The sequence below is a fragment of the Anoplophora glabripennis genome, unplaced genomic scaffold, assembly GCF_000390285.2.
Source record: "Anoplophora glabripennis isolate ALB-LARVAE unplaced genomic scaffold, Agla_2.0 scaffold8, whole genome shotgun sequence".
In the NCBI taxonomy this organism is placed as follows: Eukaryota; Metazoa; Arthropoda; class Insecta; order Coleoptera; family Cerambycidae; genus Anoplophora; species Anoplophora glabripennis.
In genome coordinates this window covers 801,719-869,671 of record NW_019416350.1, presented here as the reverse complement: position 1 = coordinate 869,671, position 67,953 = coordinate 801,719, and the positions used below count along the sequence as shown (strand labels likewise).

The 67,953-nt window shown below is 31.7% G+C and overlaps 6 protein-coding genes across 6 annotated transcripts; 3 read left to right on the top strand and 3 right to left on the bottom strand.

The window, feature by feature from the left end:
- Positions 1-11,453: 11,453 nt before the first annotated feature.
- Positions 11,454-12,076, bottom strand: LOC108904628 (cuticle protein 16.5-like). The gene is made up of 2 exons (XM_018707265.1): positions 12,065-12,076; positions 11,454-11,867 (listed from the first exon to the last, which is right to left on the bottom strand). The coding sequence occupies exons 1-2, from the start codon at positions 12,074-12,076 to the stop codon at positions 11,454-11,456; spliced, it is 426 nt and encodes a 141-aa protein (XP_018562781.1).
- Positions 12,077-20,626: 8,550 nt separating this feature from the next.
- LOC111691422 (cuticle protein 16.5-like) lies at positions 20,627-21,246 on the top strand. The gene is made up of 2 exons (XM_023454205.1): positions 20,627-20,657; positions 20,851-21,246. The coding sequence occupies exons 1-2, from the start codon at positions 20,646-20,648 to the stop codon at positions 21,244-21,246; spliced, it is 408 nt and encodes a 135-aa protein (XP_023309973.1). The 5' UTR covers positions 20,627-20,645.
- Positions 21,247-23,874: 2,628 nt separating this feature from the next.
- On the top strand, positions 23,875-32,115 carry LOC108904618 (cuticle protein 16.5-like). Its single transcript, XM_023454200.1, has 5 exons — positions 23,875-23,908; positions 24,084-24,475; positions 31,221-31,239; positions 31,514-31,561; positions 31,720-32,115. Exons 1-5 carry the CDS (start codon positions 23,897-23,899, stop codon positions 32,113-32,115), a joined length of 867 nt encoding a protein of 288 aa, XP_023309968.1. The 5' UTR covers positions 23,875-23,896.
- Positions 32,116-35,181: 3,066 nt separating this feature from the next.
- Positions 35,182-35,955, top strand: LOC108904860. Its single transcript, XM_018707559.1, has 2 exons — positions 35,182-35,203; positions 35,325-35,955. Exons 1-2 carry the CDS (start codon positions 35,192-35,194, stop codon positions 35,676-35,678), a joined length of 366 nt encoding a protein of 121 aa, XP_018563075.1. The 5' UTR covers positions 35,182-35,191; the 3' UTR covers positions 35,679-35,955.
- A 3,658-nt stretch (positions 35,956-39,613) lies between these two features.
- LOC108904603 (cuticle protein 16.5-like) lies at positions 39,614-48,720 on the bottom strand. Its single transcript, XM_018707228.1, has 5 exons — positions 48,672-48,720; positions 48,360-48,618; positions 44,034-44,071; positions 43,692-43,974; positions 39,614-39,844 (listed from the first exon to the last, which is right to left on the bottom strand). Exons 1-5 carry the CDS (start codon positions 48,681-48,683, stop codon positions 39,678-39,680), a joined length of 759 nt encoding a protein of 252 aa, XP_018562744.1. The 5' UTR covers positions 48,684-48,720; the 3' UTR covers positions 39,614-39,677.
- Positions 48,721-61,685: 12,965 nt separating this feature from the next.
- LOC108904892 (vitelline membrane protein Vm26Ab-like) lies at positions 61,686-64,204 on the bottom strand. The gene is made up of 2 exons (XM_018707609.1): positions 64,163-64,204; positions 61,686-62,047 (listed from the first exon to the last, which is right to left on the bottom strand). The coding sequence occupies exons 1-2, from the start codon at positions 64,172-64,174 to the stop codon at positions 61,748-61,750; spliced, it is 312 nt and encodes a 103-aa protein (XP_018563125.1). The 5' UTR covers positions 64,175-64,204; the 3' UTR covers positions 61,686-61,747.
- Between the last annotated feature and the right edge of the window lie 3,749 nt (positions 64,205-67,953).

Below are 67,953 nucleotides of genomic sequence, written 5' to 3'. Positions count from 1 at the left end.
ATTTGACTTCTAAACAGTATTTTCGGTTTTTCTTGAAAACGCCACCTCCTATCGACTTTGGACAAGAGGGTCTTTTCTGGGTAAAATTGAATGCTCTTTCATATTTTTCGAAAACATTTGCAAAATATCAAATCGGCTATACTTTTTTTTATAAAAATATGCATAGAGACCCCTCTATCTCCACCACTGGAACTAATATGCGATGATTTTCTGTGTCAAATTATTTGCCCTCAAATACTAAGTCTTTCGCCACAACATGATTATTTTTTTTGTCAGCGGTTATTTAGTTAAAAAATAAATAAATAAAACAAAAATAAAATTTAACGCTCTGTATCTCAGAAACGAAGCGTTTTAGGACCCATATATATATGGGAACTTTTAGACTCAAAATGAGGTCTTCTACTGATTCCTGAAGTCCTGCTATTTAAATGTGAGACACCCTGTATATAGGAACTTTTAGACTCAAAATGAGGTCTTCTACTGATTCCTGAAGTCCTGCTATTTAAATGTGAGACACCCTATTTGCTTCCTGTTAACTAGTGTATTTTTGACACTTAGAAAACATAACTAAAATGTTAGCTTTTGTAACAGATTTCGATGACAATTTTTTATGATTTTTTAGGTGTCGCATTTACAGATTTTTAAGAAAAAATAACCCCTATTTTTTGCAGAAAATGATATATACAGTACAGTACAAACCTTTCGGTGATATACATTTGTCAGTATCGTACTTGTAGCACGAAAATTAATATCATTTTAAACCCTTTTTCTTAAGAGTACCCCTTGGTGGAATCAACAACGGACAAGAACCAACAATTCATATTGTAAAAATGAGATCGTATCAGAAATTCCATATTATTCAGAGAATATAACAACCCTAGGTCTTTCCTGAATGTAATATTTCACACATTATACCTAATTCAAAATATCATTTACTATACTTATATTTTATACTAATTTAACTTTCCTTATTTGTAAAACTATTCCCATTTACAATTTGTCTCATGAGCGAAGTTACAAAAAATATTATTTAGTGTCAACAATTTTAGACGTGGTCTACTACGTAAGTTGTACAGTGGCTGTAATACGTGATTTTTTCCATATTTTCATAATTCAATATATTAAGGCGCACGTATGATACCTTTGTAAAACATATATGTTCATTTGTTGACAACCTTACGGTGAGACTACATGCGGATCGGTTTTTATCACTGTGACATTGTAGATTCCTGTAGATAATTATTGCTAAAACCAGTATTGTAGCCGCTACTATATATTTGGAGCGACCACGCCTTCTTATTTTAATACAATTAATATCAAGGTTGCACCGTCTTGCGAAAAAGGTAAATAGGTCCAGGAAGTCTCTTAACTCATCTGTCAAGAAACACATGAACAAATACATCTGGATTTTTATGTTTTGAATCCTTTGTTTATAAGATCCAAGAGCCGATTTTCATTGCCGGTAACAGTACTTCTACTGGGTGGCCTATTAAGAAATAGAAATTTGTAACATTTTTAATAATTTCACCAATTTTGTCGTGGAAATATGTGACAAAAAAATGTATTTTAGTTTACAATGACATACTCTTTCCTTCAGATCAAAGTTTTTAAAAATTTAGAGAGTTTTTAGTAGAATTTATGCTAATTACAAATATTTCGTATTTATATAATGCCGAAAATAGTAACCTTGCAATTTTTTTGATAAAGAAAATGAACTCTCTTATTTTTTTTATTTACAAGGACATTAAGAAAATTGTCTGTGCCAAAATATATCTGAAAATGTAAAGTGATAAAACCTGGATTAATGACTTGATCAACAGACAGTCACGAGCACTAAATACAAGAGATTCAACGCCACTGACTATTTTGGAAATTAGATCAACGCTTTTAGTTTCTAACGGTTCCAAAAAATTTTTTGAATTTTATTTGGAATACGAACCATTTTCGATTTATTATTTTTTTAACATACATATCCGTTATCAAACACTTCAATGAATTTAAAGGAAAAATAGAGAACTAGTCACATTACAAATAAACTTATAAAAATTTGCTAAAGATGCCACATTTTACAAGGGTATACCTAGATCTGAAAAATTGTAAAATTGAATCAGTTCGAAAAATATCTCTGGCGTAGAAATTTTTTTTTTGTTCCTGTGTTCTTTGTTAATTTTAGTAAAATTCATTAGCACATTGTATTTAAAATCCCTCTTTCAGAAAAAAAAGAAAATCGTAAACCAATATTTAGTTTTTCTTTTTGATGTGCATGTTTGTCATTGGCTGATCTGTTTGTACAGAGTGATCCTTAAATAATTACCAAAATTTTATCCACCTAATTATATCATCAAAAGTAACGACTTTTGTCTATTCAGTTTTTTCGAAAGCACATTTGTTTTATATTTTGTACCCTTTAAAATAACGCTAATTGGTCGTTTCTGAACTAAAGAAACACCTAGAAGTATCTAAGGTTTTTGAAAAAATTATTAGACGAAAGTTAGTGCTTTTGTCGAGTTAAACGTGTGATTAAAGCTTAGCATTTATTTAGAAATATCTCGTATAAGAACTTACGATTATTTTTTAATTTCAACAGCCTATATGTCGAAAATGAAGCATTTCCGAACACCTTTCATAGGATACGTTTGTCTTAATTTGATCACTCGAATTAGATTTTTTTGTTTAACTATAATTAATCCTGAAGCATCCTGTTGTGAATAATGTCAAACTATAGAGAAAATTAAATTAATAATTAAATAATAATTTTATTTAATTTAACTTAATTCAATTCAAATAGTAATTTATATTTAAGTAATAAATCAAATCAAATATCAATTATTTCCATATTTACAATTAAGTCACTCAAAAAAGCAGTCATAAAAAAGCAGAAACATATTAACTTATATATTCTGCATTTTGTGCACCTCAATGTCAGATAGCCATATGTTTTCTTTATTTGTACATATACAACAGAAAAAATTGTGTACAAATTAAAATTAAAGAAAAAATTATTTACAAGACTATATGGATTATAAGTGTTTTTCTATATAAATTTTTTTCTTATAGTCCAATTAAATAAGCCATTAAATCGAAATTTTGGTCAACTATAAAAGTTGTAAAACATACAATTCTACATAAAAATGACCTCTTGACTGTTTCTTGTACTATTAAAATTAACAGTTAGGGAGGCTAGAAATTAAGGATAAGATTTCAGAAATTTAAAAAAATCATAACAGGCAGAAAAATGAATGAATTTTGTAATTCTTTTTTCAGTCTACTCTAAAAAAATGTAACCTTTCTTTTCAGAGAAATTTTTAATAAGAAAGTTATAACAATTTCAAATTTGTTGTTCACCCCCTAAACATACATTTTAACGAAAACCCCGAAACAGGTCAATTTCATTTTGTCAATTTTGCCAAATTTGTCATATTTTTAATTCTTTTTGAATATGAAATATGAATTTTTTATAAATAAAAAATATAGTTTTTTTCCTAGCCCTTACCCCTTTTGAGTTATCTTGAAAAACCCCTTTGTTTTATCCTTTTTCGCCCTTGACCGGGGGTTGAATAAGAAATTACTGTCACTTATTGTTATAATATACCTTAAACTAACTCATATCAAAAATTCAGGCAAGTTGACCAAATTTCGATTTAAAGGCTTATTTAATTGGACTATTATTTTCCCCTTTTGCTCAGTTTCCTTCAAAAATACATATATTCTATAATTAGCTCTCGCATGCTTTTACACTTTTTTACATCTATTGCATACCCAGATTTCTGGCATCGAAGAATGTTGTTTGACTTCATTTGATGATTTTCTAAAATACAATTTTTATTCTGAATTGTATGAGTTAACCTAATACTTTAAGAAAGAGTGAAAACATGTGAGCGTAATAATAGAATATAATAATATGTATTTTTGAAATAATGCAGTATTCACTACGGCAAGTAATTTTTAGTTCTTGTACTTTTAGGCGATGTAAAATATCTACCAAGGAAAAAAGTACAAGTAGACAAAATTAATTAAACGTTCCAAGTACCCTCAAATCCCCCTTTCTTATTCAATTAGCTCCCAAATTGTTCTATGAATAATGACCACTTCATAGTGTAATTAATAAAAACACTCCCGAGCTCAGAATTTACATTGATTCCGTTATTATGGACCCTATAATGAAATAATTTGAATAATCGAATTGGAGGCGCTGTAAGGGCTTAACGAACGCCTTCATTGTTTTCCCTGATTAATTTTGGTAGGTTTATTGTCTTTAAATTAAAATGCAAATATCTTCCTATATTGTGTGTCCAATTTGGGCGTGGTCTCCGCCGTTGAGTCGCGTTCACGGTCAAGTATGTTCGCGATAATTTCCTATATAAATCTTTGTTGGCAGTAAACATTGGACAAATCCTTTGTTTTTAATATCACTTGAGAGGGTTACGTTTCAAAGTGTCTGATAAAATGTAACAGGATGGAGACAGCTATCCTTAAGGATTTTTTTGTAAGCTGAAGTCCTTGAGTGATGCCAAAATCTAAGCGTCAACATTTTCTTACTTTTTGTTCGATTTAGAAGTTCCGTTTCTTTTGTCATTCTATTTCTCTAATGTGTCGCAATATACTATTTCATCTGAAAATAAACTGCTGTAAAATTTAGGTTTTACATTTAGAACATAATAAAAATATCGAGAAATTAACATGTCAAGAAATGCTACAATATTAATAATATTGATGAGATATAAATCATATAAATAAATGTCGTGTCAAATGTCATAAAGTAGATGGTATAATCGATTTAAAATAAAGTTCATACATAAATACAATAAGTAAATAAGATTTATTTATAAGAAAATGAAAAATACTGCCAAATGAATAAATATATAAAGAATGTATGAACGCTGAGGAAGTATACAAGAATAGTCGACAAAATTATGCAATAGACTGTAAAGAAATTTGATAGAGAAAACAAATCTCTCTATTTTTTGAGACTAAAAATTAAACCTAGTTAATATATTGTTGTCAAGACTTCGTGCCGGATAAACCCCATCAGATCCAAATGAAATTGAAACCTATATTTAATGAAAACATAATTATTATTTTTAAAGTAATAGGATCTTTGAACGATTTACTACCCTAGGTACTTCAAAATCATAATACCTTTAACGATACAATCAACGTGCTGTGAAATCCTTAAGTTACTGCCAAGAATAAAAAATCCTAAGCAGAACATTTTTGAAATAAAATTGAACGATGCTTCCTTTTGAAAGCCTTAATCATGTCAGTCTAATCAACATCCACTAGAAATTATTAGAAATAAATCTATGGAATATAGAGCTATAATGATTTATTCGATGAAAATTCTTTACGAGAAAGTAGATATAGTTGTACACTGATATCTCGAAAACATTGGCAAAATTATTTAAGATGGTAAGAGAACTGGGGATCCCGACTTTAACTTTGGACAATCACTAGCTCTCTTTCATAAAGATATAAATTTCAGCATTTTCAGAGACGGATTAAATTAATCTTACTAAATAGTTTGGCATGACATCTGGACTACGTCGATTTGTTTTCTTAATTGTTCCACTACCAATATTAATTTTTCTTGAAACAGATATTTAATATTCACATGAGGGTACTATTATTAGTGTTCACGTTTTTTCTAAGAAAAATACTTACAAAATGTTGGCTAAAACCGTTTACTATCGACAAAGAGTCGTTGAATATTTTACCGTCTAAATCCATTACATAAGATATATACGTACTCTCTTTTTTGAAGGATAAAAAATTATTACTATCAAATGAAACTAAATTTGCTGCATTGTAGATAATATCTTTGTAGACTGTAATGATTTGTTAATGACCTAATGTATCATTTGAGACGTTTGAAATTTTACAAGTTCAAGTTAGAACCATATTTTTATACAACATGAATTGATTGTAGGCATTTCTACTAAAATGTTTAATTTTGGGTAGGTCTGTAGAGTATCTCAAATTATTTAAACAAAGTTTTACCAGATTACAGAACTCTTCAAAGAGTTTCCATTTATCATTCGGGAAATGTGTAGTTTTCTATTTAAATAAGGTGTTCGTGATGAAATGCTTAAAAATGTGTTTTTTTTTAGTTTATTCAAAATTCCTAAAAGTAACCGACTTACTTTTAAGTAAAAGTTTGGTTTCTTTTTTATGTTTGATACGATAAAATACAACAATAAACCACAATCACATGCGGATAAAACATTGAAGCCTTGGTGCAATTTTGTCTCAACTTTCTTAGTTTAATATTTTTCCTTGATTTAAGACCATAACAATTTGACTTTTTTCATGACAAAAGTGTTTCTTCAATTCTATATCCAAAATTATCCATTTTCTAGAAGATACAAACTATTTAGAGATGTTTATATGACCAAAAACAAAGATAATTTGATCGCAGTCCATATTGTCAGGAGACAGTTAAATAAAACATTTAATTTATAAAAGTTAAAAATTAAATGAAGCTGTGTCAAAATCAACATTTAAAAAAACCTCAATCACCAACCCTGTTTGATTGACATTGGTCTATAGATATGAATCACTTTGCTTTGTAAAGGAGGAAAAATATATTTGTGAAGTTCTGTTTGTTTGCTTTTAACAATTTTAAATATATTCAAATAATTATGTTTAGGTATCGCCTAAAATTATTTATTTATGGCATTTCCGCCACAATGAAACCATTACACTTTACTATTTTCAGTATATTAATTTTGAACATTTTTTAATATATTTTAAATTCCTACTTATTACCTCATGCAAAATAGTATTTATGGAATTAGTTAATTACTTGAAACTATCTTTACAAAAGTCCAATTGCTAAAAATTATTGTGGACAAATATAACTAAACAAAGATTAAAATACATAATTAAGAACATACTTCAACTACTTATTTATCTGTTTAATTATAGTAGAAGTCTGCATTTCTAAATGCCTTGTCTATGTTAATAAAATTAACTGTAATAAATTCAGCAACTTCAGGCACAAAAGCATTCTTCCCACCTCTAAAGGTAAATATAAGGCTAAAGCCATTCTGGATGAAATTCTTGCATGGGTAAGTACTAATTTTTGTTTTATTTGGATAAGTACAAGGCTGATTTAAGAAATTGTTTTGGTATAAATAGAAGCGATTCTTCGAGGGTTCTGTCAGTCTTGTCTTCATTCAATTAACAATACCGTAGTCATCATGAACTCCTGCGTAAGTTATATGCAATATAACTACTTTTGTATGAAAAATTATTTAATTTTTTTATTGACGTGTTTATAATTTATTAGTAAGTACAATAAATCTACATAATATTTGTTTGTTGTATAATATAACATTATTATTATTTACACATATTTATTTTTTGCATCAATGTGAATATACAACAATGAACATTGAAAAATATAATACACTGCAGATATCAGCGTCAGCGATTACTATTTTTTGTTACTTTTATGTTAATGTTAATATTTAAGACGTATTACGGGTTGCATTGTAGGTCATCGCATGCTTCGCCTTCTTAATAACCGCAAACGCCAGTACTATAGCACCCAACACCAAAATTATCGAAGGACCTAACAGTAAAACAACCTTAACGGGCCCTGATGGAAGCGTTATAACGTCTTCAACAGCAGGTGGTCAAATTATCATAGAAGAGCGCCTTGAAGAAGCCTCTCAAGGTCGTTCTGTAGTAGCTGCTGCGCCACAAGCGACTGCAATTACTTCGGATCCTACAACACCGACAGAGGTAGCTTCAGCACCTGCTATTTTGGCCAAAACAACTACAATTGATGGTAGTCCATCAGAAACTACTCAGTTCAGTTACTTTGTTCCAATAGTTTCTGCTCATGCTCCACCTCTTGTAGCTGTGCAAGCTGCTCCAATTGTTACTCCAAATGTAGTTTCGTTGCTACCCAATGTAGTAATTCCACAAAATTTGGATGCCATAATTACCGAACCAGCTGGTACTGTTGCTACCAGCAAAGCTATTCCAGAACCAGTTGCTGTGCCTGTACCAGTTGTCTATGCCTAAGGAGTTTGTGAATCTTACTTTTAAGAATATTTATGTTAACGTCGACTGATTTGTTTAATAAGAAAGATAAATACCTAATAAATAGCGTTAAGAAGCCATTGTTTCATCTGCATTTTTTGTCTATTACCCTACGTAGGTATAAAAAAAATATTAAGTACATATTTGCTAGCTACTCAAAAATTGTTTGCAAAAAAAATTAGTAAATGATTATAGCAAAATAAAATATTATGTTTTTACTTTGGACGTTCTGATAAAAATTTATATTTAAGCCACAGTATTTCGAGCAGATAAATAATAATCCAGAACATTTAAATAGTAGTACAAAATGAAAAAGAGAGGTAAATTAGTAAGAGACGATATTTTTTTTAACAATTTATACTTGTAGAGAATTACTATACAGCTCATGCTAAAGGATAACTGTTATTTTTAATTTTGGAATAAAATTAATAAGTAATAGACTACATTTTATGGAAGAGCATCTTGCTTTATAGGCTATTGATTATAGGATTTTAATAGGACGTTCAAAATATTTTATTATATGAATCGTCCAAATGGTCATTTTAGATGAAAAAACTGTGGAGTGCTATTATTAGAGGGTGGAAATTGGAGATAGGGGTGAAAATGCACTCCTTTCAGTTTTTTAATTGTAGCTCGAAAACGAAGCAAAATTTCGCTATAGTTCATAGGAAAAATTAATTAGAGAATTGAATTTCCCATCAAAATGGCTTATTTAAAAAATTTAAAAGGAACATTTTATGCAAAAAATCGTTAATAAACAATTTGAAAAAAAGCAAAAAATTTGATTCTTTGATTTTTTGTTTACTTTTTTACCTCTAGTTTTTTTTTGAGTAAAGATAGGTGTAGGCATTGCTGCATAAAAATGTAGATAAAATTTCCTTCAAAATAAAAGGTTGTAAAGTATTTGTAGATGAAAATTGACTGATATATGGCAACTCAAACTTACAATTAGCCAATTTTTCAATTTTCGTCGCGTTTACCCCCATACGTTTTAATTATCACTTTTTGCAAAAAAGGAAGGAAATAAGATTTTCATCACATGACTTGTTCGACGGGTCATTAAAAATGAATAAACCGCAGCGTGCTATTAAATTAGAAGGCTGAAATTGAATATAGGGGTGAAAATGAACTTTTGCAGTTTTTTAAATATAGCACGAAAATAAAGCAAAATTTTGGTATAGTTGATGGGAAAAATTTTGTAGAGAATTGAATTTACCAACGAAGTGGCATATTTTAAAAATTTAAAAGAAAAATTTTATGCAAAAAAATCGTTAATAAACAATAATTTAAAAAAAAGCAAAAAATAAGATTTTTTAATTTTTTTACTTTTTTGACTAAGTTGTGAAAATATTTATTTATTATTAACAAATAAAACTTTTGAAATATTTTTTTATTAAGTAAAGAACCTATTTGTTGTAAAAATAGTAAGTTTAATCGGTTATAACTCAGTCAATATTAGTCTAAAAATTTTTGAAAACGCATCATTTTGAAGGGAATCTCATCTAGTTCTTTTGCACAGCAATTTTATTTGCCTACTTCTATTAAAAAAAAATTATAGGCAAAAAAGTAAAAAAATCAAAAATTTTTTGCTTTTTTTCAAATTGTTTATTACGATTTTTTGCATAAAATTTTCCTATTAAATTTTTTAAATAAGCCATTTCAATTCTCTAAATAATTTTTCCTATGAACTATAGCGAAATTTTGCTTCGTTTTCGAGCTACAGTTAAAAAACTGAAAGGGGTGCATTTCTACCCCTATCTCCAATTTCAACCCTCTAATTTAATAGCACTGCGCGATTTTTTCATCTAAAATTACCCTTTGAACGATTCATGCAATAAAATTGTTTGAACGTCATAGTCCCTGTTTTTTGGATATAATCAATAACCACATCAAAAGAGTGCAGTATCTGTTAAATATGTGTTAACAAACTATTGAAAATTCAGTAGATTTTAAGTAGTTTTCCCACATTTACAACTGCCAAAAATTTTTCCTTTATATATTTCTTTCGCTGCGATTCCAAAGCTAGGAATTACAATGACCATTATTGGATGATTAACTTAGATATTACTAAAAGATGATAATATGATATTTAAAAAGATTTAGTGTCAATTGTTTCGCAGTTGAGAAAGATACATTTCAAAATGTCTATGCCAGCTTACTTTATGTCACTTTTCGTTCGTTGTTCTATGTTGCCATAAAGCCAGGTGCGGTAACACAAATTTATTGTTATTTAACAAATCCTAAATAGTTCAGTTATTAATATTTAAAATAGTTTGTCGTTGTAGAAAGTACTCTTTTGTGGAAACGGTTTCGTTAATTCTAATAACTGAAACCTATAATATTTAAAAAGTATATTAGAAATTAAATTTTATAATCCCTATAAACTTAGTTGTGTCGCCAGAGTTAATAATTATTATTTTAAATCTAGCAAAAGGTTCAACATTTTATATTATATTGCGATAATTATTATTTTAAACAAAGTTAATTACATTTTTTAAAATTATTTCAAAAATGTATACAGGTTGTAACTAAATTGCCCAATCAAACATTATTGGTGGCTGGTATGTTACAAATTCAAGAGAGGTTTATTTGAAGTTGCAAAAATAGATGAAGAAAGCCATGTAAATAATAATTCATTTCATTCATGAACAACGTGTTGTTTCAAATATTATTTTATCATTATATAAAAAGTTATATAATGTGAGGGTCCATTAATAACTACCAATACAAGGTATAACATTTTTCTTGAGTACTGTGCGTCCAAGTGATATGCAGCAAGAATCCATTTTTGTAAATCTTTTATAATCTTATTTTCCTGAAGTCTAAAAAAATTTTTTTCAAGATCCTTAGCACTCTGTATCTCTGGTAATATATTGTAAACTTCTCACTCTTATTAATTAGATCCTAATCATACCTTAAACGAGAATCAATTTTTACAAAATATAAAGCATTAGTTAATTAGTTTGTCTTTTATCTAAAAATGGTCTAAGTTTTCCAAATAAATTTAACGAAGAACAAATTTTAAATATATATAGCAATAGTACCTCCACTTAAGAAATTCGTATAAGTCTAGGAAAGTAAAAAGTTTCCTGATACTTAAGATTAATATTACTCGGATTTAAATTATCACATTTCTTCTTGTGAAATTGTATAACCTGAGTTTTCTTAGGATTCTCATACAAGTGTTGTTGCAAAAAATAGTTATCTATAATGAAAGCAGAATGTTCTAACAGTTCTACGTTTATCAAATCTATTAGAAATTATATCATAGAAAATGTGGATACTGTCATTGGAGAATTTAGAAAACTTAACCTTAACTATATGAAAGCAAGTTTTAGGCAAATTAAAAAAAACATAATTGTAATAAATAATTCGTTTATTGGGGTCAGTCACACTCTAATAATCTACCATACAGGGGCGGCATAAGCAGCTACAGCTGGAGCAGCAAGCGTTTTGGCAGTTGCGACAGTTCCCGAAGGTCCTGCGATGACGGCTTGTTCACCGACTAATCCTGCAGCAACGACAGGAGCAGAATAAGCGGACACCACTGGGGCAGCTACTACTGCTGGGGCAGCATAGGCAGATACTACTGGGGCAGCAGCTAAGGCTGGGGCGGCAGCAATAACTGGAGCTGAGTAAGCCACTGCTCCTGGCAATGATTCAGTGATGACTTGGCCACCTGGAGCTACAGAGGAAATCACGCTTCCTTCGGGTCCTACGAGGGTAGTCCTGCTGCTAGGTCCTTGCAGTATTTTCGCTGCTGGTGCAATTAGTCCAGCTTGGGCGACAGCAAGAGTGGCAACAAAGGCAACGAGTACCTATAATGAAAAAAATTATTGAGGAATCACACATCTCTAAAATTATTCTCCTTCGCAAACAAAATCTGTCATAATCTATTAAAGGTGCAAAGTAATAGATGTTACAGATACTTTGCGTTACAAAATCACTACATAAAAATTGATATATCTGTTTTTAACGTTCGTAAAATCTAGGAATTGAAAAATATCTAACTTACGAAGGAATTCATGGTTAATATGTGTCTGTGCTCCAGTTTCCAATGTTAACTGATACCTCACAAGGGGGTTATTCTAAATTTATATCCTAATTTTAGGAAGTAACCTTGTTCTCAGAAAAAATATGCGTGATACAACAAAATGTAGAAAAGATACCGTCCCTGTTCGCCCTCAGTTTCAATAATGTGTCAAGTTTCTGTTCAAGAAAAGCATAAAATAAAAAAAGAGACTTAACAAAAAAAGTGCTGTATATTATTCGTTTTAGTAGTACATTGCAATAAAATTTTTTCTAATATCCATCTTAAAAAATTATTGCAATTAATAATACTAAAAATAATAATTTTTGTGAAGAACGAAACAAAATTTCAACCTTCGTATCTGGGTAATTAAATTTGTAAAATTTACCTACAAAAAACCTTTATTCACTCTGATTAGTATCTTAATTGACACTCAATTCTGTAAATTAATAAAATGATTGCTTTTAAAATGATTGAGTTCCAATCATTATAATTTTAAAGGTCTTTAAACTCTAGTGTTATAGCAGTGTTAAATTATTAAATATTACAGCAGATCATAATTTGAAGAACAGCAAATTATTCAATATACATTATTATCAAATAATGTAATAAATGACTAACAGTGAGGTAAATTCGATTGAATTTCAATATACATAGTTCTGAAACTGCTAATAGATATAAAGTAACTGATATAAGTTCTCAACCCATATTATTGTCAAATCAAATGTGCGGCAACTGCATTTGTTGTTGATTTAAGGAAGATATCGTCTTCAAGGTGCTTCATATATTATTAATATTATATTATACAGAGTGTCTTGGATACTTTTAATAATTGAAGCATTCTGTGAGTAGTGAACTGAGGAAAAGATCTTACATATCAGTAGTAGGAAGCTTTGGATGTTTGGTATTTGAAAGTATTAAATATCTATTGTTATATATTAAATTTGGTGCATATCATTCATTAACCGTTATTCAATATTTTATTACAAGAAAAATATGTCACGAGTTTTAACATTATGAAAATTGAATAATTTGTGTTCATTATTTTCAAAATTTGTTTTTTAGAAACGAAAATTTAGAATTTAGAAACGAATATTTTGTTAGTGCCTACCGAAAAATTGCATAAATATATCTATTGTCACCTAAAATTAAATATTAATACACTTCTAGAACAGTATCAGCCATTACTGTGCATGGATAGTATGAAATGTGAATGCGAATTACTATGGATGATATGGATAGTTTATAATTCACTAATATTATTACACGATTGGCTAAGTCTTAACCAAATCCCGAAAGTATTGGGACTGTATAACAAAAATTTGTATATTTAATACTAGAACTCTGTTTAACTTGAAATTAATAGACAATGACTTTATGATCATTATTGATTTGGAGTAGTCATATTGAGTCAATTTAAGGACATACTTATATAAATTCCCAACTGTATCAGTAATAAGTACATTATAATGAGCCTCTTATTTGTGTCTCAGTTTTGTATTTGGACAAACTGTGTATAGAAATATAACTGCATTGCTGATTGCCAATTAACTAACATTCCTTGAAATGAAATTAAAAAATATAGAATAAATACTGAATAATATTTAAATTTGTTTTTATATATCATACGCACTTATGTATAATGTGGAGTTGGTAGCTTTCCACATAATGAATAGGTATACGTTTTCACTAAAATGTTGACATTGAGTCTGCTTAAATATATTGTTTTATTAGATTATCCGTCATATACGAATATATTTTTTTAGGAAACATGTATATGAAACTAAAAGAAATAAATACATTTTATAATTAATTTTCTAACAATAAACGAATATAATACTAATTAAAAATGGGTTTTAATAAATAAATATTTAGTTGTACTTAACAAATGCCTATTTTAATTCATTTTAGCTACTTAAGTTAATATCAGAACAACACATTGACTATTTTCATTCAAATAAACGACTTATTAACTACAAATTACATTTTTTTGATTCGAAAAATATTAAGAAATTACTTATTTGGTTCTAATACATTTTATATCTCCCAATTAAATCATTTCTTCAGTGTCGGACTTGAGTAATCATGAATAATGTAGCTTGACGAGGGATATACTTTTCCTTTGTCAAGTATTCTGTAGAAACTCACTTTTCATAAATACATATTTTACATAGGTGGGTATCAAGTGTCCAAAATTCACCCGAGATTTGAATATTGCGCCATTTGTACGGTAAAGCGTTGCCAACGAAAAGAGAAACAGCGTGACAGCTGACAGTTCAGAGTTATTGAAAATGGAGCGGTACACGAAACAACAACGCGTTTTCATTTTTGAGTAAAATTTAAAAAATAATGAATGTTTGACATTTATAGTTTGAAATAGTGGGGGGCATTTACCCGGTACTGTATATTTATGAACCAATAAAAAATTTGCAATTTCTGTTTAAAAACATGTTTTCTATCAAAATTACGTATTACGTGAATTTCTAAATAAAGAAAAATGTTAATAATAGGTTTTGGTTGTTTTCAGAACTAAATAAAAGAAACAGATGATACAAAGATATGAAAAATGGGGAGTATATTTACATCGTTTCGTTATTCATTATGTCTAAATTTATCTAAAAGGGGGTGCAACATTTTAGAGAAGACGAATGAAAACATTTTATAATTAAGTATAAAATATTTTTTATAAAACTGATCCTCTAGATAATCCTTTTCAACCACTTCCGACACACCTTGTATAGCGTACATAAGTAAAATAATGCATTTAACACAAATTATGATTATCTACACAAAAATACGTAGCACTGTTATAATTTTGATTGAATCCTTCTAATTTGTGCCAAAACGTGCTCCATCTGAAGCGAAAATTATTTTTTTTGTGTAAAATGACTGCTTCCTACATTTATCTCCATCAATTTTATTATATATTTCATTTGTCTCCTTCAAGCAAGTTGACACCTGAAAAAAAGGTACACTGTCGCCAGGACGAGAAACCCACGTTAGGCGTGGTCTCTGACGCGAAGTTCAGGGTCAAGAACAACAGCGAAATTTCCTGCTTGATTCTTAAGGTCGTAAACTTGGGTATCAGCTCGCTAATCTGGGTGCCTAAAAATATATCTTGTCGTACGTGACCGTCGATGTGAATTTATTCAGTTATTTGAATACATTTGAATCCATTGATACAGTTCTGGGCGGGTGACCGCACACTATTAAAGTTACCGTCGTTTCCTTGTGTTATCTTTATATAAATGTAGGTATTTAGTAAAACCTGTTTTTAAAATGCAGTGTTAAGCTTAATTGAAAATTTGGTGCTTTATCTTGGTGGTGACCTTTCTTAATACGCTTACAAAATTGTTTCAGCATCGTTATATTTTCGAAAACTGAGGGTCATTTGGTACCCGTTTTGCTTTTAAACTGTTTAATTAATTGGAAACATAATTCATACATTTCAATTAAGAGGGGCGGTATCATTTAATAAAAAATAATAATTTTTGAATTTCTAGCTTCGTAAGTGGCACCTTTAACGTCTGCCAATGCCATGAGAGTGTCACTAAAGTGTCATAGGTAAAAACAATAAGTAAAAGTAATTAAATGTATTAATTCGAAATCCTAGAACAACAGTTTAGCCACTTTTGTGGAAACTAGAAGAAGTGGAAAATAGAACAGAATTTCCTCAAAGGAAAGTTAAAAATAATAAGGAAGTTAAGGAATAATCAAAATATTTTCCATCTAACAAGACCTGCGAAGAATGCTGCATTTACATATTATACAGGGATGGCCAGAAGTACGGAATAAAATTCATATCTTTTGAATGAGTAATTTTTTTTTTTAAACGCCGAAACACGTCAACTGATTTTGATTTTTTCCCATATTTCGGTTATATAATAATTAATTTTTCTTCAACCCCCTAACCCCCAGCTACCCCTACTTTTTTTTCAAATGGAAACATAAGGCATGAGGGGGCTCGTTGAAAAGCTTATAGAAAACCGAATCCAGCCATACCAAATAAACAAGTTTTATTTTTTCAATAGCAAGGTTTTTAGGGTTGTATAAAACACCTACTTAACAAGTGAAATAAAATTTAATTATCTTCAGTGTTATCCTCCATGAATTTGCACAGAATAAAATAAAGAATTTGAAACTGTACCTATCACTGCTAACGCAAAAAAGATATATTTTTTATGTTGCGTTTTTTTGGCACCACTTACTTGCCAGGCTTTCTGGTTAATTTTTCGCTTTAGTTGTAAATTGGAGTTCGAAACGTTACTATTGTGTCAAAATCAAGTTATTTACTGAATTGCAATGGTATTGTCGGAAAGGCAACGCATCGAAATCTTGATATTGCTTGGATGTGGAGACAAAATAAGAAGTCAGGCTGAAGTGCGCGATTTATTTAATGCGAAATATCCCGAAAACCAAATCTCGCAAGGGACAGTTAGTAAAATATTTCACAAATTTGAGGAACACGGTACAGTACAGACTTTGCCCAAAACTGGACGGGCACGTGCTTTGAATGAAGAAAAGAAATTAGACATTGCATTAGAACTTGTTGAAAATCCTCATACTTCAACTGTTTCATTGGCCCGCAATCACGATGCTTCTCGAACTGCAATTCGAATGTTTCTGAAACAAGAGAAATACCACCCCTATAAGGTATGTCTTGTCCAAGAGCTTTTGGAAGACGATTATGATAGGCGATTACAATTTTGTGAGGAAATGATGAGACGGTGTGACGACAATAATGGTTTTCAACGAGACGTACTTTTTTCGGATGAAGCTACGTTTTATTTAAATGGAGTGGTTAACAGGCACAACTATCGCTTTTGGTCCCAGGAAAATCCACACTGGACATGCGAATCGCATACGCAGCATCCACAAAAAGTTAATGTATGGGCAGGTATCATCAACAACAGAATCTTGGGCCCATTCTTTTTTGAAGAAAATCTTACTGCCGCACGCTACCTGGATTTCCTAACATTTGACCTGATACCTGCTCTAGCTGTGATTTTCCCTCATGAAATTGATCCAGATATACCGAATGAAAGAATTTGGTTCCAACAAGATGGCGCTCCCCCACATTTTGGTATTGATGTTCGAAGATACTTAGATGAAATGTTTCCAAATCGCTGGATTGGTAGACGGGGTACAGTTGAATGGCCGCCAAGATCCCCCGACTTAACACCCCTGGATTATTTTCTTTGGGGATATTTGAAAGAAAGAGTCTACCAGGACAGACCGGATAATATTGAGAATTTAAAGAACAAGATTAGGGCGGAGATGCATAATTTACCAGCTGAAGTCATTCAGAATGCTGTGGACAGCTTTTACTATCGTCTTGGAGAATGCCAAATAGTAAATGGAGGACTTTCTCAGTATTTGCGACATTGAGTTTATTTTTGTAAATTATCTAGTTGTTTCAATTTCTAAATGAAAAAAATCGTGTTATTGAAAAAATAAAAATTGTTTATTTGGTATGGCTGGATTCGGTTTTCTATAAGCTTTTCAACGAGCCCCCTCATGCCTTATGTTTCCATTTGAAAAAAAAAGTAGGGGTAGCTGGGGGTTAGGGGGTTGAAGAAAAATTAATTATTATATAACCGAAAGATGGGAAAAAATCAAAATCAGTTAACATGTTTCGGCGTTTTAAAAAAAATTTACTCATTCAAATGATATGAATTTTATTCCGTACTTTTGGCCATCTCTGTATATCACGCATAATTTTATTTGTATTTATTTTATTGTACAAGATTTCCAGCCTCTGTGCGTTTTTAAATATAGTATGTCAATCAATAACTTAATATCAACAAACATTGTTGCAGCTTCTCTGAATGATTTCCGTCAGGGTAGAAAAAAGCACCTACTATGGTACCTTATCTTACAACTTGATTTGCACATTTTCCATCATTTTTGGACATTATCAATAACTTCAGGAGTTATAAGTTAAGTTATTGATAATGTCCAAAAAGAATTTATTAATCGTCTTGGCTACTGTCAGGCAGCACAATTTGAACATTTAATTTAGTCGATTTTTACATAATCATTATCATTTTCAGTATTATGAAAATTTAATTTTAAAATCTTCAAACATTATTTTCTTGAAATTTTTGTTATGTAACACCATAATTTTTCATGATGTGTATATAGAATGACACGCTCTTGCAAATGGCATGGTCAAAATTTAAAAAAATTGTCTATGACGTCATATCTCGAACAACGATGACGTCACAAATATGGGTCGTATGTCAAAAAGTGCCTTTTTTAAAAACAAAATCGACGCGCCAGGGGATTTTTCTAAAACTTCTCAATTTAAAAAATAATGAATTTATTCGTTACTTTTCGAAAGCACTGTACAGGAATTTTGGAGGCAGATAGATCTCTTTAAAATAATAGGTGTTTGCTTTATGAACATAGGTCTAGAACGACCTCGTTTTGGAGAAACAGAGTGAAAAAGTCTTTAAAAAAATTGATTTCTTGTTTAAATCTCCGGAATCTATTAACCGATCTCAATAAAATTTGGTACAGATAATGTATGATAGTAGGCCTTGAATTCCCTAAAAGATGACAATTTGTATGCACACCAACAAAATTTGTTACACTCATTTCCACACCATATGTGAGGTAGAGTTCCTGGCGCGTTTTCGTTTCCCTTGGAGGACTAATCCACTATCTTTACGAATAGGAACAATTTAAATCAAATTAATAATAAATGTACATTTACCAAACAACGACAACTAAACAGGAAACAAAATTAACGTTAAGTATTTGCAACAGTTGTTGAAAATGCGAACCAACTACATCTATATTTCCGATATCTTCTATTAATCGAACTAATTGAAGCTAATATAGAATCTGGTGATTTTCTTTCAATTCGTTATACCCGCCTTCTATTCGCTGCAGTAGTTGTCGTCTTGTATCAATTGGAGTAGAGTAAACTTTACGTTTCAGATAATCGCAAACATAGAAGTCCAGAGGGCTTAGATCTGGCGATCTGGCTGGCCAAGACACTGGACCCTCTGCTCAAGTATGGTGGACATTGGTATTTGGTCTTCTACCTATCCATCGCCCCATGAGATTGTTTTATTCTCTCAGAATGCGAGGAGCACCATCGATTTGTACCTAGCTATTTTGTCGTATATTTAGTGCAACATCCTCTAAAAATTCAAATAGACGGTTTTCTACAAAGTTTAGACCGGTAATTTTGAACAATTATTGTAAATATAAGGTTAATTTTGCTTCTTGTTTTGTTGTTCTTGTTTGGTAAATGTACATTTATTGTTGTTTTTATTTAAATTGTTCATATTTGTAAAGATCACTATGTTCGGCCTCCAGACGAAACAAAAAAGCGCCAGAAACTCTACCACACAGGTGGTGTGGAAATGAATATAATGAGTTTTGTTGATGCGATTACAAATTACACTTACTCTCAAGCATAAACATAAATATTCCTTCTATATTATGGTTGAAAGTGTCTGCGACAAAGAAATTGTAATGGTAGGTATGAATCACTTGAGAACGGTGAATCTTAGAGAAAAAAATCAAAATACCTTTTTTACGTATTTTGTGCATATAAATGTGTAAACCTTGTAAAATGCATTGGGGTAGATTTTTTCTAAAAAATGAAGTGACCTCTGTCCAATTGTGCACCACTGGTTGAACCTTTGGAGCTCATGTTTTAAGGAATGCTAGGCCTACTAACATACGATATCTGTACCAAATTTTATTGAGATCAGTTAACAGATTCTGGATTTTTTTACAACTTCAACACCCTGTACCTCCAAAACGAGGCTGTTCTAGGCCTCTGTTTATATAGTAAACAAATTTTAAAGAGATCTATCTGACCTCGAAGTCTCCTGTATAAAATCTATCTAAAGCTGATATTTTGATAGGGCTAATCAAATTTTATTTATAACTAAATGATATTTCTCACAGTGCAATATCGTAATAAGACATAACATAGTTGCCAGTATAAATGTACTGAAAATTCCTCCTTTAAAAACGTCATCACCGTGATTAACAAAAATACAATACAACCTAGTCATCCTATTTATTAAGTGATTAATATGTACCTATTTTATATTTAAGTATACAAAATTTAATTTAGGAAAATGACCCAATTAAGACATCAATATTATTAAAATTTTAAGGTGCATCTTCTGTTTCATAAATTAATTCCGAATGTCAAGGTGCTGCAAACACTTTGCGTATTTCAGACTCAATGCAATATTCAATATTTCCAAGATTGCTTTAAGTTTTTAATAAAATTTCATCCTCTTCCTCACTTAGTTATATGAAACAACAGATGAAATTATCAGGATAATCGGCATCGATACCAGATTTACTTGAAGGTACCTTGGTAAAATATAAATTACAGTATTTTCTGGTTAATAAAATAAGTTGAACATAACTAACGAATTAACACCTCTGCTAAATTGCAGGCATATTTTACATTTTTTATACTTTATCAACATACAAGGTTACTTGCTGAAATTCTGTGATATAAATTGGATGCAAGTTCATCGAACAGTATCAGTTGACTTTGGACGCTGGAATACAGAACTTAATCACAATGAACTCCTTCGTAAGTATACAAATATCTATTACATAGGTAATTCAATTCAGTTCAATAATTGGTTACTTACCATTATTTCATTTATTATGTAGTTTAACAAATGTTTAGCATTCAGTTATTTTGACACAAAAACATTTAAGTTAAGAAAATTATCCCTGTTGCATACAGAAATTGTTAATATAATTGTTTATATTTAACGCAGGCTGTTGTTGCCTTCCTTGCTACCCTTGCTGCCGCCCATGCTGGACTAATTGCACCAGCAGCGCAAATCCTTCAAGGACCCAGCAGCAGGACTACCCTCGTAGGACCCGAAGGAAGCGTGATTTCCTCTGTAGCTCCAGGTGGCCAAGTCATCACTGGATCATTGCCAGGAGCAGTGGCTTACTCAGCTCCAGTTGTAGCTGCCGCACCAGTAGTATCCACCTATGCCGCCCCTGCAGTATTAGCGTCTCCAGTTGTGTCTGCTTACTCCGCTCCTGTGGTAGCTGGTGGATTAGTTGGCGAACAAACTGTCATCGCAGGACCTTCTGGAACTATCGCTACTGGCAAAACCTTAGCAGCTCCTGCTGTAGCTGCTTATGCTGCTCCTTTGTGGTAGAGTCGTTGTTTTTGTAAAATAAAATTGTTATAAATTTCTTTCGTTTTTATTATTTCCTTGGAAAAGATCTCTACAAAGATAAACTTTATACACATTATGAAAAATTTTAAATTATTCTAGAAATACAATTTTGCAATTAATTAGAATTTATAGAAACATTTGCTTGGTAACTTTACAACTACCCAAGTTAAGACCTTGAAAATACCTTCATTTTTTCTTACTAAAATAATGTAAATACTTTTAAATATTTACAAGTAGGTACTTAATAAATATAATATTCTGTTAAATTTTGAAAAAAAATGATATCATTTGCAAAATTGTTTAAATAGAAACATGTTTCCAGCAAGAATTACTCAAAAATAGATTTTATAAAATGTGTAGTTTTGTCAGTAAAAATTGAACTCACACTTTTTACTAATATGTTTGTTGTTAATTTTAATTTTATGTTCTGTTAAATACATATATTCAAGATCAGTAATTAATTCTGTAGATAAGAATTTTTAAAATTTATTAAAATAAAACAACTGATTAAAGCATATTTCTTAACCTGTGTGTAATATGATCTAGTATATACTTAAAAGAGATTTTAATCTTGAGATACCTATAGTCTTACATTGTTTTTTACAATCGTAATCCTGTACTGGTGTATATTTTATGCAGAACCACAAAGACGGTAATTAACAATTGTATTAATTTATATTATTTCAGTGAATAGTTTATATTTACTGGGTTTTTGTAAGCCTTTCTTCAATGATTACAGCCTGAGAGGGTATCTTAACTTAAAGAAATAAAAAAATTAAAATTTATTTTAAGTTTAGGCTTGTTGTAAAGTAACATTATAAAAATTAAATCAAAATAAACAATTTATGGTAATTAATTATCTAATTTTAGAGTTTGTAAACTAGGTACCACTACAAAAATAAACAATTGTTGATGGACATGAATAAAAAAAGTGATAAAACAGAAAAATATTAGGAAACAGACTCGGAGACAAACAGAAAAAAATTGCTGCACAATTAAATAAATGAGCAAAACTCGAAATACTACAATAGGTGCTGAAATTGTCCCCCATTTGCTTCTATGCAACCTCATTTTTCTCGAAAATGGTACATGGTACCGAATTTCGAAAGGTATACCTTTCTTGTAGTATGCTTTAGAATTTACACAACTGTTTAGAAATGTAACAAGTTTTGACATTTAACATTTTTTTTTTCAATTGCGCCCATCCAATTACCTGTATCGGCGACACTTATTTTCAGAAACAAACTGTTTGCACATTATTCTTAACGTCCAGTTGATGTTTACTCGTGTACAAATTTTGTCATTTTTATCTTTAGCCGATTTCAAGATAATTAAGAACGACCATTTGGAAAGTAACAACTGAAACACACTGTATCTCGGAAACAGGGCGTCTAAGAAAAAAACTTTACATGAACTACCCCTATTATTTTCCCATGAGGAGCTTGCACACATGTTTTTTTAAAATATGAACGGGAACGCTGTATAATAATTTGTATTTATGTCGTTTTATTACAGTTTTTTTAATTTAACAATAATGACATGAATAATTTGATGTGCAGAATAGAATATCCATTACTAATACGATATGAGATTGATATGAGACTTTTTAAAGTCTTAATTTACAAAAAAATGCTGATGTAAACATATAACCCATTTATAATTTTGAATCAAAAAAGGACAAATTTGAAAAATAAAAATACATCTCATTGTATTAAAAAAAACTGTTTTTTCTTTCTTCATAGTAACAAATTTCGTAGTCTTCAAAGAAGCATTAACTCCTATAACAAACTTTTTTTTTACTAAAGCGTAAAATGAAAAAATGCTGGGATGATTTACAGTGGAAAACTTTGAACAAATATTTTTATGTCAGTTACATCTACACTTTTAAGCCGTTTGTATATCATGGTTTGGCTTATTAAAGCGCTTGAATATACCTATATTTCAATTCTATCACATTCCTTCCGAAAACTATTAAGTATTTAGTGTATGCTTAATGTATATGGAAACTTACATAACTGCATTTACGGGAAAAAGATTTTAATGAGTGCCAAGATAAAAAATTTTAAGTTTAGTTCCGTATGTACAATTTTTTAATTTTTGAAGTGAGCATACTTTTTGTCATGTCTTAATACTTAGTGTTCATCAAAGGACAAAATAATTTAAAAAAGTAGTAATCTATTTTTTTAAGTGTTCATCTATAAATCAATATTCAAATTAAATAAATTTTTGTTATTCTTCTTATTATTAAATTCATTGATATGGTAATTTTACTGCAAACACTTTGTATGCATTGGGTGTTTCGCTAATCAACTTTTTTTTCTTCATAGGTTTTGCTAGAAAATTTACGTTAAAATTGTTTTAGAAGAGTTCAAGTTATAGTCAGTTGATACTAAACCTTATTTGAAGGAAGTAAAACTGCGAGATACCTGTTTTTTAATCGAATGAATTGATGAAAATTACGAATTACTACTTCTTCTGAATTGCAGATATATTTTGCACTTTTTTATATTACGCATATACTTTATCAGTATACAAGGTTACTTCCTAAAATTTTGTGGTATAAATTCGGTGTAGGTTCATCGAACAGTATCAGTTGACATTGGAAACTGGAACACAGAGCTTAATCACAATGAATTCCTTCGTAAGTATATAATAAGCATTCAACAATTTTATGTTGGCATTATTTAGTATATAACAGTTATTTTAGCAATATTTCACTTTATATCTCTTTGGAAAGTACCTACTTAGTATACATTTTTCTTACCTATATAAAAATTACCCATTTTATTTGTTATTATTAACTTGTTTGAACATAGGCTATTGTTGCCTTCCTTGCTACCCTTGCTGCCGCCCATGCTGGACTAATTGCACCAGCAGCGCAGATCCTTCAAGGACCCAGCAGCAGGACTACCCTCGTAGGACCCGAAGGAAGCGTGATTTCCTCTGTAGCTCCAGGTGGCCAAGTCATCACTGGATCATTGCCAGGAGCAGTGGCTTACTCAGCTCCAGTTGTAGCTGCCGCCCCCGTAGTATCCACCTATGCCGCCCCTGCAGTAGTAGCTTCTCCAGTTGTATCTGCTTATTCTGCTCCAGTGGTAGCTGGTGGATTAGTCGGTGAACAAACCGTCGTTGCAGGACCTTCTGGAACTATCGCTACTGGCAAAACCTTAGCAGCTCCAGCTGTAGCTGCTTATGCTGCTCCTTTATGGTAGATATTTGTTTTAATAAAATAAAATATTTATTATAAATTTCTTTTTTTCATTCTTACTTTGTTATATATAAAAGAAACCCTGATAGAAAAGTTATAGTTAGTTGTACTTATAATTATTGCAAATCATCACTTTTAATATTACTAGTAGAAAAATTAGAACTATATATGTCGATTCTCGTCTAAGACACATGTGGCACATTTATTACAGAAGTGTTATTATAAACTCAAAATGCTCTACATGCATAAATTATCAATCAAATTAAACTTAAACTGACTGACACATTAATTCTCTCAACTCTAGCATACTGCGATATTCTGTACTGGCCAGCACTTACTGTTAAAGATAAAAACAGCCTCCAGAAATTACAAAATGCTTGTCTAAAATTCTGTTATGGTGTTCATGTATGATCATGTTACACCACTTTTTGATTCTTCTACTTGGTTAAAATTGGAGGAGAGATTTATTCTACATTTGGCTACAGTAATATACAAGGTTATCACTTAGGAACAACCTTAGTATTTGCGTGATAAAAAACTAATTCGTGGTGCAAGCATGCATCATAGAAATACTCGTCACTGCAATAAATTTGTCATGCCACGACACTGTTCTGCAATATTTCAACGCTCTTTGAAGTTACAATGCTGTAAAACTTTACAATTTTTACCTGTAAATGTTACCTCTTGCTCTACTGTGACTAGTTTTAAAACAGCAGTTAAGAAACACATTGTTATCCTTAAAACATAGTAGTGTTTATTTACTCTGTGTATATATATATTTATGTATTTTTTTTTGTAAAACGGGCGGTTAGAATGAGTAGCTCTGCTAGATCTCGCCGCCATTTATATGATTATGTTCAATAATTTGTTTTTCATATGAAAATAAAGGCATATTATTATTATTATTATTATTATTATTATATGCCACGCATTATTCTTCAGCTTAATAGATCTAATTAAATCACCATCAAACCATGGCGGATAGCATTTATTAGAAAATATCTTACGTGGAACATGTTTAATGAAAATTGAATTTAATATTTCATAAAACTTAAAAACAAGTTGATTGACACACGTAAAACTTTTTAAAGGAGACCAGTCAACNATTATTATTATTTTATGGAAAAATTGAGTTTATTTGCAAAACAGCTTAACGAAAAACTTGCAGGAATAATCCAATAGAAAAAAAAAATAGTTAAAAAATGCCTGCATAAAATTAAAAACATGGCAACTTTCTATAAAGGAATGTATAGTTTTATCAGTAAATATAGAACCTATGGTTTTCACTAATAGGTATGTTATTAATTTTGATTTAATGCTCTCTTATGTATTAAAGGATTTCCCACCGAAAATGGTCTATCAGTAACTTTTTTATATGACTTTAGGAAAATTTCAAAAATTCATTAAAAGGAACAGCTGAAAAACGCTTATGTTTCTGCGATGCCCACAAGGCAAAATTAAATATGAATGGAGGTACTACACAAAAATATTCCTTGAGTATCTTTAGAAAAACTTTTTATACGGACTTGGATCCTGCCCTCCCACTAGTATTATATTTAAATTAAAATATGATAAAGGGAAATTGATAAATCTTAAATTCAAATACATTAAAAAACTAATCTCTATCTACCGAGTGTTCCACTTAAGACTGCAACAATTTTATTTTATTTTCTTTTTACTTTCCTACATTTTATTTATTTTTTTGTCAAAAGATGAAACAAATGAGGTTACATTCGTGAGGAGTGATTCACTTACCACACCCTCAAATACATTGCTGACTGAACAGCAAAATATGAATTTTTTACAGTCCTAAATGGAAAACTCCCCAAATAACACTCTGATGTAAATAAAACAAATTGAGCATCATAGAGTTGTGAATATTTTATCGAAATCTAAATATCCGCCAGGAAAGTATATTTTATATGTCAATCCTCCATACAGGCATATTTTTTTTTGACAAATCAAATATATAATTATAAAAAACATTTGAACATTTTGAATACCTTTATGTGATAAGATCTATTACATACTTACAATACACTTTAGCCCTAATATACAGGGTGGCCAAATGAAAACGAAACAGAGCCATTTTCAGGAACTGCGTCAAGATTGTAGAAAAACGCTCAGACCCGTCGATTTTAGATTAAAGGGGGACTTTCTTTGCTGGTATTTTGATTCCGCCACTTTCAGCCCCAAGCAAGGGTAAGCGTCACCCCAAATATTTAAATGTCATTGGGGGTTTAGTAATATTTCTTTTGAAAGCTCTTACAATTCTCTTTACAACACACAACTTTACAAATTTTAAAATTCCGCCCAATATTTATTAAGAATGTTGATTTTAAAGTTGAAACTTATGTACAAACAATTAGTAACGGTAAAAATGTCAGTTATTCGAGTTAAGTACGCTAATGGTATAAATTTAGTATTTCTTGCGTTACATTGATTTTTGGCTATTTGTTCACTCTCGTAAAAAAACACAATTGTAAAAAACAGAAATGAATGCTATACACACACAATGAACGTAAAATTAGTGGATTCCAAATTATTTTCTAGTATTATTTGGAAGCGTTGGTTGGTAGTTTATTTAATTGTGTTTTTGAAAATTAAACACTATGGTTTATTCCATTGCGGAAAGGGCATATATCATTTCGCTTTACTTTATGAACAGTAAATGTGAGAATAGAACAGCTCAGCTATTTAATGAACAACATCGACATGTCAGGAAGAAGTATGTTCTAGAATTAGTAAAAAAAATTCAAGAGACAGGGAACGTAGCCAATAAAAACTAGAAATTGAAGAACCTATAGTTAATGAAGCTAGTGAAGTTTTGTTTTGGGACATTGGGTTCATCTTGATCCTACATTAAGTATGAGGCAGCTGGCATCTGTGTCTGGGATTAATCGAACTAGCATACAAACCATTTTGAAGAAGAATAAATTCCATCCATACAAAATACATTTAGTCCAGGAACTTCATGAGGATGATTATGACCGCCGTTTGCAATTTTGCGAAATAATGAGTGAGCGAGCAGGGAACGATCCACAGTTCCTTTTTAACATCTGTTTTTCTGATGAATGCAGTTTTTTCTTGAACGGGACGGTAAATCGTCACAATTGCCGCTATTGGTCCGATTCAAACCCAAGAGTTTTTCACGAGGTGCATACACAGCAACCGGAAAAATTAAATGTATGGGCTGGAATTTTCGGTGACCGGCTGGTGGGTCCTTTTTTTCTACCTGGTAATTTGACTGGCCAAATGTATTTGCAATTACTGGAAGACGCTATTGACCCTGCCTTGACTGATATTATTGAAAATGTTCCAGAGTATGATGAAGATCATTTGATTTTTCAACAGGACGGTGCTCCTCCGCATTATGCGTTAATTGTCCGTCAGTATTTGGACCAACGTTTTCTACGGAATTGGATTGGGAGAAGAGGCAGCATTGAGTGGCCTCCACGATCACCGGATTTATCGCCCCTTGATTTCTTTTTGTGGGGATACCTAAAAAGTAAAATCTATAAAACACAGCCAGCGTCGCTGGAAGATTTGCGTCAAAGAATCGTCGACGAATGCCGTCGAATCACTCCGGAAATGCTTCGGAATGTGCGCGAACGTTTCGAACAAAATCTTTATTCTTGTATGGAAGCGGGCGGTCATCAGTTTGAACATTTAATCAACTAAGTAGTAAGTAAGCAACTAAACATAATTTAAATTTTAAAATGTAAATTTTTTTCAAAGTATTGGGCGGAATTATAAAATTTAAAGTCTGTTGTAAAGAGAATTGTAAGAGCTTTCAAAATAAATATTACTCAACCCCCAATGCTATTTAAATATTTCGGGGTGATGCTTACCCTTGCTTGGGGGTTAAAGTGGCGGAGTCAAAAATACCAGCAAAGAATGTCCCCCTTTAATCTAAAATTGAGGGGTCTGAGCGTTTTTCTACAATCTTGACGCAGTTCCTGAAAATGGCTCTGTTTCGTTTTCATTTGGCCTCCCTGTATATTGTATTAGTATAAACTGTATTCCTCCTTCAAAGTACTCCCCTCCCCTATTCACACATTTTGCCCAGAGGTGTTTCCATTTCGTGACGCGATCCTGGATAGCTTCGTTTGAAATGACCTTTTGACGAATTTGCTTTGATGTCATCAATAGTCTGAAAACAGCGTCCTTTCGGCACTGATTTTAATTTCGGAAGCATAAAAAAATCGCAAGGCGAGTAAGGAAGATGAGAGAGGACAGTAATTTGTTTTTTGGCACAAAACTGACGAATTGACAAAGTTGGGTGTGCGGGCGCATTGTTATGGCCCAAGAACAATAAGTTGTCTCATTACAACTCTGGTCATTTTTTGCCGATTTTTTCAAGTAACCTTTGTAAAACGCCTTGATAGTACACACGGTTTACTGTTTCACCTTGAGTCGATAATTCAAAATGCACAGTTTCATAAAGTCGAAAAAAAAAACAGTGAGCATTACTTTGACATTGGATCGCGACTGACGTGCTTTCGTGGAGCATTTGCCAATCCATTGTGATGATGGAACTTTTGTCTCAATGTTGTAGTCGCAAATTCAGCTTTCGCCTCCCGTTATGATTCTTTGAATGAATGTTTCATCATCGTTAGATTGTTCAAGGAGTGGCTGACAAAAATTCGCACGATTTTCTTTCTGTTGTTCGGTCATCAAACGAGGAACAAATTTTGTTACAACTTGATGTATGTTCAATACTCAATTGAGATGCTAACCTCTTCTGAAATTTCTCAGACAGTCAATCGGCGATATGCGCGTACCAGATCTTTGACTTATTGAACGTGGGAGTCATCAGTTGAAGTGGGTGGCCTTCTTGGTCGAGGATCATCTTTAATTGATTGACGACCACTTTTAAATCATGAAAATTATTCGTAACCTTGCATATGACCCAGATCATCATCTCCGTAAGCTTATTTCAAAAGTTGAAACGTTTCCGTGAAAGTTTTCCCCAGTGTCACCCAAAATTTTATGTTGCATCGATGTTCCAGAAAATCGCACATTTCAAAAATCGTCACTAACACTTGAACACGTTGCCCTCAAATAACAAGATCACGAAAACTAAATGAGATATCAACAATCCAAGAACACGTGGTTACAGAGAAGGTTATGTTGCCAACCGCATATCATATATTCTAATTCAAACATTTCAGTTATTTTTTGAAAAGACTGCGTATGTTTGTGATTTAGATTATTGTGTCATCTTTGAGCCTGTATATAAAATATAATTGTTTTATTTAAATTTAATTTAAATAATAAATTTAAATTGATATTAGTCATATATCAAATTAGATTTAGAAAACATAAATCTTTGAAATAAAAGAATATAGATTTAAAAATTAAAAAGATTTCGGTGATTTTATTAAAAACCACATAATTTATAACTACAATTTGCATACGTATATATGCCTAACGTTTTAACGTTTTCTTCCTTGAAGGTGGAATAATTGCCGAAACTAGTAGGAATTTTTTTTTTAAATATGCTGAATCTTATTGTAGCGTTTAAAGACACGGCCTGTAAAATGTTAAGTAGGTATTTAATTTATATGGAAACGTATTTTGCCTTTCGCATCTCCGCCACTGAACGGGAAAATATTTTATGAAATTATAATATGTGCCCAGAAAAAGACATTTATTATACAGGGTCGGAAAGACCCCATGGTTCATCGGCCGTTACGTGAGAGCGATAAAGTAAGTCATAGAAATCCATGCGATAGAGAAGGATGGCTATAATGAAGGCGTCTCATAGTCACCGCCCGTTTCGCCCTTCCACAAATAAGATCCACTTCCACTTGTAATTCAGCGACCGGTGGTCATCTTTGTTTTCGTCGTTTGGCTTTTCTTTAATAGATGTCACTACTTATACAATTTCGACTTCGGTATTCCGATATGTTAATACCATCCGTTAACAGAGGGCAGCACAACGCGTAACAAAGAAAACTTTTTACAGTAGCTAGTAGATACCTCTGTTTGTAAATCTAGTGACCTTGTTTCCCCTACTGAGAAGTTATTCAAATGGAGTATAGTGCTCAGCTGCATTTAAAGTTCATTTAGTTGTTATTTAAGTATACTTTTTAAAATGACTTAAAAATCCCAAGAAATAAAGCAAAATTCCCTATTTCCCCAATTCCAAAAAAATCTGTAGATCTGGCATCACTCTTTCTAGGGCTGCGCCTCACCTTAGACAAATTGTGCTGCCCTCTGTTAACGGATTGTATTAACATATCGGAATACGAAGTCGGAATTGTATAAGTAGTGACATCTATTACAGAAAAGGCAAACGACGAAAACAAAGATGACCACCGGTCGCTGAATTACAAGTGGAAGTGGATCTTATTTGTGGAAGGGCGAAACGGGCGGTGATTATGAGATGCCTTCATTATAGCCATCCTTCTCTATCGCACGGATTTCTATGACTTACTTTATCGCTCTCACGTAACGGCCGATGAACCATGGGGACCTTCCGACCCTGTATATAAGTTCATAAATACCAATTTTTTCGTTGTTATATTTTTCCAATAATTTGATATGTTATGTCATTGTATAATACTTGGTGTTCCCCAAAGGAGGAAGGAATTAATTTCTTAATTTTTGTATTAATGAAAAATTTATAAATTGCTTTTTCATGTCACAATCTAGAATTAAATATCATATCATATTGGCAAATAAATTAATGTCCTTAAAATTAAATTAAACTTTAATAAATTAATTTCAATTGTCACAGTGTCCCAAATACTTTATATGTAATGATTATTTACATAAGTTAGATGATATAAACTGATAAGATTTCAAATTATTATTAGTTGATATTAAACAAACTTGAAGGTATGCCGATAAAATTGCAATATAGCTTCTTATTTTAATGGAATGAGTTGAAATGTCGTCAAATGTCCACTGAATTGCAGGCATATTTTACAATTTTTTTTTTATATCACGCATATATTTTATCAGTATTGCAAGGTTACTTCCTAAAATTCTGTGATATAAATTGGACGTTAACCTATCGAACATTATCAGTTGACATTGGAAACTGGAACACAGAACTTAATCACAATGAACACCTTCGTAAGTATATAATAAATATTCAATGTAATATTTCATTTGAAAGTTATTTAATTTGGCAAGTATTTAATATACATTTCTTCACTTCAGTTCAATCACTCGTCTTTTAACAGTACCAATTTTATTTGTCAATATAAAACTATTAATGTGTTTGAACACAGACTGTTGTTGCCTTCCTTACTACCCTTGCTGTTGCCCATGCTGGAGTAATCGCACCAGTGGCGGAAATCCTGCAAGGACCCAGTAGCAGGACTACCCTCGTAGGACCCGAAGGAAGCGTGATATCCTCTGTAGCTCCAGGTGGCCAAGTCATCACTGAATCCCTGCCAGGAGCAGTAGCTTACTCGGCTCCAGTTGTAGCTGCCGCCCCATTAGTGTCCACCTACGCTGCCCCAGCAGTACTAGGTTCTCCAATAGTGTCTGCTTACTCTGCTCCTGTGGTAGCTGCAGGATTAGTCGGCGAACAAACCGTCGTAGCAGGACCTTCTGGAACTATCGCTACTGGCCAAACCTTAGCAGCTCCAGCTGTAGCTGCTTATGCTGCTCCTATTTGGTAGATTTTTTATAAATAAAAACAAGTTACAAACCTCTTTTTTTAATTCTCAAATTTTTTCTTATACCTTTGTTAATATATTTTGATTGTAAATAAGTTGTTACACGAACTATATGGCAAAATGTTACGACTATTAATGCCACTAATCTTAAATACAACAAACTGAGAAAAAACTCACTAGTGGTAGATGAAACGTTACTTACCTCAGCAAAAAAAATGTATACAATAGAGGATAGCTAAATAATTCAACTGCAGTAACTAAAGTAGGATCTCTGATAACCAGTCACTATCACAAGTGAACAGGTCACCTAACTGTGGCACTAACACCTACTTAGATTTTTTGCTGCAGTAATTAGTTAAACTATGTTGGTGCGATTACTAAAGCTATTAGCTATTATGTAATTTTGATAAATTGGAGGTAAGTGAACTGTACACTAATGGTTAATAGACTGTTAATGTTAGTTGAATATTTCAAATAAATAATTAAATTACTTCAAAGGGAAATTAAATTTTTAATTGTAGGTTATAGGGAAAAATTTTTTACCTACAGTTAAATAGAAAATAGGTAAGTAGGCCAATACATTCAATTCCAAAAAATAATGTACTATAAAGGGAACATTAATTATTGGTGCATTTGGTACAAAAGCAAAGTTTTCTTTTGAAATATGTAAACTTTTAATCAAATATATGTATCATATAAATTGTGATTTTTAATTTGGTAAGTAGTTTTTTTTTAATCAGCTCCTTTCCGTGCAATTTTATTTCAATGACAAAATAATAAAGTGTGTAGCTATGTCATCAAACTTACCATTAGTTAGTTTTTTTGTCAATGTACTATTACAAAACTATATTTTGTACAAAAAAGTGGGAAACTTGTGTTAAAGAAATGCATCTTTTAACTATTCTGAGTGAAAAAGGGAGCAATTATAAAACGTAGCCATTTAAATTGAAATACAGGGTGATTCACAAACGGTAACCAAAAATGAAACCTCGTATTCTTTGGTGGTTTTTAAAGGGTGTCTTTCGTATAAAGTTTTTATCTAAGACGCTTCCTTAAAAAGATACAAAGAGTGTTAAACTTAAAAAAATGTTTTTAATTTTTTAAAATAATTTAAAAACTAGTACTTAAGTGAAATAATTTGAAATAATTGAAAATGTCTGTAAACTTTGTCAAAATCTGAGGCTCTTTCCTAAAAGTTAGATGCTCCAGTGGCGGAGATAGAGGGTATCGATGGTATATTTTTCTAAATAAAATAGTACGCCACTGCTTTACTGTAACAATGATGATATTTTCGGATTTGTCTTTCAACTTTCTACAAAATACTACTCTTTATGTTTTTCGAAGAAAGCCTGATTTTCGAGTAAAATTTAAAAAATGAACTGAAAACGCTTTTACTTAAATAACATGACAACACGAATCATTCGGTTATTATAAAGAAATTAATAACATTAGTCATCATTTTAATAATTTTATTTGAGTAAATGCTCAACAATACCTCCATTTTCTATGTATGAAATTTATTGTTGCTTGAATCTAATGAAAAGCATTATTTATTCTTTCTTCTAACTACTCAGAATGTCAAAGTTGCAATCGCAGCCTATGTAATTTTAAACACATTTTATTCGAATATCGAAGTGTGTTGTCATTTCGTTTTTTAAATTTTACTCGAAAATCAGGATTTTTTCGGTAAACATAATAGGGTAGTAATTTATAGAAAATTGAAAGATGAATCCGAAAATATCATGACTTTTACTGTAAAGCAGTGGCGTACTATTTTATTTAGAAAAACATGAAACCGATACCCCGTATCTCCGCCATTTTGGACAATGTTTAGATAAATACATGTGCCCCATTTCAAATTATTTCACTTACTAGTTTTTAAATAATTTAAAAAAATTAAAATTATTTTTTTAAGTTTATACGAAAGACCCCTCTTAAAATTCTTCAAAGGATACGAGGTTTTATTTTTGGTCACAGTTTGTGGATCACCCTGTACATATAATATAATTGATATAAATATATTATTAAATTGACATTTTAGAATCCCACATCAATTACTATTTTTAATGTGTAATTAAATAAAACCATACATTCGAATAATGTCACAAATTTCATATAATTTGTTACACAATGGAACTTAAAATTAATGTCATAAATTAATAAATATTTAAATTTAAAATAATTGATACCCATTATATCAATCAATTTTTGTGTGAAATAGTAAATGACAGAAAAACTTATTCGACTATCCTGCAATTTTTCAGCAATGCTTTAATGAAAAGAAAACAAACAAAAGGAAAAACTATTCAATGACAATATATTGCTTTTAGTTTTTGCACCATCATCAGAAAAATTAAGACTACACTTTTAGAGAAAGTAAATCAAGTTTATTTTAAATATTTTTATCTATCACGAACGTGTTGGCGTAAATATTTACCTTTATCTTTCATCTATATTCTTTTTTATGGGTGCTTTTAAATAGTCATATCATTACCTAGTTATTTTAGTCTAGACAGTTACAAATATTTGATACAGTAATACTGCAACTTAGTATAAAACACTGTTTGCTATGGAAAGTTCGTACGTTGACTTTCCAAATTTTAATACATAATATAAGAAAAGCCATGATCATGAATCAGTATTAAGATGTACTCTCTACTAATATTTAGTACCTAATCTATAGTAATTTTTGCAATATGAATATATTTTTGAAAAATGACATAAGTCATGTGTAAGTAGATAATCTTTTCTTTTTAAGTAAATGATTTAAAATGTACATAAAAAATGAATAACAAACTTCTGCAAAATAAGAATATTTTAAGAATGGGTTTAAATATTTTTTTTGGTTATGAAATAGTACATAGATACTCCGAAATACTTAAAAAAAGGAAACTATTTAAGAAATGCTACAAAATATTTTTTCTACTATAATATATGCATATGTTGCTAATTTTTTGCTATTGCATCACGCATATTTTTTTAATGCAAGGTTACTTCCTTAATCTAGTGATATAAATTCGATGCATCCTCATGGCTATGGATCAGTTGTATCGAAACTGGAGCAGAGAACTTAATTACAATGAACTCCTTTGTAAGTATTTGCCTTTCTTCAATGCATATATGCTTATTTAAAACAATTAAAAAAAATTACGTATAATTGTAATGTATTAAGTTAAACTAATAGTAATTTAAATATTCGTATACATACGTAGGCTGTCGTTGCCCTTCTCGTCACCTTTGCTGTTGCAAATGCTGGAATACTTGCACCAGCAGCGGGAATTCTGCAAGGACCCAGCAGCAGGACCACCCTCGTAGGACCAGAAGGAAGCGTGATCTCCTCTGTAGCTCCAGGTGGGCAAGTCATCACGGAGTCATTGCCAGGAGCAGTAGCTTACTCAGCCCCAGTAGTGGTAGCTTCTCCAGTTGTGTCTGCTTACTCTGCTCCCGTGATAGCTGGTGGATTAGTCGGTGAACAGACCGTCGTCGCAGGACCTTCTGGAACTGTCGCCACTGGCAGAACTTTGGCCGCTCCCGCTGTAGCCGCTTATGCCGCCCCATTATGGTAGAAGCTTTTGTAACTTGCGACTGACTGATTTGGAATTAAACTAAACGACTTATTTATTTCCGTCTCAACTGCAGATGATGTGCATCTTATGGATTTCAAAGTTCGTACATCTTTAAAAAAATAACCATTCTAATGGTCTTATATAGGTCTAAAACACTGGATTGCTCAAATTAATTCTAGAAATTGTCTTTGAATAATTGAACAGTGACGTCTAGGCTATAAGTTTGTCATTAATTAATGCTCTTTTAGATAATAGTGTTCTAAGGGCATATTCTGAAGTATCTGTAGTTGTAATAAACTGTTTTGAATAGTCTCGATGTTGGTCAGTTATTATTTAAAGAATAGGTAAGGCGAAATGTAATTTTCATTGGAGGATCACTTTCTTATGTAAAAATGTGTCACAATTATCCACTAAGGATATTTTGCAAATGGAAATGGTAAAAATGTGAGCTTAGAATGAAATGTGTTATTTTGGAGGTAGAATAAAGTGAAATTAAAACAGAGATAGAAGAGAAACAAACTTTAAATTTAGAAGAAAACAGAAATACGAATAACAAAAAGATCGCTGTTTAATTTACAACTTTCTTGTATCTTCTAGAATGAAGAAAGTAAAAGTGAGTTTATGGTAAAAGTTCAGTGCCTTCATTTCAAAATGTGGTTCCATCGTAACTACATGTAATAATATTATGAAACAGGATATAGCAACAAATTTCCTGTGAAGAAGCATGATTTAAAAAGGGTGCGTGGTCTATATGGGGCTAACCCTATTCAAAGTTGAATCGAAATTATTTTTATAAACAAAAATCTTAAATATAAAAAAGAAAACATAAAATATAATGTCTGTGTCAACTAAAAGAGGATTTGATTTCTGACGAAATGATGCAATAGGTTACAGTGTGTTCTGTTTCAAATATAACTTTGAGCAGTTCGAAATTGATAGAATGAAGTAAACAAATAAAAAATAAAACACTGGATCCTTGAATTTATTTGAATTATAGCATACATATATGACACTTTTTTATTTTACATTACGGAAAAAATAAAAATTTTTGCCACACGATAAAAGTGAAATAGTGGTAGTAGATATTTCTCATTTTTTTATAAAATATCGAAAATATCGATTGACCACAGGAATAGGTAACTAAAAAAGTTATGTTCTTTTAAAAAATATAATAAAATTGGAAATATTCTTGTTAAAATTTGCGTGGCTGAAAATCTGGGCACATACATTTTCAGAATCATATTGTCATTTGATTCTTCTAATGTATGATGTTTGTGATACGATAAACTGTAGAAACAATATCTACAAATAAATTACAATGAATAACAATGATGGAATGAAATATTTATTTAATAATCTAAATTTGTGTATTATTTTAAGACAATAAATTACAACTTTTATATTTTTGTAAAAAAAACAAGGAAATTACTTGAAAAGTGTTTTTCAAATAAATTAATTACCATTAATTACCTTCTCTGTATGCAAATGACACATGCAATGTACATATTTCCAAAGAACAATTTCAAGAAAAATTAGGACCGTAAACACAAGTAAGTCATTCAATTTCTGATGACATATATGACAAACTGTATATTAAACTTCACTATGAGTACAGCCTATGTACATAATTATTTAAAACAATATTTTTATTTAAGCATATTTTGAACAGGTGCTTATGATAATTTACCCCCTCTTCACTGAAGCGTTACCCGTTAATCTCTATGGACGCTACCTCTATAACCCTGGCTCTGCTTCTATTGGTAATAATTTAAATTTGGGAATATTCGGCCAGCAGCCAGTTAAAATTCATGTTCCTGCTGATGGATGCTATACCAGCGCTTCTTCTTTTCTTTCGTCTGGAACATTTTAATACAACGTCCTGTAGAAGAACATAAATACATAGACACAAAAATGCAGTATTTCTACTTTTCTCTTAAAAATAACTTCTGATTTGTGTTTCAGTTATAATTTATTTTAACAACTTATGTAACGTGAATTACTATTGTAATTAAAACTTTAATTGGAGTATCCAATGCCACCTAGAATTTTTAGCTGAAACAAAAACTTGATAAATTTAAAATTGTAAGTCGGTACAAAAATTGACTTTTAGGGAAAAAAATTCTAACGTAGAACTCATGGATTATTAACTGGACCGTCGTAATTAGCTTATCAAATACATCTAGAAGGATTAACAAAAAATTAATTCCAATGGACCATAACATTAATATTATTCTACGTTCCTATTCTAAAATTCCGGTATAAACCCAATATTGAACTTGGCTCCATCCTGCAAAACTTTGTGCCATGTGAGTCAGAAATCAGAGGATGATTTACTTTTTCATAAAAATGTATTGTTAGTACATAAGTACTAAATAAACTTTGTCCTCTTCATATTCACATAATCTCCACAAAACAGTTATTGTACCATTTACAAGAAAAACGACATTTGTTCATTCGCGATCCAACTCAACTTGTAGGAGGAGACTAAACTATTTGCGTAAGTGAAATACATGACTAAGCATTATCTTAGCTCAATTGAAACTCCTATGTGTAGAAATTTCTCCACAAAATAAGAAACTCACTGTTGACATGTCGACGTATTTATGAAAAAAAAACAACTGCACTGTTATGATTAAAGGGCCTATGATTACGTATGGCTCGACAGTTTGGTGGTTTAAAAGTATTCAAAGATCAACCAAAGCCAAGCTGTGGTACTTACAGAGTTAAATATGTCTTGAGAAACTAATGCAATCAGCTTGATGCCATCAGCTGCTCTGCATCTTCCTAGACGGACCACCAAGCAGCTCTTATTGTTAGTAGGATTCAAGATCAGTATGGAATTATCAGGGTGCTTTGGGACGGTTAGGAAATAATAACGTGGTGCACTGGTCTTGATACCTAATCATTTAGGTCTCTTGAAGAATGAAAGTGTGATTTGTCTAGCTACAGATGGTACTGCCACAACCTTTATAGCAACAGAACCAGCACTTGGCTTCTGCTATTGACATGAGTGAAGAAAACGCTTGAATACTGGCAAAGGTTATATTGGTGTACTTTTTTGTACCATAGTGTGTAGTCTTGATCAAGTAATGGGATTACGAGAGCGAAAAACCGAAGTGGCCGATAAGAATAAAGAAATGTCAGCGATGGCCATGGAGTAATATTCTATCATGAAATAATGAATACCGATTCCGTTTATACAAGATTTGCAATATCAGTAGATTGGTCGACTTATCTTCAAAATGGCGGATCATTGATTAAATTTAAGAGTAAAGCACGTAAAATATTAAAATTAGCAGTAGAAATCTACTGGTGTTTAGTCGGGTGACCTTCGTGGTCAGTTAATAGGACCGTTGCGACTAATCTATTTTCCAGAGAGCTGTTCATTTAACCAGTTTCTGAAATTCGACTATTGTGTGGAGGTGCTAACGTTCGGTTGGAAATACACGTTCCTACGTTTTTGGAAGGTCATGAAAGCACCCCAGAAGTTAATTGCTAAAAATTGTAAGTAACGATCCTATAACTCTATCCTTTAGTAATTTCACACCAGACACTGATTGAAGTTGAACGAACTCCCGTGGTTATCATTCAAGAATTTATTGGTGATATTTGGCCCATTAGTAAGTGAACACCCTGTATAACGTGAACGTACTAATAATGCAGCTGTTTTTCTTTTAATTCTTACATAATTATTAAGGTAGTTTTTGTATCACAATATTTTGATATCCAAATTTTGTAGATTCATTAGAATCTTTCTTTCACTTTAGTAGCTTATCATTTATTTTATTAACCGGTAATAGCCATAGCCATAATTTAATCAAGTTACCAATTTTTTTAAAGTTTAAACATCTACTATATACAATTTTAATTATTTTGAAAAGTTAAAACATCTACTATAAATAATTTTAATTTTTTTAAATAAGTAACCTCCAAAATAAGATAAGTGTTTTTAAAAATACATTTATTAACTCGAACACAACAACATTACATCACAAACATCTACCAAATGGTGCGAGCTACAACTCCGTGGGCGGCGTAAGGGGACACAATGGGGGCGCTGTAGGCAGCTACAGCGGGAGCGGCGTATGCTGCAACAGCGGGAGCGGCAAGAGTCCTTCCGGTGGCGATGGTTCCTGAGGGTCCTGCTACTACGGTTTGTTCACCGACTAATCCAGCGCCTACTACGGGAGTAGAATAGGCAGACACTACAGGGGCGGAATAGGCGGAGACCAGGGGGGCGGCGGGCAAAATTCCGGCACTGGCGGCAGCGAAGAGAGCGAAGAATGCAACAAGCACCTAATTGATAATGAGTATGAATATTAATTTTAGTTACCAAATAATTAATAATACTTACGAAGGAGTTCATTGTGATGTATGTTTGGTTTGCAGTTTCTTAGAATCAACTGATGTTGTTCATTGGTAGACTAGTTGCTTATATACAAGAGCTTTTCGTAGGTTAACCTTGTTTTTAGGACGGTATGTAAATTAATATGTCAGTGGTACCGGAGGTACGAGTTTTGTTACTAAGCTATCAGTAGCAGTTCCCTTAAAAAATATAGCAGGAAGTTGAAGGTTTTTTCGCATGTTAATAGATATTGTGTAGGACATTAAAATTAGCATATATTTTAATCAAATATTTAGATAAGTATATTACAGTTCTGCTATTTATGAGAACAAATGACATATTTATTATCAGCTTTCAACGTTTCAGACAACGATTTCGACATATTTATTACCCATTATTTTTCCTCAACAATATTCGAATATAACATTATAATGTTCTTCATCTTTCAAAATTGGTTGGAACAATAATTGAGTTAATTTTGAACCAAATTAAGAAACAATATACTAGGTGGACGGAAGTCATGGAAAAAAGTATTATCCTTTTTAGTTTTTAATCTTTCGAAACTATTTGTTCCTTCATCAGGAATATCTGCAAGTGAATATATAATTAGATAACCTGTTAAGTTAAAAAACAACATTTAAATCAGGTACTTGCTGATTGAGAATTTAATTTGAAGTTAACAATATGAGTTGTGTCATTAAATGGGGTATAAATTATAGTATAAAACTGTTAAATATTAAAATAACATGTTTAAAAATAATAACATTCTAAATATTATAGGTTTATTTGCTAAATGCGGGATTAGATGTGAAATCGAAACAGTGGCCAATTTATCAGTCATGCGTGATATGGCTGGAAGATAAGAAATGTGAAAAAAGTTTTATGCCTCACTGTACAGGATGTCCGTCAAGCCCTGGTCCCTATTATTGTTGAAATATTGATTTAATTAAAATGTGTAGATTATACTAAGACCATCGAATCTGAAACTGCGCTTGAATTCTTAAAAAGCTTGAAAACAAAAAATAATACCTAATACTTTTTTTCCATGACTATTTCCCCATCCAGCTAGAATTTTGTTTCAATATACAAGGTGTCCAGTTCATGTTTCAAAAAAACTTGTGTGCAAGTTTTTCAAGGGAATGTAATGGAGGTAGTTCATGTAATGTTTTTTTCTCAGACTCCCGGTTTTCGAGATACAATGTGTGTTGAAGTTGTTACTTTCCAAATGGTTTTCCTTCATTATCTTTAAATCGGCTAAAGATAAAAATGTCAAAATTTGTACACGAGTAAACATCAACTGTGTATTAAGAATAATGTGCAAAGGGTTTCTTTCAGAAAAACAATGTTGGCAATACGTTTAATTGAAGGGGTACAATCGGAAATTGGTATGTTAAAAGTTAAAATTAGTTTTACAATTTTTTTTGTACTTCTAGAAATTCGCTATCATGTACCATTTTCGAGAAAAATAAAGTGTCATTTTTTGCTCACATAAAGTGGCATAAGTACATTAACAGAATATTAAATTGAAAAAGGACGTTACCATTGAATGAATTGAAGACATTTAGCTACCAACAATCTTTGCATTTAGGAATACAATTTTAATTTCTTAAGTATCACATAAAACAGTTAAATTATAAAACATTTTATTAACTTAAAGAAATTAAAAAATTAAAATTCATTTTAAGTTTCAGCTTGTATAGAGTAACATTTAGAAAATCAAAATAATCAACTTTTGGCAATTAATTATCTATTAATAACTTATTTTAGATTTTATAAACTACTACACTATCACTACTAAAGCAAACAATTATTGAATGGACTGAATTATTAAACAGAAAAATATTAGGAAAAAGACTCGGAGACAGACAGTACAAAATAGCTGCACAATTAAAAAAAAAGAGCAAAACTCGAAATACTGCAGTAAATGCTGAAATTGTCCCCCATTTGCTTCTATGCAACTTCATTTTTCTCGAAAATGGTACATGCGACCGAATTTCGACAAGTATAATTTTTTTTTGTAGTATGTTTTAGAGTTTACAAAAACGTTTAAAAATGTAACAAATTTTTACTCTTAACATATTATTTTTTTTTCAATTGTACCCCTCCAATTATCTGTATCGACGACACTGCTTTTCTGAAATAAACCATTTGCCACATTATTCTTAACCCACAGTTCATTACTCGTGTACAAATTTTGAGATTTTTATTTTTAGCCGATGTGAAGATAATTAAAGAAAACCATTTGGAAAGTAACAACTTCAACACACTGTATCTTGAAAACAGGGCGTCTAAAAAAACGTTACATGAACTACCTCCATTATTTGAGGAACTTGCACACAAGTAACACCCTGTATATTAAAATATATTTATATATTTGAGATTTAAAACAAATAAAGCATCTATCTATTCATATCCGTAAATGTTTGACTGTTAATTCCACATAATTTTAAGGTTACTGACTATTTCAAAAATTGGATCAATGAATTTAATTTCTAATGTTATTTCGGAGAAAAAAAGCACATCTCTCAGTAATAACTGAATCTTAATATTTCTCTAAAACTATTCACATCACATACAGGAATTTTATTTACTCTGTAGGTACTTATCATACTAAAAAAATGACTGGCGTAGAAATTAATTTTTTTTGGTGGGGGGGATGTAAATTTTTCTAATTCTTCGGATAATCAAGCAATTCTACCAAAATTTCTTCTGTTAGTTTCTCTACATGTAAAATTATGTTTCGAATACAAAATTTGTGTACATGTTTATTGTGAAACGGATAATTTTAGAGATATTTTTTAATTATTCATCACTGCTGTAAGCTTCTTGAAATTTAAAACATAACTTTAAAATCAAAGACACAATAAAAATTAAATGCAAAGTGTTACATTTTTCTACAAAACTGGCATTTTTTAGTTATTTATCAGGTATATCTAATTTCACAATTGAAAACACTAAATATATGTTGTCTAAATACTGATTAGTGACTGATTAGGTATGTAGGGATGAACATATAGATATTTGGAAATACATATTACAGTTTATAGAAATTTACCTAAGAATAAGTACTGAAATCTAATATGGCCAATGAAAAATTTAAAATCATGAATGATAGTATTCCCTATATTTTTTCAAAAGCAGCTAGATGTACTGTCTTTAATTATTATTTATTCGTGGCATAGTTTTTTTTCTCTTTTTACTTGATTCTTTGGCAAAATGTGAAACAAAGTAATAAATACATATTAATCAAACGTATCCTTGCTCCAAAAGGATACGTTTGATTTGATTTGGTAAGTTTGATACGAGGAAAAAGCAGATATAGGTATGTGAAAGAGAAGTATCATTCCCGATTTTGAGAAAGAAAAGAGGATGATTATCACAACGTTGATTAACTCACATATGCGGTTTTATTGGCCAGTTTTTTTTTCAGTATGATATTTTTGGCTAGGCAAAATAGCTTCATAAAGTAACCATTAACTGATCGTTTTGTCGCAAGGGTTTCTCTAATTAATTTTTTAAAATAAACGGAAAAGCAACTAGGTGCATTAAAAAAAATATAAAATCTATCTACTTTACTTAAACTAGCTGAAATATTAAAAAAAAATTTTTTTGAAAATTATATTTATTTTCTACAACACATTACATCACAAAGATCTACCAGATGGTGCGAGCTACAACACCTGGGGCGGCATAAGAGGACACGATGGGAGCGCTGTAGGCAGCCACAGCAGGGGCGGCGTATGCTGCAACAGCGGGGGTGGCAAGGGTCCTTCCGGTAGCGATGGTTCCTGAGGGTCCTGCTACTACGGTTTGTTCACCGATTAATCCAGCGCCTACTACGGGAGCAGAATAGGCAGACACTACAGGGGCGGAATAGGCGGACACCAAGGGCGCCCCTGGCAAAATTTCGGCGCTGGCGACAGCGAAGAGGGTGAAGAATGCAACAAGCACCTAATTCAAAACGTATATATAAGTAATAATTTCGGTTACGAAGTAATTAAAATACCTACGAAGGAGTTCATTGTGATGTATGTTTGGTTTGCAGTTTCTTAGAGTTAACTGATGTGGTCCGTCAGTGAATTATGTGCTTTTATACGATAGATTTTCGCAGGTTAGCCTTGATTTTAGGATAATATGTAAATCAAGTGAGTCAATGGTGCCGGTTATAGTATAGTATTTGTGCGTAGACTTCTGGTAGCGATTGCGATAAATTTATAATGGGAAACTCGACCGTTTTATCTTTATTGTCAAATTTATAAAATAGGCATGGCATTAATTTAAATATCCACGTGTATTTACTCATTTGGTATACAAAAATTAATTGCAGATTAACAAATTATCGTCCTTAAGATTGTCAATCAAAAATTATTAATTAAGAGGCATGAAACTATATTTGCCTCAAATGATGTTTAATTAAGAAGAGTTTTATAAAAATTGGTACTCTATTTGTTTAAATTTGTTAAATAGCTTTGCTGGTATGTTCTTGGTGTAACTCCTTTGCATAGCATGTTTTCTTATATTGACTCAAATATATTTGTTGTAAGGAGATAATAGTCTTTTTCAAATTAAAAGGGGTTTATCATTTTTTGTATTAATGAATAGACGGAAATATACTTATATTTTTTCAATTAGTCGTATTAGATACACTCTAAGAAATTTTGTTGCCACAACTGAAATTATGATTAATATGATCACATTATATTGTTAAAATAGGGACAAACATGTCATATAGTTAAACTAGCAAAATATGATAACCCTGGCATTGTCAAATTAACAATAAATTATGGTAATAGACACGACATCCAGACTGTTTATGATAACTATATGTTAGTTTATTATTACCATATATCAGTGGTTAATGCAACTATATTATTCATTAGGGGCGAGTATGTATTCCAGCATTTCTAGCAATGTAAGTATTCCCTTTATACTATTTTAATTTTTTTTATATTAACTTTAACGATCCAGTATTGTCTCTACAAATGAATGTATTTTGTTACCACAACAGTATGATTTTAGCGTTCAGAACAATATGAAATTGTTAACAAGTAGTAACTTCAAATAAATATTTGAGTATTGTGTTCTATGGAGAAAATCCTACAAGAAACAATCGATTAATTTGACAAATCCAGTGTATATTGAAAACCAATCGAGTTAGCCATAGTTTGTACATTAAACTAAGCCCGAAAAAAAGGAACATGGAACACGTATAGTCTATTATCTGCAATACCAAAAAATATATGTGCCAAGTAAATCTGTTGTAATGTACCTACTTACCAAACAAATATCAATTTGAAAATAAGTGAATTTATACCTATTTGTCGTTTTACCACAGAAATGAAAGAAAAATCTTCTTTACAACGGACATTAACCCCGATTTAGTAACTATGCAACAGGTGATGCCACGCTAACACGTCGGACATAATCCTACTAATACTAACTACGTAGTACATACGGTAGGATAAATGTGGAAATTATACCTACCTTCAAATTTCCCTATTAAATGAGGCAATACCCAATCATTTAATATTTTGGCCTTCATAACGTTCATATTTTACACAATAATATTATTGTCAAATTCAACATAAATATTATTATTAGAATCATATTTTATCAACAATATTATTATTGCTATAATAAATATTTACGATATATTGTTTTGATTTCTATAATTTCAGTTGATCCAAATATAAATTTTTCTAAAAAACAGTATTATAAATTTAACGATATATATTTTTTAGAGTGTATATTAAAACGTTATTCAATTGATCAAGATATTACAAGTCGCCATATTAGTGCAATATTTTTAAATCTTTCAATATACCGACCAATTTGTTTGTTTCATCGTCTCCAATTTCTTAATCTATTTATTAAAGGTCAATCAAGTCAATTATAATCTTGATTAATTGACTGGGTTAAAAATTGGTAGAATACTATAAATTGCCAGGTTTTGATGAATATCAACTGTATAAGTAGCTAATGATGTAATGGGAAACAACTACTCTGCGTGCTATAGCTCCGTCTATATTAGATATTCATCTAGTAAGCAGTTATGATCATTGGTCTGCAGAATCACCTGACATAGTCAGATTTCAAACTTATTAGTTCTCGTCAGTATGCCATAGGTGAGACGACCAATGAACGATTTCGCTATTTGAATGTATATATATCTACTACTACTACTGCTACTGCTTCAGTGTAGGTTATATCTCACTCACACTCAAACTACTCAGTGAGAACACGAACATAAAAATAATGTCTATTGATACGCGAACCCTCAGTTGAATAACCATTGAAATGTCCGGCTAATCCGTGTTATTTTCAACTAGAGTTTTGACACCATTTTACGGTTTTTCAAAACTACAATAACTCTCTTTTGAATCCTAATAACTTCATAGTTTGGAGCTATTTATAAACTAACATCCAAGCTGTACGAAATTTGTTGAGACAAAGTTCCAAGAAGACCTCTGCGTCGCTTTCTTGGAATTAACCACATTCAACACCAGAGGTATAAAGACATTGGCGGCGTTGAGTTCACCGTAGCAACTTATAGTACATACTGTGCTTTGCAGTAGACGTATTTCTTCGTAAGTGTATATTGCCCTGTGCATTTTGAGTGTAATTTGTTATTAAAATGAATCAATGGAGGTGAAAAATAAAAGAAATCTTCCCAGTTCCCAGTCCAAGAGTATCGTATTTAACGTGTTTGTGTTTACCTTATATAGGTATATGAAAATAACGGGGAAAATTTCAAGGAAAATTGTCGCGGTAAATTGTTAAAGTAATTCCGATAACGGAGCTTTATTGACTTATTCTTTCCTTGGAATTTTATGACAACAAATATTGTATGGACTGTACAATTAATTTAATAAACCAGTTTCAGATTTCTTCTTTGACTTTAACAACAAATAATTTTGTGTATTAAATTTTTCTTGTTTTTATAACGTTTAATTGTAAATTTTACGTAACCTGCATGCATTTAACGTTTTACATTTCTTTAATGTTCCGTTGAAAATTCAAACCATTGAATTTTCAACCTTTAACGTTATACAGGGTAGCCCATCGAAAACGTACCGCAAAGCATGATTTTGGTGAGCCAAAAATTGTCCGCTTTTTGTTTCGTATTTAGATAGGCCACAAGAAGTTGTTAGATAACTGTCTTGTGACTTGTAGTTGAAGAGTACCAATACTGCCGAGTCTTTTAAATTTATTAATTATGGTGTACTCAATTCCAGAAAGAGTAGAAATTATTGAGCTTTTTTTCAAATGGGAAATCGGGTCGCTGAACTGTTCAACCAACGGCATCCTGAGAAACATGCGTCTGGAAAAATTGTTCGCGAATTGGTGGCCAAATTTCGCGAAACTGGCTCCGTTCATAACAAAAAGAGGCAGGTTGAAAATCTGGTACTAAATGAACCTACGGAAATAGCGGTATTGGGGCAAGTGGCAATGGATAGTACGCTGAGTGCAATGCAATTGGCTACTGCGACGGGAGAATTCGCAAATCAGAAAAAAAACAGCGAATTCTTTTGAAGGAATTTACCAAGCTAATACCGTAAGTTTTGAAGTAAAATTAAATCGATTTTCGCATTTCTCGTCAAAAATATTGTTTGTATTTTCAAAGCTGCATATTTTCTAAAATAATGGATCGATTTTCAAAAAGTAAGAATCGATGTATAGAGAATTAAAAGCCCTTTCTAATGACCCCCCACTTGACCCCCATTCCCATTTCAAAAAAATTAGGGGATAGCACCCCCCACTTAGGGGGTTGAAGATTTTGGTATGTGTTTTTGAGCCAAAAGTTGTCCCCCTCAGAAACAAATTTGACCTATTTTTGGATTTTGCCGAAAAGTTCTTTACTACCCTGTAATGCCCTGCGGTACGTTTTCGATGGGCTACCCTGTATAAGCCAAAACTATGTTAACCGAATGCCTCAAGTATTAAAAAAATATTGCATTCTTAAGCGATATTAAAATATAATTTGGATCTTGGTGAAATCCTGAAGATGCCTGCCAAAACATTAAATATGTGAAATATCAATTATTGTGTTTATTCTACAAAAATAAAACTTTGTGTTTATTATTCCTATAATAGGGCAATATCTGTATAACTATTTCTTTTTTTTCAAAATTACAAATAAACTGATATTTCAGTAATATTAATCATTTCTGTTCACTAATGTATTTAGATATGTTTTATGAATAATAAATATTTAACGTGACATCTCTAGTAGGAACCTAGGTAAGTGAAATTTTTACGCAGAAGCTTATTTTTTTATGTTTATGTTTATTTTCTTCCACAAAAAAACTACATCACAAGAATCTACCAAATGGTGCGAGCTACAACAGCGGGGGCGGCATAAGAAGATACAATGGGAGTGCTGTAAGCAGCAACAGCGGGAGCGGCATATGCTGCAACGGCGGGGGCGGCAAGGGTTCTTCCTGTGGCGATGGTTCCTGAGGGCCCTGCTACTACGGTTTGTTCACCGACTAATCCGGCACCTACTAGAGGAGCAGAGTAGGCAGATACGATGGGGGCGGCAGGCAACAAACCGGCACTGGCGACGGCGAAGAGAGCGAAGAATGCAACAAGCACCTAATTCCAAAATATGTATAAATAATTTCATTGGATGATAATAAAGTACTTACGGAGGAGTTCATTGTGATGTATGTTTGGTTTGCAGTTCCTAGAGTCAACTGATGTAGTCAGGAGCAGAACTGCTGTATTATATACTCAAGTTTTTCGCAGGGCAACCTTGTTTTTAGGATAATATGTAAATTAGGCAGTCAGCTGTACCGGAGGTACTATAATTGGCACACAAGTTATCAGTAACTATTATCTCCCAAACATAAAAAAAAATGCAGCTAGTGTTAGATTAAAAATATAGCAGCAAGCTTATATTATAATGTGTAGGTATGTCAATATACAGGGAAGTCATAATTATTTTTAATTGACCAATATTAATGGATATGTTGGTTAACAGAATGTAGCAACTATAGAACAAATTTATAGTAACACAGGAGGTAAATAAATAAGTGCAGATAAATTGAAGAGGTGGTCGCTTGTTAAAAATAAAGAAATGAGGATCTATCATTTAAAAAAACCTTGCTGTGAAATTTTGATTTCATTGAATAATTAGACAAAGTTACAAAAATGGACTTACGTTCTTACTTTTCCATTATCGAAAAAACATTTATTGGAAAATTTCTTCCCCTCCCGTTTCAAAAGATGGAACTAACCACCCCTACAAGTAATTTTTTGTAAAACTTCTTTCAGTCGTTAGATGGTCATTTAAATACCTTAGATAGTTTAAATTTACCTTTGATCTCTTTCATTTTTTCGTGAATGTAATAGTGCCATAGTGCACACATAGAATTATCCTTCGTGGGAGAACTTTTATTGCAATAAATGCGCATAAAAGCAAAAGAAAAGAAACTGAAAAATGGAAAACCATGAAGAATTTTGAGTTACTGCACATGAATCAGCAATGTGGTTTCTCAATTCCTGAATATTTTGCACATATACAAAAAAATCAGTAATATTTAAATGAGAAGGACAAAACTGAGGCTCGGCATGACCTAGTAGTAGTAGTAATAAAGGGGCGGCCTCAGCCTGTCAATTAGTCCACAAGTGGGCCCTTTTTGCCTACCCCGCCGCCCCATCACCTATCCATTCTCTGCCTCTGACCATCCTCGAACCTACTCGCCCTAATGAATGCCAGGATTTAGGTCCATGGAAGGTCTCTCACCTCAACCCCTTGCAGCTCTTCAGCACCAAAGACTTTATGTGTTATTCTCCCAAAGGCTGCACAATGTCCCAGAAGGTGGACAGGGGTGTCCTCCCCTTCCCCACATTTCGAGCTTAGAGAGTCCTCCTCAATTCCTATTAAACTTAATGCCTCCTAAGTCTGCAGTGACCTATCAGAACCCCCACCATTTGGTTTAGGGCTCTTCGACTAAGACTCTCGCCATCTCGTCTTGGATTTGCTAGGTCCATGTATAAAATATGGGCCTGCCTACATTCTCTATTTCTCCTCCAATGCTGACCTAAAGTTTGATAGGCCCATTTATTGAGGACCCCATTGATGCTGCCTCGTGTGATACCTAAGATTGGTTCAAGTCTGGCCAGGTCCCCTGGATCCGAGACGAGCTAGTTGATCAGTCCTCTCATTACCAGGGATACCCATATGGCCTGGGACTCAAACCAACTCTACCTCTCTTCGTCTGGCCAATGACTCTAGAGCGTCTCCACATTCCTGAACAAGGGCAAACCTAGTCCTCGGGGAGCTAACCGCTCGGAGCGCGGCTTGACTGTCGGAGCAGATAAAAATCTTCTCCTTTACACAATTCCTTACCTCCTTCAGCATGACCTAACAATCTGAATATGTTACATTACAACAAACAGAAAATAGTCATTGTATTACATTTAAATGGGCGGGAGACCTATCATGCATAAAACCAAAGCTGAGATCTGCCACCTAGAGGTACATTTTCAACTATGTCTTCACTAAAGTCATTGTACGTATATCTATTAAATCTAGGGGGACGAAATTGTGGACCAATTAAGAGATCTCCAAAAATTCTAGTCCATACCTTTAGAGAAAACTGATTATCTTCTGTCTGTATGTGTTAAATATGATCATTAATTATATTATCGATGATGCTCTTGAAAAAATTGACTTCGCCTGTAAACAATATCTGTGCCACAAACTCACGATTTTGCCCAATCTTTTCTAGAATCCAATGCAAAAGTGCAAAATTCTGTGAAAAGAGATAAATGTGAATTGTGATAAATTTTATTCTTTTAAAGTGGCCCATAGTTGCAACGTTGCAACAGTAGTTAGTAAGGCATTTTTTTCTAATAACGACAATTTCACGTTCAAAGCATACCACCAAGTCACCACCAATCAGTCTTGTATTATTTTATCCATTCCGACCCTATTCGTATAAACCATCTACAAATCTCTCTTAGTTTGAAATGATTCCATCTAAAATTTCTGTGTTTATTTACAACTATCAACTCTTAAAAATTGCATAATAGCATAGAGCTGTAGTGCTAGCTATTTGGAGATATTACTAATAGGTACTTTTTAATATATAACTCCTTCCGGTGTACGTCAGGGTTCTGTTCTGGAGCCATTATAATTTAATATATTTATAAACTTAAAAATTAAAATATGACTGATGTACCTTGTTTGCTTTATGCTGATGATTCTAAAATGTTGAACATTGTTCACTACAGGTAATACTTTAAAAAAAACTGTAGGCGGCTTCAGGATGATTTACGTAGGCTAATTATCCAGATGGTGCATAGAAAATAGGCGCCACTCAGTGCGACAAAGTGTAACGTTATGTCATTTACTCGCATATTATCTCCTCTTATTTTCAAATTATAATTTAAACAGTGTGTTCATGTTATTTTAAAGACCAGACACGTTCCAAAATCCTTCCTCACAAGCAGCTATTATCGATAAGACACTTACAACACTAGGTTTCATTTTACGAAGCTGCCGCAATTTTATTAACTTGGAAATCCTTTACTATGATATTGTTGTCCTCTATATTTTATGTGTAAAATTCTTAAGTGTTGCAGTGACATTGGCATTTTTAGTTGTCTTGAATAGTATTTTAAACATTAATTTTACTAGTTTTACTGTTGGATTTTCTTACGTTGTTGTGTTTTTTATGTATGTTATATTATTTCCATTCTGCACCCTGTTGTTCTGTAATTCGGTGTACAGCTGTAAAACAGTTATTGTCAAATAAATAAATATTTCAAACAAACGTGACTTCATATAATTAATTCTGACAAGTCCCATTGTTTTGACGTGAGCGTCTTGTATACGCTAACGGTTACTACATTCTCCCTTGTATGTTTTCTTTAAACATTTTATATTTCAGAACTTCGTAAAATGCCCTGCTCAGAAAAAATTTCATAGTAGGTTATATAAAATTGCTCCAACACCTATTTCTTTATCGAATTATATGAGTGAAAGTCTTCATCCCAGTATATTAAATTATATTTTCAGGAGGAAATCAAGGAAACGCGACTACTTGTGTTGACGAAGATTTGACTTTTATTGCATCATATTATAATATATGCACCCGGAAGATAAAATTACAGCTCGAAATTTTGGTATAAATAGAATAGATCGAAGATTTATCACCAGTTTACTGTTACTACCGTAAATCGAAACAACTACATCAAAATGAAATTCTTCGTAAGTACAAATATTGATTTTAAACCATTCCAATTAAATTTAAAAAAAGATACTTATTCTAAAAAGCTTTCCATAAAATCGATGACATCATATTTCGCAATTAGATTGCTTTGATTACCTTCAACTAATAAAATAATTATTTGGTCGTCTATAAAATTTCAGATTATTTTTGTAGTTATAAACCTCCTTATTAAAAAATGAGTAACCTGCTGAGTTTTCTATATTAAATTCTACAATTTGCGGCAAAAATCTCAAATAAATGATCTTAAAATTGCCTTAAAGGTGTCGATCAAAAGAAATTAATTTCTAGTTGTACACCTAACACTAATAAAACACTATTTTCTGTTATAATTTTAGGCTTTTGTTGCTTTCTTCGCCTTCTTGGCTGCAGCACACGCTTCAGTGCTTGCTCCAGCTGTAGTGTCCGCCTACTCTGCTCCAGTCCTCGCTGGTGGTTTGGTTGGTGAACAGACCGTAGTAGCTGGACCTTCTGGAACCATCGCCAGAACTATTGCCGGTCCAGGATTAGCCGCTCCCATTGTGTCCTCTTATGGTGCCCCTCTTGTAGCTCGCGCCCTTTGGTAAAATGTATGAATGAACTATGATGATGCAGGATAAAAACTATAATATCTAAATAAATTATTGAAAGAACCGTTGGTTTTAATTTTTTTACTCCTAGTTTTAAACATCGATACGTATATATCCCCACAGCTCCTACATAGTTCTCTAACTTACCACTCTTATAATCCCACAAATAAAAACACAAATATTTTCAGAAATGTATCAGTTTTTATTTCGAAAGATACAACGATATAAAGCCAATTTGCGAAAAATTTTTCTATTTTGACATGTTTTCTCGCCTTTTCTCTAATATAGGAATAAAGATATCAAGCGAATTGATAAAAAGTAAATTAAGCATTGGAAATAAGATTGCTACTGGTATTATTAACTGTTGATTGACTAATTAGATCTTCATCGAAATAATATGTAATATAATAAACATTATGAGTTAGCCAAAATGTCTTTTTTTCCAATACGAAAGACCCTACAAAGTCTTCTATCAGAGACTATTTCAACTGGATATTTTTATGTTTATTGTATATTTATATAATTACACTCACAAAATTATTATCCAGCTTGTAAATAGATATAAGGTGTAATTCGTTTAAATTTAAATTCTTCGTCTATGAAGATCACTTTTTATAATTTTACATTGAGTAGTGATGGAGTAAACTAAAAGTAAGTCTTACATATTTACTGTTTAATACTAAACTTTCTGAATGATAAATATTAAATAATATATTATTGCTACAAATGCACTGAAACAAATAAAAACATTTTATTTGAATATTAGCATGCCTTCATCAGCAAACTTATTTGACAGGTTAAAAGGAAACAAATCTATTAGTATTAATTTGTTTAATTTGTGCAAAACTTGTTTAATATTAGCTTTGTTTCTAGTGCATTAGAAACAGTTTCCAACAGCTAGACGCAATCGCATTTGATTCGGAATAATGAATTTTGAATCTTATGTAAACATTATACGAGTATAGGTATGCGCATGTGTCTGACTGTTGGAAACTGTTTTGTATAGCTCAATGGACAAAACTATTACCTCACACTACTTTGTGAGTTGCTTTCTTGCGCAAAAACTAGGAGCAGGAGTCCTACAAAGTACTGAAGCAAGCTCATACAAGCTATCTATGAAAAGTAACTAAAGGCAACAATGATTAAAGTTATATTTTCTAAAGTGAAGTGTATTGTTCCTATCACATTACAATAAGTAGGTACTTATCCTGGTATTTATAATATTGTGCAAGTGCAGTTTGTTTGGCGACAGTGATGGTACAAAAAAGAAACTGGAAAACTGGCGACTCTGATCAATGTATAGGTATCTAAATAACGCCTCTCTTAATATATACAGTTAATATAAAAAGAGAACAAGTTATTGGAAATTACAGTAAATTTATTTTTTTTAATGTATGGGCAATTCTTAATAATTAACATTATACTTTGTTTTCGTACATTTTGTTGTACTTAGGTAGCTACTTCGAGCTATTATAAAAAAAACTTATATAAAGATATTTTTATAAATTTAATGTATATGTTTTCAAATAGAAAGAAGTAACTAAACTTTTTAATTTTGACATGAAATATCTATATATTTTAAGTTATTATTTGGTGCCTATTTTATTGCAATTCAACTTTAAACTTTAGTGAAATAAAAAGACTCTCTTATAAACAAATTGTTTTATTTCTATCTTTACCTTAATATTTTCGCCAATGCCCAGTATGTATGGTAAAATGCTTGTTTCCTTAGTCAATTTTTTGTCACATTTACCTCATCTTGATATCTTTTGTCAGTTTCAATGTAATTTTCGTCTATTACCTATAATAAAATTACAACAAATGCAAAATTTCAAGTGTCATCAAAATATGGAAAAAATGTGATTTTTTTTATTTAATTAAAAAAGAATCTAGTTCTTATACCTACATTGGGTGCCCATATCTTACGTACAGCATAATATGTCATAAGTTAAATATACATATACTTATGCTACTCTAATGTTAGAAGCACATCAACTAACTGTAAACATTTAAAATTTGGTAGTAAACACAAAATTTAGTTAACTGTTAAATAACAATTTAACAATTGTCAAATATCAATAGAAGATATTCTTGAAATAAACAATATACAAGTAGACTTATAATATTTTACTGCAGTAAGATTTAAGATATTGAAATATCAAATACAGGGTGTTCCTAAATATCATGTACATAAGGGAGGGGGTAATTTTTTGGCTTATTTCATGACTAAAAGTTCATATAAACATAGGTCCACAAACGCTTCGTTACCGATCTACAGTGTTGAAATTTTAAGATTTTTTTAGTTTTTTCTCTAAAGCTCCCACAGTTTTTGAGATATTTAACCCAAATTTGGAATATAGGTTACGCTGTAGGGCTTACATCATTGGGCCAGAGTGATATTTTTTCGGGGTTTATGCCTCCTTTGCTGCCCCTGAACTTTTGTGCGGTGGGCCGCTGGTAGATTCTAAAATCAACATTGATTTTATGTTTTGTTGAGAAACTTTTTTGAGAAAAAAGTTATCGAGAAAAAAAATAAAAAACGATTTTATGTAATTAGATGAAATTTAAATTCTTAAAATGGTCCAGTAGGCGCTGGCTTTATTTAGATAATTTCTTGTTTCTATTAATTTTGACAGTTCACATTTGAAATCGTAACTTGGGTCTGCATATGTTTAAAAATTAAAGGTTTATGATATTATAAACTGTAAGGTGCAAAAGTGTTTTAAATACTCATTATAATCTCACAACAATGCCAAATTTTATGAATTTTGAAATGGGTCATCCCAGCTTTAATTTTTAACAGGTTGTGGCGAGTAAACTGTGTGTAAATTAATAGAAACAAGAGATTATCTAAATAAAGCCAGAGCCTATTGTATTGTATAACATTATATAACATGTATAATATTTACATAGAAGCTGGGCTTTGCAAGATTTTAAACTTATTACAAGTTACCCTTTAAATTACATGTTCTAAACGGTATTTAAACATAGGATTAGTTTAGGACAAATGCAAATGATTTATTGCAAACTAATGTTTCCCTCAATGTATTACAACTTTGTATCTATTAACTATTAAACTTCAACTGTGGATCCCTATGAAATATTCTCAATTTTGCAGCATTCTGTTAAATAAATTGAGAGTTAAATGATTAATAAATAATTCAGTAATTATTGCATATGTAAGGTGCAAGTAAAAAGTGATTTTTTGTGTTTTTTTTCGATTTTCTTACCACGTTGTTAAATTAATTCTTGAACAAATTTGTTTTGCATTAAACAAAATGTTTAATACAAAACAAATCTATTTTCTAATTTTCCCAACGTCATATACTCGTACATTCTATCGTAAATGACCACCGTAATCACTGTTCATAACATCCTTAGATAACTAAGATTTTTTTTTCGAGATAATTTACTAGTGTTGGATACATCGAATCTTTATTATGTTCATTTATATTACCAAAGGAATAAGAAACAAAGAAATATTATTAAAAAAATAGTTTAACTTGAAAGGTATTAAGCTAATGCAAATCAAGTTCAATTTCTTTTATTCGTATATGATGAAGTTACCTACATTTAGGTAAACCAAAAAGAAACTTCAATGACAATGTAATATACATTAGCATTCTAGCATCTATATAGATAAAGGTCATATATGTCATCATAGGTAAACAATCTTAGAAAAATTGGTAGAACTGACTTGAATTTGCATATAAGATTAAGTAAAAGTACGAAAACTGATATTAAAAATATATAATTAAAAAAATTTTCTCTTTTGTTTCAGGTGAGTTATTTTGGCGGTAAAGGCAATGGCGAACCCAAAAGGAAAGTTAAGGATAGATTAAGTATGCGTAAGGTTATTTTTTAAAATATCTTATGGAACTGATGTTCTGAAATTGAAAAATTATAATTCTTAAGCAAAACCCCTCTGGAACGAACACAGCAAAATTGCTTATTAGACTTGCTTACTACAGCTGTAAAAATATGAACATATTACACAGTGTATTACTTATATGTATGTATAGATAAGTAATACTTTAGGTAGATATTAAAGCCTTATTTATAATATGATCGTATTATTAAATTTGTTATTATTTCAAAAATAACACAGGCGCACAAACAAAATTTCAATGCCCAGTGGGTAGACCCCCTACCACTCCGTTTTTTGGGGTCGCTAAAACCGAATATGACCATAAAAAAGTATTTTTTGAACTGTAAATCCCCTCGCCTCTCACGAATCAGTGTGTTTTCTCAACCATAAGTTCCTTCACCCCTCACGATTGTTCAACCGGTGAACCCTATTATTTCTCACGAACTGTTAGGTTTTCACACGAACACCCCTTGGAAAGTTGAAAAATTACTCCGATTTCGGAAAGGCGAGGGGACTTACAGTTGGAAAAGTACCCTGAACTATGAAAGACGAGGATACTTGTCTCAAAAGTTACCCCGAATCACACCCCACTTGACTTTGTATGAAAATTGCCATTCCAACCCTCATAAGGGCGTGTATGTGGGTGGCAAATGGTGCTGAGGGTTGATGAGAGGGTTGAATTCGTTTTCGGTAGTCTTCTTCGTTTTCAGCAGCGTAGAAAACGTAGGCATAAACAACCCACTCGACTTTGTATGAAAATTGACACTTCAACCCACATAAAGGGGTGTATGGGGGTGGTAAAGTGACGTTAGTGGGTAACGAGGGGGTCTCATTCATTTTTGGTAGTCTTCTTCGTTCTTAGTGGCCCAGAAAACATAGGAATACTCACCCTACTCGACTTTGTATGAGAATTGACATTTCAACTCCCAGAAGGGGGTGTATGGGGGTGGTAACGGGAAAATGGCTAGTTAATTTTTTTTATATTTATATTCTGTTTCAGCGACCCTCTGGGTCTTGACATTTTCTTTTCGTGTGCCTGTGTAACTATATAACTTTTTTTGTGACAAATATACATGGTGCGATATATTGCACATTTGTGCATTTTTTTTTTTAACAAAATTATCTAAGTTATAGTAGATTTAAGGCTTTCACGGCCTGTGCTGCCTGTTCGGGTTTGTATGCTCTGGTTTATTTATGCCACCAGTTACAGACTTACATTGCAATTCCTTAGCCTTAACTAGGAACGTTTGACCTGTCTTTGTTGTTCTAGGGCAAGGCTCTGTGGGGGAGGACCCGCTATCAGAATACCTAGGCCTATTTTATTGTTAATTTCGAGTGGTGTTGTTTGTTCTAAGGTCGCTACAAGCGGAACTGCTCTTCAGACAATGGTGATTCTCTGAGACATTCTGCCGTGACCTTTGTAACTGGTCCAATGCTTCCACACGTTTCGCCGTTTTTCATCGTCGGCATTTTTAATAGTGACTCTGAAAAGGTTATGTCGCCATTGAGTCTTGATTCCTAGTTAAGGAACTTCAATATAAGTCTGAAAATTTGTGGCGACCATGGCATATTAAAGTCATATTTAGATATTACTAAATTCATCTTCAAATTTACGTACTGCGTAAATCATACATATCATAAATTAGCCTGTCAAACTTCGTCACTAGACTCCATCTTCAAAAACAAAGAAAAAGTTTGTGTAAAAATAGACACGAAAATTTCCTTTTCTAAGGCAGACTCTGAGGAATGTTTTCATAAAATATCTTCGGAACTTATAGAAACAAATAAATGAAATTTTAGAGATCTACTACTTTGTTCTCAATGAGATCGGTAGGTAACTATTTTAAAATTCGCTTTGGGAATAGGCCACAACTGATGAGTTGAAGGAAAAAACTGTCTCTACTGCCTTCATCGGACCTGCATTTATTTTAGAACTGTTTTCTTATTTCTAAAAAATAAAATCTGGTGGTAGGCTACTACGAAAGATTTGTTGACATGTTTTCATACGATGTGTAAATTTGAAAAAAATTATTTTACATGAAAATAGTACATCCTATCAAAGTCCAACAAGAGCACCTTTCTATTGTAAAAAAAAACAAAACAAAATATATAAAATTTCTGAAATAACTAACTAAAATTACCCATTACAGCCTTGAATAGTATTTAACCCCACTGCATTAGTTCCGACATATTGCTAAGCATATAGAGAAGAAAATATTTAGTAGTTCACTAAAATTTGATTTATTTCGGATAGAGCGTATTTTATGAGCTGCAGCTTTCTTAGGAAGCATTTCCAATCCTATATTACAATTTTTCTTATTTTGATTGTACAGGGTGATCGAGAATGATTGACCGTGCCGCCTCATACTGATCTTTGATGTGCGGCATACCAGTTTTTGATACCAATACTAGAATCATGGGCGCAGGTTGAGGGATTTTAATGGTAAACAAATAATTACGTTCAAACGTCAAATAAATTAGGTTACTGTCAAAATGGAAATTCATAATAAAAATATCAATTATTTAACAAAAATCAAAGTTATTTCACAAATTAAGCAATACTGATGGACCAATAAATGTTATTATTGTTATTATTATTAAAGAGGATGACAGAATCAAATGTAGGTTTAGCCTAACTTTTCCAAAATTCTTATTTCATTTACAATTAGAAAAACTTTTAAATCAAAGTTTGATGTAGCTAATTTTGAATAACGACTGTAAGTGCTTCAGCGATTTTATTTTTAAAACGTTATGAGTTAATTTTAAAACAGAAGCACTATTGTGGCTACATTCTTGGCATCTAAGACGATTCAGCTATACAGCGATACGCTGCAAGCTGCTGTTTTTCATCAAAGCAAACTGCTGTATGCTTATAAGACGACTATTTTGCAGCTACTGCTTTCACACTTCTGAATATCCAGCGCAAGCGATCCAGCCCAAAAATTTATGCTGAACATTTTAGTTAGCTGTCGAAATTCAGGAAAAGTGTCTTAAAAAAATTTGCTTCAAGCAAATGCAAGCAGTTGGAAGTGCTTGATTATGTTAGATGGTAGGATTGTCTGTATGACCGAGAGCAATAAACAACAGTTACATGCAATATATAATAACAGAGTAATTGGAATTTTTTCACATTTTATTGAATATTTTACCTTAAAATTACATAAAATCCATAAAAATATCTATATTTTTACAATAAATGTTCAATATGATGTCCATTGTTGTTCAAGCAGGTATTAATTCTTCTTTTCATATTATTAAATACATTCTGTAAAACATTTTGTGTAATACTCCTAATTTCGTTTGTAATTGCCTCTTGAAGTTCTTCAATCGTGTGTAACCGTTGAGCAAATACTGAATTTTTTAAAAAACCAAATAAATAATAGTCTAGGGGTGTAAGGTCAGGAGAACGTGGTGGCCATCTATCTCGACTAATTATTCGATCATCATAATACTCTCTAATCAACTCTAAAGTTTCGTTAGAGGTGTGAGCTGTTGCGCCATCTTGCTGAAAGTATCCATGATGGATTTCATCGTCGTGAAGTTCCTCAAAAAATGGTAACAATATTTGCTGCCGATATACCTGCCCAGTTACATTTTCACGGAAAAAATATGGTCCGATTATTCTTCTACGTGACATAGCTACCCAAACACCAAGTTTAATAGGGTGCAGAGTTGTTTCACGCAAAATATTAGGGTTTTCTGTGTTCCAAGAGCGATAATTTTGGGAGTTTACGTACCCACTTAAATGAAACCACGCTTCATCAGAAAAAAATGTTAGATCTAGAATATCGTCGTCATTCAGATTTTCGTTAAACCAATTACAGTATTGCACACGTTTTCCAAAATCTAACGGAAGTAGTTCCTGCACAACACTAACTTTATAAGGATGAAAATGCAACTTCTTTACTGCTTTATGGCATGATCCATATGATATTCCTATAAACAATTTAGGAATAATGATACAAATTTTAGAATAAATATTTGTTATTAAGTACCTGTTTGAGCAGATAACCGACGTAGTGATTTGGTTGGACTAGCTCGTAAGCGGTTTTCAACATCTTCCAAGACTTCCTCTGTAAGAATAGACTTTCTGCCTGGAGATTTTCCTCTACAAACACTTCCAGTGTTATGGAAGCGTTCCACTAATCTCTTCACGTGTCTCGAAAAAATTTCATAATCAATTTCATCATTTGGAAATTGTTCTTGAAATTGTAAATGACACGAATTCATCGAATATTTCCAACCATTACCATTGTTTTGTCCACTACGAAAATAGGCCTCCAGAAGAAATTTATCATGTTCTAATGAAAATGCCATGTTAACCTAAATTAAAAAACCGATTAGGTTAGAGAACAACATACGCAATAAATTAATTACTCACGTATAATATCCACCTACTCTAACTGTAGTATTGAAAAATACTGTTTTATAATGTCGCAAAATATATCAGGTAACAACAAAATCTACAAAATAATATTCAAGCCAAAAAATCCGTGCGCCAATGAACAGAACGTCAAATTGTGAAATCGCCACAGAACACCATGAAATCGCATGGGAAAAAAGTAATTTTAGCAAACGGAAATCAGTTTTGATAGCAATTGAAACAGGGTACGTTCAGAATCCGGTCAATCGTTCTCGATCTCATTGTACAATCTAGTTATGAAGTTTGGCAGGCTGATTAACATCCGGTATAATTGTGGCATATAACTCATAGTTATTGTAAAGTTTCATGTATTTTATTTAACTTAAATTAGACTGTATGATTCAATATTACACTAAGGGTGAATGAACTAGTTTTTAGTCTCTTGTCATTTACTACTGTAGTACAATGGCAGATGCGATTCCGTGATTCAGGTAGTAATGATTAAACAAATATAGTAAAACGCCTGTTGCATATTTTTTAAATGTTTTTTATAGTGCTGCAAAAAAACTGATCTGATGCATCAGTTTTAATAATATTGATATATAGAAATAAAAGTAAGCGAATTGAGTTTAGGAACCAATAATTTATTTTGTAAAACAATCAGCCACTATTACAAAACCTACGCCTACCAGATGGTGCGGGCGACAACTGCGGGGGCGGCATAAGAGGACACAATGGGAGAGCTGTAGGCAGCCACAGCGGGAGCGGCGTATGCCGCAAAGGCGGGGGCGCCAAGAGTTCTTCCGGTGGCGATAGTTCCTGAGGGTCCTGCGACTACGGTTTGTTCGCCGACTAAGCCAGCGCCAACCAAAGGAGCAGAGTAAGCTGATACTACGGGTGCAGCGCCATAGGCAGATATCAAAGGAGCGCCTGTCAGTACACCTGCGTTAGCAGCAGCAAAGACGGCCAAGAGAGCAACAAAGACCTGTGACATAGAAGTTACAGTAGAAATTATTCATCCAGAGAGTTTCAGTAATCGTTAGTCATTTTAAAAGTAATCCAAATTATCATAACACACGAGTTTAAAATTGCACAGGATTATTGATATAAAACAAAATATAGGCATATATAAAAGTCCTGTGCTATCAGAATATGGAATCAGGGGAACAATGGGGTCATTCAAAAACGTTCTTATTTTGTGTACATAAAATATTGCTGATGATTAGGCGATCCTGAAAATTTCAACTCAATCCGTTGAGCGGTTTCCAGAGCCGGTTTGGCGCTACTTCCAGATACGTTTCTGCATCTACAGAATGTTTTAGCGTTTGTGCATATTAAATTTAAAAAATTGAAGCAAATTTCGTAAATGCTGATTCTTCTAATTTGGCAGAAGTAGGTTTGTTAATGGTTATGGATTTTTTTAATAAAAACCACGACTTTAACAGTGCTGAAATGAGTCGAGTGAAAATGCAAAAGTTACGTTTCAATAACGTGTAAAGTTTCTTTAAAGTACGTTTGTAGCGAAAGTTTTAATGATTTTGTACAATAAGAATAGTAAATAAGAATAAGGATTTTGCGTTTAATTGGACGAAACCGTTTCTGTCACTGGTTTAAAAGATTTACCTAATCAAATACAAAATTCTTATTACTATGTTTATTCCCATGGAAAGTACATAAAATCTTATAAATATATTAATAATATAATATTTATTATATATTTTTATATAATATTCACAAAAAAAAATCAACAGTGGAAAACATAAGTGTATAGTTTTTCTAGAGGATACAAACGTATTTATTACATACCTAACTAGTGCAGGGTAATTTTGTTGCTTTCAAAATAAGTCATTTTTTCAAATAAAAGATATTAAAAAAAACATATCAGATTAGAGACTAATAGACTATACTGATTTTAGATACGCACGACAGAATTACGGGGACATTATTATTTTTTTAGGCTTCTTCACACTAGTGCTGTCAACACGGGAACAATAAAATATTTGTAATTTTTTCTGTTCTGTGTCTTCCATATTACTAACAAAATTCGGTATCTTAACGTACTCAATCGAAACTTAATAGACAACTAAAACCCGACTACCCGACTGACTGACAACACACGCAAGCATGCGGCATCCGTTTCCCATGCGGTGACGTCACACACGCCGGTTCAGCGGATATTCAGCGCGCCAGTTTATGATTTTTTTTTTGGATAACTTATGGACGATATAAATTCAATTTTTTTGCAGAGAACCTTAAAATTGCAATATCTTCTCGTTAAGCAAATAAAAAAAATTGCTGAATGAGCCCATTGGGCATCAATTCAAAAATATACAACCAAGAAACTGATTTCAAGATAAAAAAGGTAGTACATTTTTTATCTTAAAATTATATACTTATATCATATTACAAACTTTTTCGTCATTTGTTTATTCAACTTCTTATTTTTTACTAATCCCATATATTTTTTTATAAGTAGTTGCATCGAAAAGAATTTTGAATTACGGATCTAGTGATGTATAGTGTGATTTTAGGAGCAAAATATTCAGAAAAATATTAATTAAAAATTTCAAAATATTAAATAATAAGATTCGAAGAAATTAAACAATTATTGCTTAAAGAAACATGGCTGTTAATTTATCTTACACATATTTGATAAATAGTTTTTAGCAAAGGTCGGGAATTCTATTTTACAGTTCAAATTTGTGAAATAGCCCTAAACTACTAATGAAAATTTATATTTTATTGATTGTTTGTCTTATTGTAGCACGGCATATCATATCAAAAATATCATGCAAAGTAAAATATTTAGTCAAAATTTAGCAATAAGTACTCAATTTCCAGTCAAACCTGAGTATTAGAGAACGAATTACTAGCACTAATGTGTGTTTATGTGTTGGTAATGTGGCCTTTTTTTGCAAAATAAATACAGGCTGCGAATTTTTAGGATTTCTTTTTAAATTAATGTCCAATTGTTTTTGTAACTGCATATTCTGATTCCAAAGTTTTTACGTATTTTGTTTCATTTAAATATATGTTAAATAAATAGTTTTTTTGTGAATTAACCATAAAAAAATATAAAACAATTATCAAATATACTTACTAAGGAGTTCATTCTGGTACTGGTTTGGTTTCAGTGGCTGAAAGTTAACTGATAACTCAGTGTCACTAAACCACTCCTTTTATATCAAATATATTTTAAACAACCTTGTCTTTAGGATGCATTATGTCTATGGAAGCAATACACATAGATTAAAATTGCAAAATTAACTTTCGCAATTAAAAATTTTGTGGATATATGTATTGGTTTTTTGGATACAAATATGTTTGAGAGAGAAAAAAACATAAAATTCGAAATTTTTTAGCAAAAGGTAGTATAAAATATACAAAATATAAAAAGAGATGGGATTCTTTTATGAGTGAACAAATTGTTAGTTAGTCGCAAGTGGGACAAATGTGTTTCGTCGAGTTAGAAATTATTTTTTCAGTTGTTTCCACTTAATAATATACAGGGCGTCCCAAATTGCATACCTCAAATTTTACCTTGTGATAGAATATCTTAAAATAAAAAGTTCATATAAACGTAGGTGGTAGAACTTATCTAATTATGGACATTAAGACAATGTACAATGTGACTTAAAAAATAATTGGTATAGTAATTTCGAATTTATTGGGGAATTAACCCTCAGAAAATTTAAGTTCCTTCATCTGAGAGTTTTGTAGTTTTTCATGTTTTTTCAAATAGGAAACACCTATAATTTTTGTTTGTAAAATGGTTTAAAATTAATTTTTATTCGTCTACATTGAAATATTATCTTAAATTTAAAGAAATAGCTTAAAATAAATAAAATTAAAAACATCTTGTTTCTTAGAATCACCAACAGGAATTAAATGCACTTGTCCAATTTCCAGAATATTTATAATTTTCGGTTATCTCCCAGTATTTCCGTCACTGGTTGACAGAATTGTGTATTACTTCAACAAATATTTACCCATAATTAGTTAAGTCATTATTGAGGGTTTCATTAATCTCCGTCATTTTAAGAGATATTTAAAAAATGTGATATATATTTTTAGTTTCAACACTTTGTTTGCCGAAAATGAAGGATTCTGCGATATTTGCTTATATTTTTTACCTAAGGGGTTTTGTCACAAGGTAAAATTTGGCGTTTGCAATTCGGTACACCTTATATGCATTCTATTAAAAGTAGCAGCTACACGCAAAAAAATTCTTGCTTCAAATGTACATTTCATTTTAAGGTATCGCACATTTACATATACGCAAGAAAATATTTTCTTCTTTCAAGAAAATTATTTATTTATTTAAATACTTTAAATTTCTACCCAGAAATATAACAGACATCATTTAAAATAAATAGTTGATACGGTTAAGCGAATTCTATTCTTAATTTTATGATATACATAGATTTTATAGAAACATGTTTTGTATTGCATATTAATGTATCGTTTGACCCTATCTATCGTGCTACTTCCCACCTATGCCATTCTGTGACCTACTACAATTTTCTTTCAAGAAAAAGTTTGATTATAATATGCTACATTTGTCTTGAATAGTTACATTAGTACTAAATTTTAAATATATAATATATATTTTAAGGAACTGGTAGTTTTGAAACAAATATGTTTCAAAACAAGAGATATTGTAGCTAAAATCCGAGATAATAAATTTCAAAACTATAAAAGATTTGAATAAAATTATACAGGGTGTCCGGTAAGTACCTCCTAATCTCTCGGGAGTGTATAGGGGAGGTCAAAATAAAACTAGTCCTTCCTATAATTTTTTTTTTTAATGTGCCCCCTAACGGAGTTATGGGGGGTCAAAGGGGTACCTAGAAATTAACGTTTAGGGTTATAACTTTGAAACCACCCTGTATATTTTAATAAAATTTTCGTACGTTGTATTACACATGGAGCTCTACGATTTGATGCTAAAATCAACTTTTTGCTATTATCAGGTGTCCAGAAACGGACTGGCCCTATCACAATTTTTCTCAAAATTTTGACAGAAGTAATTTTATCAAACTGAAAATATTATTATTAGATACTCTGAAGGTTTTTCTTTAAAAATGGTACTCTTTATTTATTTCGAAAAAATGAACGGTTTGCGAGATAAATCGGTTTTGAAAAAAATTGGTAACAAATACAACAACAATTAAAATTTATTTTTTTTACATATTATTTCATGCATTTAATTTCTTTAACTTTATCAAGTCCAGAAATCTTTGAACGGGTTGGCTATACTTTATGAGCAAGTAGTGACCAATTAAAAATAACATTTGAAAAATAACTTACTTACAAGACATGCAACAAAGAACATTCAACAATGAACAAAGGTACCTAAATGTTACTTCGGTAGATGTTCAAAATGAGCACCCCGTACTTCAATGCACTTTCTAATCCTACGAATGTTTTCCCGGTGCACTTGAAATAATATTCCGTGATTATTGCGGAGATGGTCACAGTTCTGTGTTAGCCTCAGCAGAAGTTCCTCTCTACTATTTACGGGTGTTGAATAAACGTTATTTTTTAAATGACCCCACAGAAAAAAGTCTAATGGGTTTAGGTCGGGCGACCTAGGTGGCCATAATACAGGTCCGCCTCGACCTATCCATCGATCACCAAAAACATTCGTCAGATGTTGACGTACTAAACGATCAAAGTGGGGTGGTGCACCGTCATGCATGTACCACATTTCAGTTCTTATTTGAAGGGGCACTTCTTCTAACAAAATATTTAGATTTTCCTCTAAAAATTGCAAATAAAGAGCACCATTAAGTCTTTGCTCCAGAATAAATGGACCAATCAAATGATTCCCGATAATGCCAGCCCACACATTCACCATAAACCTTTGTTGGTAGCGAGTTTGAACTAAAGCGTGAGGGTTTTCTTCATCCCAGACATGTAGATTATGCGAATTAATTATGCCGTCTCTTGTAAAACCTGCTTCATCGGTGAACAAAATAGATGTACCAAAATTATGATTCCGAATATGATGCTGTAAAAACCAATTGGCGTATTGAAGTCTTTTTGGATAATCATCTGGAGACATAGCATGTACTTTTTGGATGTGGTACGGGTAAAGCAATTGTTCTTTCAGAGTTTCATGTACAGCCCATTTTGTAACATTGTTTTGCGCCGCAAGCTTCCTTATGCTATTTGAAGGATTATTAGCAACGTCTTCCAATATTTGTTCCTCTACATGAGGGTCTCGTACTCTCCTCGGGGCTCCTGCTCCACCACGGCGTGGCAAAAAGCTTCCTAAATAAAGGATTCGGAAGAAATTAGTTTCACTAACGTTTTTCACTATTTTTTTTTACCTGTTTCTCTTAAACTACGATCAACTCTTTCAAAAGTTTTTGGACTCGGCAAATGTCGACCCGGAAACCTTTCCTCATAAAGTCTTCTTGCCTCCACGGAGTTGCATAATGCTTCCCCATAAATTAGGTGCATATCAGCATATTCTGCACAGGAATATTCTTCCATTTTTAAATGTTATTTCTAACGGCTTAAAACGAATACCACAATAAAATTGAATTTTTATTCTGTCACGCGCCTTTGACAAGTACTTTAAAATCAACAGGGTCTAACAACGAAAACAATAGAAAAGAACTCCATGGAGACAAGAGCAATAATAATTTGTAGATGTATTTTGGTCATAGATGTTGATTTTACAAGAAACGGCATTATTCATTCCCTTAATTCACCACCAGTAAATGTTTATGGTGAATCTGTAGGCTGGCACTAGCGGGAATGATTTTATTGTAAAAAAATAAATTTTAATTGTTGTTGTATTTGTTACCAATTTTTTTCAAAACCGATTTATCTCGCAAACCGTTCATTTTTTCGAAATAAATAAAGAGTACCATTTTTAAA

Excerpts from the sequence above, each read along its gene's own strand:
- LOC108904618 (XM_023454200.1), top strand. Across the intron at positions 31,562-31,719 it reads TAATCACAATGAACACCTTC|ACTGTTGTTGCCTTCCTTAC; the intron begins GTAAGTATATAA and ends GTTTGAACACAG.
- LOC108904603 (XM_018707228.1), bottom strand. Across the intron at positions 44,072-48,359 it reads CGCCCCCGCTGTTGTAGCTC|AAACTGCAAACCAAACATAC; the intron begins GCACCATTTGGT and ends GTTAACTCTAAG. Across the intron at positions 43,975-44,033 it reads ACATCACAATGAACTCCTTC|GTGCTTGTTGCATTCTTCAC; the intron begins GTAGGTATTTTA and ends GTTTTGAATTAG.